The sequence below is a fragment of the Amblyomma mixtum genome, chromosome 1, assembly GCF_055824585.1.
Source record: "Amblyomma mixtum isolate Tamu chromosome 1, ASM5582458v1, whole genome shotgun sequence".
In the NCBI taxonomy this organism is placed as follows: domain Eukaryota; kingdom Metazoa; phylum Arthropoda; class Arachnida; order Ixodida; family Ixodidae; genus Amblyomma; species Amblyomma mixtum.
This window is the reverse complement of record NC_143012.1, coordinates 156,956,763-157,028,851: the sequence shown is the minus strand read 5'-3', so window position 1 is coordinate 157,028,851 and position 72,089 is coordinate 156,956,763. Positions and strand designations below refer to the sequence as shown.

Here is a 72,089-nt window from a genome sequence, read left to right as displayed (position 1 = left end):
ACATCCATAGGTGCCTGTAAAAAAATATTCTTGAGAAATATGCTTCTACCAAAGCATAAGATGTATTCAGTTCTAAGCAACTACTGAAAAATTTAAAAGCATCACCCTACTAGTCTGTGTTTTCAGTTCTGTCAAAAGGATTATAAAAAATGACTAATGCGCTGAGGCGATTCAGACAAAACTTCCTCTGAGCCGGTGTCAGGATGCATTCTGTTACTGAAATCTGTTTTTGGTCGCTCGTGCTGCGACATAAACGCAGACACTGTTGTTCTTCAATTGATGCAGTCACAAAATGGCATATTGTAAAATACCTGTTGTGATGGGCCTGCCAAAGTCTCCTGGCTTTCAGCGACATCCATAGGTGCCTGTAAAAAAAAATTTATTCTGGAGGAATGTCATCATCGTCATCATCAGCCTGACTACGCCCACTGAACGGTGAAGGCCTCTCCCATGTCTCCAATTAACCCTGTCCTTTGCCAGCTGGGGCAACTGCGTTCCCGCAAACTCCTTAATCTCACCCGCCCACCTATCTTCCTGCCGCCCCTGCTACGCTTGCCTTCTCTTGGAATCCACTCCGTTACCCTTAAGGACCAGCGGTTATCTTGCCTTAGCATTACGTGCCCTGCCCAAGCCCACTTCTTCTTCTTGATTTCAACTAGGATGTCATTAACCCACGTTTGTTCCCTCATCCACTCTGCCTACTTCCGGTTTCTTAACGTTACACCTGTCATTTTCCTATCCATAGCTCACTGTGTTGTCCTTAACTTAAGCTGAACCCTCTTTATTAGCCTCCACATTTCTGCCCCATAGATGAGTACCGGTAAGATACAGCTGTCGTAGACTTCTCTCTTGAGGGATATTGGTAAACTGCCATTCATGATCTGGGAGAACCTGCCATATGCGCTCCACCCATTCTTATTCTTCTAGTTATTTCCCTTTCATGATCTGTATTAGCGGTCACTACCTGCCCTAAGTAGGCATATTCTCTTACTACTTCCAGCACCTCGCTACCAATTGCGAACTGCTGTTTCTACTTTGGTTTTCTGCATATCTTTTAGACCTACCATTCTGCTCTGCCTGTCTAACTCATTGATCATGCTTTGCAGTTCTTGTCCTGAGTGGCTTAGCAAGGCAATGTCATCAGCGAATCGCAAATTACGCAGGTAGTATTCTCCATTAACTCTTATCCCAAAATGTTCCCATTTCAGGCCGCGGAATACCTCCTGTAAACAGGCAGTGAATAGCATTGGCGAGATCATGTCTCCCTGTCTGACACCCTTCCTTATTGGAATTTTATTGCTGACTATATGGAGGACTATGGTAGGCGCGCAATCGTTATAAATATCTTCCAATATTTTCACATAACACTCTTCCACACCCTGATTCTGCAGTGCCTGCATGACAGTTGAGGTTTCCACTGAGTTAAATGCTTTCTCGTAATCAATGAAGGCCATATATAGGGGTCGGTTATAATCTGTGCATTCCTCTATCACTCACTGATAGCGTGAACATGATCTATTGTTGAGTATCTTTTACGAAAGCCTGCCTAATTATATGGTTGATTAAAGCCTAAGGTTGTCCTGACTATTAGCGATTACCTTACCAAATACTTAGTAGGCAATGGACAGTAAGCTGATCAGTCTGTAATTCTTCCAAGTCCTTGACGTCTCCTTTCTTATGAATAAAGATAACATTAGCGTTCTTCCAAGCTCCTGGTACTCTCGAGGTCACAAGGCATTGCATATATAGGATGGCTAGTTCTACTAGCACAATCTCCCCTCCCTCCTTCAACAAATCTGCTGTTATCTGATCCTCACCCCGCTGCTTTCCCGCTTTTCATTCCTACTAAGGCTTCCGTTACTTCCTCTTCTCTTACTGCTACGGGATGTACCATTGCTGTGCACTGCGGCTTCTCTCATTAACATTCTGATTGCATTGGCTACTGCATAGATTTGTGTCTATTTGGCTATTTGATATCTTATCCATATTGCTAATGATATTGCCCTCTTTGTCTGTTAACGCATACATCATGTACCAAGCATACAAGGTGTTCAGCTTTAAGCAGCTAGTGAAAGATGGAGGTGGAGCATCACACTTTAAGACTGTTTTGAGTGCTGTCTGAAGGGTTAAGAAATATGATGACTAGTGTGTCATGGGATTCGGATAAATCTTCTGGTGAGCCCGTGCCAGGAAGCAGTGTTTGTAGCTCCTACTCCAACATATACACAGCCACTGTGATGCTTCGAATAGCTGTAGTAATCACAAAACAGCGCTGTTTGAAAATACCTGTTGCAGTGGAGACGCTGGAGATGTGTGACTTTGTGTTAGTGCTTGCTGGGCGCCATGCTGAGCAGTGGCAGCAACAGCTGTGCCATCGCCTGGCTGCTGTGAAAGGGGTTCCTGCTGTAAATGAATAATGAGGTGCATCACATGCTCGCAGTGGAACGCCAGCCTTAGCTAAAAAGATGCATGTAATTCAACAGACAGATGTACCAATCTGAGACTGTCAATATGGAACACAGCCAGTGGGCGAGAGTGCACCCATTTCTTAAGAAAGCAACAGCAGAGAAATGCATTGTTAGTACAGCAGGTCTAGCATATTTTTGAGAAGGGAGAATGGGGCGTCTCTCCTCAGGCTCACCCAGCTATACCCCATGAAGTGTGTATGGTATGTGTATGATGAATTATACATGCAGAACTGCCGTATCTGTATAATAAAGGAGCTAATTATACTCATTGGCATCCACCCCCAAGCGCAGCTATGCGGCTAAAGGAAAGCTATAAATTGTTTCCACAGAAACTTAGCAAAAGAAAACGGGATTCCCCTAAACATTTGACCAAGCTTTCTGCCTGTGTTTTGTCTTTTTTTCTTTGCCTCATGCTTCCCTTTTTCCTTATGGGTATGACATTTACCGTATTTACTCGCGTAATTTGCGCCCGCACATAGATTGTGCACCCCAAAAAGTTTCAAACTTTTAACCCGATAAAAAAACAAATAAACTCCTCGCACATTTTGAGCACTATGCTGAGCCAGACTACCAGCATGTACGCGGGTGCGAACTGTGCCGTTTACCCGGCTTGCTCGCGCTGGCGGTCGCTATCCCGAACGAACAGTTGCGCGCGCGCCCGAACCCAAAACTCTACCGTACCGTTTGCTATACGGTTTGCCGCTAGTCAGCCGGGCCACACGCAAGGGCCCCGTTTTATTGCCCGTTATCTCCTCCCACGGCTGACTTCGCGATTGAATCTTTGCGCGTTTATTGCTTTGAGCTAAGCACGTGCCGTCATGTCATGCCATCCCGCGGGGAGCTATAGCGTGGGGAAAGGGGGGGGGGGGGGGGACGAGTCAACCTTGTTGCCATGGGGCAAGGGGTGCCAACCTTTTTTTTAGGACGTGTTCGGATAACTCACTTGCGCGTAAATTGCGCACCCTCTTTTTGGAGCCGTAATTAAAGAAAAAAACGTAAACGAACTATAGTTTTAAGGAATCACATGCAGTGCTCTCTAGTTATAAAACAGTGAGGTGCTATGGCCCAGATGACAACAAAAAAATTCACCGCCTACTGCTAGGCGCAAACATTTGCACACTACAAGTAATAATTAATGATGCCCCAAGGAAACTGTGGTGAGCTCGATGCTCTCTTTTTTTTATTTTCTTCTAATGAGGGAGTGCGTAAGCTAATAAATAAATAAATTATCATGTACAGTAAGCAGAATTTCACCAGAGCCATATATAAACCAGTTTAGGAGTATAATGACACAATTACTTTTTATCAGTGCGGGAATACTGTAGCCGCGCTACTCGATCATAACGTCTAGCTAAAGCCATTTATTCGCAAATCGTTCTATTTCTTGCACGAACACCTAAAACATCATATTGAACACATGCTTATGCAGTCAAGCAAGCACCTTCTCAATAAGAGCATTTCTTTCCAATCTCTTGAGAATGTATCGAAGGTGGTTCCTCACCTGAAGGGGGACGGCATCCGCACGTATGCGAACTACGAGCGGCGACATCCGATCGAAGTGCGCAGGCAGGAAATGCTTTGAACATACGCAGGACCATTTTGCTGGCTCCCATTCGCTTTGGCCTGGTCTAACGGCCTCAGTCCACTGCCTCCTTCGCTCCGGATCTTTCGGAAACCTGTTTGAAAACAATACTATTCACTGCACTCGGACAAAGAGCCACGAATAAGGCCGGGGCGGTACGAATACCACGTTCGCGCCGTGTCGTGCGTTATGTTCTGCGAGCATGCATTTTACTCATTACGCAGTCAATTAAATACGAAAACAAAATGCAGTATACTTACGTGTGGAAAGTGACGCCCAGTTCTTGTCCTGGCGTGCGCGACCGACACCCAGGAACGCAGCAGCTGGGCATCGCAGCGTCTTTGTTGTCAATACTTTCCGCCGTGTCTGACAGCTGCCGACAGCCTGGCGCGACGCGAAATCGTCTGCTCGCGCCGCTCGCGTTGATCTTCGCGGCGCTCGCATGCCATTGGCTGAGACAGTGGCCAAGTGTCATGGCGGAGCCCTCGCTTCCGGCTTCAAAAAATGTGACGTAGCAGCCTCTCCTCTTTTCCTTCTTTCCTCCATGGTTGCACCCTTCCCAGATATAGCCATCGATTAAAGGTGGACCTTCTAGATCCCTCAGATGTGTCTCGCATAGAGCGTACACACCTACTGCTTCGTCCTTTAACTGCTGTTCTATTTCTAGCCATTTCGCTCTCTTTCTGCCCCCTTGCATATTTATGTAACTGATCCTGGCGTTAAATTTCTTTTTCGTAGTTTTCTTTCTGGGCCTCCTAGTGGCCATTTTGTTGGGCTCAGCCGCCATTGTTACATTTCCTACATCGCTTCTACCGACCCCTACGCCCTGAGCCATCGTGGACCCCCTAGAAAAGCTACCGCTCGGCCTCCCAGGCGCCTGCCTATCTCTTCTCCTACCCTTCCACTGAAATGGATGCCATCTCGTCCAAAGTCTCTGCCCGAACCTGCTCTGTGCACTTTTTTGTTTATGTCTACCACCTCAAAGCCTTTCTCGAGGCCTAACTGCCTTATCTCTCGATTAAGATTCACAACGTCTTTAGCAACCTCTACATTCCTTCCTTCTACCTCCGGCACTGTACACACCACGATCTGCGCTTGCTGTGCTATTGCCCTTATACTGTCAACTCCCTCAGCTAATCGTTTCCCTACTTGTGCGGCGTTACCATTCAGGACATCATTTAGCCCCGCCGCTACCACTACGAAGTTACGCCTTGCAGCCTTCTCGGAAAGTTCACTTTTAGTCGCTGTCAGAACATCGTCCATTGTCTTTCCTGGAAACAGCCCGACTGCTACCCGCCTATCACCCTTCACCCGGTCCAGAATAGCTCTTTTGCAGCGCCCCATGTTTGAGTCACCAGCGATAAGCACTAGGGTACTCTGCCCCTCCCTCCTAACTTCCGGATCTTGCTGCCTCTTATCAGCGACTGTGACCTCATTTCCTGGAATTAGCTCGGGCCCCTTCTCAGCATCGCCTCTCGACTTCCCAGCTGCCACCTGTGCGTAGCTGTTCCTGCCTGAACATGTCTGGCCTACTGGCTTCTCGCTGTCGATGCCAGTGCAAGCCCCATCCACGTGGCTGGCGCTGGAATGCCCGCCATTGTGGCTTCCAATGGCGGTGTCAGCCGTTTTTGACTCCAACTGACAATGCTGTTCTTGCAGCTTGCGCTTCTCTGCCCTCTCTATCTGTAACTGTTTCTAGAGCATCCATCCTTAGCACTAGTTCGCTGTTTGCCTGTTCAGCCCTGTCCAGGCGTGCACCTAATACGCAGAATTTGCACATAAAATCTGCGCCTTCGGCCTCCTCCACCGAATCGAACCGCGTTTCTTTCAAATTCACCGACGCCTCACACTCCGTACAACTAACCTTCAGTAGCTTAACCATCTTAGCAACATTCGATTATTGCTTCCACCAAATGCTAAGATAACTACAGGCTCAAGACAAACACACTTGAAAACACGTGCACAAATAAAATAAAATTCGGACTACCGCAAATGCCGATCGATCACTTAGAAAAAATAGGTATCTCTCTAAAGGATAACGCACAAAAAAACACTGAAAAAAACCTGCCGGCCGAATAGTCCCGGCCGAATATAGGTCACTCACCTAAATTCTATTCCTTAACCTGCACTTCCCCTAATAGCCTAAAAAAACTAAACACACTTTTAAAACTATTAAAGGAAAGTACTCATCTATTTTACGCAGTCGCTCTCGCAGTCGGTCCGGTCCCGGTCTCCACGCGTGATCCGAAGAGCACCTAAACCTACGCCTGCACAGCACGACTGTCAATACAACTGTCAATACGTCACATACAGCGAGCGCCCCTCGCGGCAGCGGCGCACAGCTGCGGCATGGAGGATTCGCTGGAACGATCGCGACGAGCTGAGTTCGGGCCCCACTTTTCCACAGCTGGTATGACGTCACACATAGGTCACGGTCAATGGTGGATTCTCCGGGACGACGGCAAAGAGCGGAAACCTCGAGCAGTATTGCTTTCGCAATAAAGAACTAAGCAGAAACATACAAACAATGCAACATATGAACCCACAGTCCAGATCACCAAGTCGTCGTCGGACTTCCATCAAGTCTAAGGCAGTGAAGGACACGAGTCTACCAAAAGATGTAGCTGGGGCGCAGCGACTGTTAGGCACAGTTAATCACCTAGGCCGCATTTTCCCATACGCATCAGAAGCCCCACCAACAATCAGGGCTCTTCTAGGCAAGAACACAGCTTGGATATGGTCTCATCAGCAAGAATCTGTACTTGCTAACTAAAAGACATGCCCAACTCTGAGTGTTGCATGGTGAAATACAATTTTGCAGAAGCACCGATTGACTCTGCTGACACGGGCTCCTGTGGCTTGGAAACAGTCATCCAAATGCAAACTACGGAGACAGCCACCTTGTTTCAATTGTTTCCCTGTCCATCACAGCAAAAGAGCAAAGATACAGGCAGACTAAAAAGGAAGCCTTAGCCACTGTGTGAGTCGTTCATAGATATGACGAGTTTCTCCGAGGCCTACCTTTCGAGGTTCAGGCATCATCAACCACTAGTTTGGCAAGCTAGACTTGGAAACGTTGCACCTCGCATTCAGCACTTCAGACTCGAAGTGTTGGCACACTAGTTCAACATGCTGTAAATCCCAGGAAAGCAGCTTGTCATTGCTGGAACATTGTCTCGCCTCCCTATGGAGCCAGCAGATGCATCTCATCTTGTGGCCACAACATAAATATTTGCTGCAGAGTTTTTGCAATTTAGGCAGCAGTAGCAACACCTGAGCCTTCTTGACTGCTTGTCGCTACAAACATCAAAAAGGTTCAAGCACAAGGTGCAAGTGCAGGGCACCGACTTCTCTCTGCCAGAGTGGTTTCCCAAGAAAATACAAGCTTCCATTGCATATTGTGAGGTATACCGCCATCCTTGACGAGCTCTCTGTCTGCAATAGCTTTCTGCTGAAATGTGCTCGCATGGACATCCCAGCCGCCTTATGGCCAAGTGTGTTGGCATTGGTCCATGAAGGTCTATAGCCATTGTGGGGGCCTGGCATCAGTAAAGACATCAAGGCTCTTGTCTCAAGTTGCGAATAGTGTGGTTCAGATCTGGTGAATCCGGCAGAGACCCCCTGAAGCACAGTGCTTCCTGATCATCCGTGGCAAGTGTTTGGAAGACTTATTTTTTCACAATGGGCAGACCTAATTTCTTCTTGTAGTTGACTATTACTCTCGGTACCCCAAGCCAAACACCCCTAAGACAAAAACAGCCAGCTGCTTCACCGAAATTATGAAAGCGATCTCCTCAAAACTGGGCAAATAATTTTAAATACTTCAAACAAAGCCGAAACTATTCTCAGTACAAAAGGGAAGCTAAGTGTATGGTGCGCACGGTGAAGATCATGTTGTACAAGGCAGCAGCTCGCCTTTCTTGAACTGCAGGGACACAGTCGGGGTCGCACAGTTTAGGCGTGTGCAACTTCTGACGGGCAGAAGACTCTGAACAAGGCCATGTAAGGAGGGGCAACAAATGCTGCCATCAAGAATAGCACATCAAGATCTAAATATCAAAGATGCATAATACAAGATAAAAGAGCCATGTGGCTTCAATCGTCTACATCGCACTAAAGACCTCCCACCACTTCAAGAAGGCACCCACGTTTTCGATACAGCCAGATATGGTCCTCAGCCATTCACAGCATCCAAGGGGTTTCACAGTCGAAACAGAAGATGGAGCAATCCTGCAGACAAAGAAGTCAGGGAGCTGTCAGGCTGTGCCCACTTGTCTCTGCCAACTTTTGTGGAAGATTTTTCATCGCTGCTGAACATTTGTGTTCAGATAACCTGCGCTGCAACATCCAGGCATGATTCCGGCTGTGGGTGCGGCTTTGCCGGTGCCGCACCCGGGCTCAACATTTGAATGTTCTCCTGGCATTCCGTCAGACCTAACTCAGCTGCCTGCTGTGCAGGCCTTACCTACTACCTCAAACCTGGTGCCTTGCAACTCCAGCCCCTTCTCTTCTGCTCCAGCTGCATCAAGACCAGCATATCCAGACCCTCATGGACATTGCACACCTGAATCTTCCAACTTAAGCCGTGATCTTCCACCACCTTCAGGTCAGGACGATTTTTCTAATTCGTCAGATTCTTCTACTATCATTTACATGGACACTACTGCGAAGCCCGGACAAGAATCTGAGAGATTTATTCATGTGCGTTCAAAGTGTCATCGCAGCTCAAAGTGGTCACTTTTGACTGTGGACACTCCGAACTAGATTCAAACACCTAGTCACAACCTTAACAGTTGTCATCAAGCCAGTGGATTCTGGTCCCCGCATTACCAGCTTCAATCCACTGACATTGAGGCAAATATCGAATCAGTGGCTCCAGATGATGTTCTTCAAGTTCGTCCCAACGAGCGCCTAAACCTTCTGGCAGTTGACACCCATACAGCACACGCTACTGAACGTCTGTAGCAAATAACAAGCATAGCTGGAGTAGCAGTTCAAGTTTATGAGCCCCGTCCCAGCAACTGCGGTGTGGGTGTCATTTAGGGTGTCCCCCTGGATCTTCCTCAATCAGAAATCTACTCAACACTGCTACAGAGAGCTCCGATCAAATCTGTCCGCTGCTTTGGAAATTCAGAAAACATCCGCATTGTATTTGCGACAGAATCTGCGCCGCAATATGTTATTCTCGGCTATACAAGGTACCGTGTGTACGAATATATTCAAAAACCCCCCCAATGCACCAAATGTCAGCACTTCGGCCATGTTGCTAGCGCTTGCCGACATGCCTTGCGCTGCTCCCTTTGTGGTGGCAGCCATGACTGAAATGAATGTGCAAGTGATAACCCCCTTTGCCCAAACTGCGGTAAGCAGCATGAGGCGACGCTTACCCGCTGCACTGTCTACGAAAAGGTGAAGATCATCTATAAGTACAACTCCAATAATACAGATTACAGGCCAGCAAAAACTCCTTTAATTGAGCAAAATCAGATCCGGGGAAGTCGCCACAGAAAAAATTCATCACGGGGGTAGAAAGCTCAATCACCGGACAAAAATAAAGCAAGTCACCTGCGCATTGAGGACGAGGTTGAGTTACCTCCTCTTCCACCGCGCCAAAACGTTCAGCCCCCTCCAGTAGTGAGTACACATGTGAACACTCCACGGCAACCGCAGTATGTAACCTGGAACCACTCGCGCGAAGGATCTGTTCGTCAAACCTCCAACAGCACCAGCTCCCTACTGCACTCGCTTGTTGAGGCTCTTCGTTCTTTTCTTACACCACATCTCCTCGCCGGTGGCGCATGCCATCCTTACAACCCTTGACTTTATTTCACCTTTACTTGCACAATGGCAATAGCAGTCAATAGACCAGCTACTCTCCCTAGCGTGCAAAGCATCCGAAACAAGGCCACCATCCTCCAATGGAATGCCTGCAGCCTTCGTTCACGACTGTCTGATTTCCGGCAATTTGTCTCAAAACACCCCATTGGACCACGAAAAGCCATCGAACATCCAACGGATGCCATGGCAACAGATGTTTGAACGTTCGATGGACATCTGTAGAGGTCCGCAAATGTCCGACGGATGTACATCGGTTGTCCGATAGACGTCTGGAGCAAGGAAAATGGCAATCCATTGAGAGTCCCATGGACGCCAAAATCAGATATTCGGATGTCCGTCAAACGTCCGGAAACTGAAGCGCCTTTTTTAAACGGCTACAGGAAGTCCGGTGGAAAACTGCCGCTTGTGCAAGGGACGTTCAGGGGATGTCAGAACACGGCCGTCGCACGCGGGACGTCCAAACACTACCCCACGGACCAAACTTTCCAACTGGCCGACGTCCACAGGACATTTCTTTTTTGACAAAAGAGGCGTATTGATGCAGTCTGTATTGTTTCAGCAATAATACTTACTATTGGCTCCTTGATCAAGAGAGCTAATTACTGAGTGTGTAAACTTAATCACTCGCATCCCACCGGCTGTCAGTTAGTGCATTGTTGAATGCCACTGGCTCTTTCCAGCAGACAGCAGATCCGGAAACATGCCTTGCACACATAGCATGTTTCTCCATCTGCTGTCTGATGGAAGAGTGCCAGTGGCATTCAACAATGCACTAACTGACAGCCGGTGGGGTGCGAGTCATTAAGTTTACACACTCAGGAATAGAGCTTTCTTGACCAAGGGGCCAATAGTAAGTATTGCTGAAACACTACAGACTGCATCAATACACCTCTTTTGATCAAAAAGAAATGTCCTGTAGTTATTACTGACACACAACGAACCACAGCACTCTGGAAAATTGTCTCGATCTGAACATAAAAAACTGGCTTCCATGTACAGCAGGAGTTAAACATCTGCTGCTTGAGTGCACCTATCGGATGTGGCTTGGCAGTAAGCTCACGGGACGGCATCAGGATAGCAAAGCTGCTCTCACAAGATAAAGGATGACTCAAAAGGCTTTGAGCCAAAGGCCTGGTTTCTACAGCAGATGTTTCAAAGCCGATACGCTTTAAGTACTTAGCTACTAGTAGCTTTGTTTCTAAGAACGACCTGTTCTAGCGTGCATATTTCATGGTTCATTTTTTACAGCCACATCATGTATCTAAGAAAGTACATCATTTTTTTACTGTTCCGTTTGTTGGGAGCCGTACTGCTTTTGAAAAACGTTATGTGGTGCACTGTTCCAAGCACTGCTTTATGCTGGATTCGTGCCCAGTGTTTCAATCAGTTACTATTCGCCTTCTCCATATTTCTTCAGTACATGTATGGAAAGGCACTCATTTCTTATTTTGGAAATTGTGCATATAAGAGCCATGTGCTATACCTATCCTATTGCTTTTGTTACCCTGTCACAGTTCACTATAATGCAAAATTTCATTTCAGGAGTTAAATAAATAAAACACCCTAATGGCAGTGTCGCTAATTATGGGCCAAGCAGCACAACTGCCAGAGATACACAGCCCTGAAGGACTACCATTCTCTGCATAACAAAGCAACAAAGTGCTCTGTAAGCACAAGCACCAGCAGCATTTATTTCACAGGACATAATTTTGCTGCTAGCACTGGCCAACATGGTTCAAGCTATGCTCACGAAGGCAGAACAAAACAAAGAGGACACCACCGTGCAGACTTTTGGCTTGTCCTTTGTCCCCGAGTGAAGTTTACACCTGAGCAAAGTACCACCTTGCCCAACAATACTCCCCGATCAGTTTCTCAAACTAGTGAACAATGACTAAACATGAGCACCTCCAATGTGACTCACAGTCAACAATGAAAGTTTCTGATATGCAGGCTTTTGCGACGCTGTAGTCTGTGACGATAACAAAGCGAATGCACTGCAGTTGGTTGCTTCATGCTGCAGTTGGTTGCTTCATCTAAATCTAGCATAAATTAGAAAAAAGGCGCACACATCTATTTCTTCTCCTTGATATACTTGAAGTACCTATGTCTGTCAAAGTTGTATTCCAGCTCTTCCTGGGTGACAACCACCTCTGGAGGCTTCCTCTTGACTAGAACAACCTGCTGCTGCTCTGGTGTCAGCTCCTCAAACTTCAGCGGCATCTAATAGGAAGAAAAGCAGACTAGATAGCAAATTCTATGAAGATCATGCATCTTTAGATTACGTGAAGTTGTCGTGTCCTTTGTGCCCGAATGCGCATAAGCAACATGCTTCAAAATAATAATGTGCTTCAAAATAATAATATTCTCTCTACAGTTGGATACAACTTTGAGTTCACAATGCAGCTCTGCCCACATTGGCGACTACCAGACGCTATTCCTATGAGAAAAAGAATTAATCCATTATCCAATATATTTTGTTACCTAAGCAAAAAAAATAACCATCATAAATTATAAGTGCATTAATTCTGACGCCTCTGACTTTCATTAAAATTTCAATAAGTGAGACAAGATGAGCCCGCAGCCTATAGGCACTTCAAACGGGCTTAAACCTCCACGGCATTACTGTAAAGCCCTAGTGATTACAATAATAAGCTTCCAAGATTCTCCGATTTCCACTTCACAGCCCGCCACTATGCACAGAAGCAGACCGTAACCACAGTGTTTTTCTTCACAATTCATTGTGATGAATGAGTCACTTCACACACTTTTTTGCCAGGAACCGAAGTGTCCATATAACCATTAACAAGGCACAACTGTACATACGAGCTAGTAAGGATGTTGCGAGACTATGCAGGGGAGGGGGATTATAATTTTTGAAGACTAACAAAACTTTTTCCTGGAAGTGAATAAAAAGAACTAAGTATAAAGAATTTGCCAAAGCACCAATCATGCACATGCGTGCTCACAGAGCCAGGTATTCTTGAAGAATGCTCAAGCTATATATATACACACACTTTGACTGACGTGAACTTTAAACACACTTTTTTTAACAGCTTCATAAGGTTCAAAGCTTTTAACAGAAACTGCCACTGTAGAACTGTAGTGGAGCAATGCACAAGGATAGCTTCCTTCTTTTTTGATCACAAAAGTAGAGGTTGACATCTGAAAAGTATAAGCAGGCTACAATAGCAAGTGGGGCTGGGTTTGATCAGTCAAACAAATTATGGCTGCTAGTAATTATGGTTTGCACACAACACACCTTCAGATGGGTCGGCAGAAGATGCTGATTTCTTCTGTCTTTGACTTCCGGAAGGCCTTTCAGGCGCGTCTCAGCCATGATTTTATTGACTCCTCGACGCTGGCCATACCTCCTTGTGGCAACTCCCCTGCAGGAGCTAAAAATAAAAACCACAAGTTGTTAAAATTTTGTCTTTATACTGTGTCATAGTATTTCGCCACACACTAAAGCACTGCTAGTGACAAATTATAATATTAGCAAAAAACATTTTTTAAGAAAGAATACAATAACTATAATAAAGTTTAGAATATACAATTGGCGGCTCTTAAAACAGTAATGCTATAAGAATTTGTTATCAAAGTAACTCAAACCACTAAACCCACTTAAACAGCACAAGATAGCTCCAATAGAAGTACACTTACTTATAACAAAAGGATACTTATTTCCTTCCCCTAGACACTCACAAACCTTACAAAGAGATGAAAACTCTATCCAGGGCAAAGTATCAATGAGAACTCAAATGAATCACATGACTACATATGAAATGTTTTTCCGAGAGCCTCCATGGTCCTTATCACTCAGGTCTACCTGCATAACTTTATATTTGACCAGAACTTGACCAGAGGTTAACGCAACAGTTATTCTATAGCAAGTTCCTCATATAGCTATCACTGCAAGAGGCAAGCACTGAGCTGGTTTGCAAAAATCCATTTCATGCTCATGTGTTCACCATAAAAAGATTGTAAATAAAAGGGGAGAAATGTCTTTTTCTCTAAGTTTAATTCTTACAATGAGCAGAGAGGTACAACATTTGCTGCTGCTACAGGCCACCAAAATTCAGTTTTCTGCAACTGGCTATCCAACCCCGCTGAAATTTTTAAGCAAGCAGTAGTCTTTGGCTTACCTATAATTGCATTGGACATCTTCAAGGCTGAAAAGTTCAGCTTGTTTTTCCTCCCAACCTAAGAGAACTTTGCTGCCAGCTGATCGCTTACTACATATGCCAGCATGCGCTTAGCAGCGATATTTGAATTTTTTCCCCCAAGCTGCACAAGTTCTCGGACCTGCAAAGAAAGCATGCGCGGTTTTTATGGAATGCATCTCCAGTACATGAAGAGGAACAGATCATTTCGCAGAATGTTTCACTTTTCGAGAAGTGTATGTGCAAAAAAGGAAACAAAGCTGCTGAAAAAGGTGTACCACATATAAAAGCAAAACCAATGGTCAAAACAGATTTAACAGGCTAAAGGAAAGAAAAAACGAAACCTTTTCCCACCGGCTCCTATCTAGTTTAACTGCAGCTACGCATCCAAAATCTGCACAGCAAAGGAAGGCTCAAAATTACACGAGAAGACTGTGCTAAAGAATTAACTAATCGGACTTACCGCTTCCACTCCGCACTCCTCCCGCCGCGCACTTCCCGCCGCGCGAAAGAGCGCTGCCAGCGACGCGCGCTGCCACTGGACTGGCTTTGGCAGTGGCTGTTGCTGGGCGCAAAAGTAATGCGCGTGCTGCGAACAGATAACTGCTTCGTCAGTGCCACGTGTGCCCTCTTCCGCCCTGTTCATCTTATTACACAGTGTCACGGCCAAGCACAGCTTTCCTTTCCTTCTCGTTTTATTTGACTGGCTATGAAAACCACAGCCATGAAATAAACCTCGTTCTTTTTGCTCCAGCCACCCGTCTCGTTTCGTTCTAGCGGGCTCCACCGCCGACCCGTTGGCAGGCGTCCGCCAGCTGCCGGCCCGTTGTAACAGCGCGTTTTGAATTATTTGAATGTGTAGAAACTGTATGGTTGTAGAGCTAGGTTTATATCTGACGCATGTAACTGTTCGTTTCGCAATGAAAACTCGTACATATGCACTTGAAAAATGTCAAAGGTACATATATGTACAGCGGATGACCAGAGGATCATACCGCGCCGGACCGACTCATACGTCCAAAAGAGTGAATCCACAGGACTTTCGCCGGTTCGCAAGTGATGGACGTCCAAAAGCGAAAATCCGCAGGACCTCCGATGGTTTACTACCAGTGGACTTTGCTAATTTCCAATTATGGATGTTCGGTGTACGACCGATGGACATTCAAATTGGGTCGCGGACAGTAGCGGACGTTTGGTTCTGAAACGAATGTCCGACGGACTTCTGTGGTCCAATGGGACCGTTTCCCGATCATTGTCATTTCAGAATCCCGTCTGCGTACTACTATTCGTCTGTAGTGCAGAACTCCATGACCAGCACTGACATCAGCAGAGTTCTTTTAGCTGTCCGGAAAGGCGTCACCTCCATGACACCGATAACTGCCGACTTATGGAATGAACATATTGCAGCTACCGTCAAGATCATGAACCTGCGCTTCATAGTGATCGTCGGGTACGTACCCTCGCGTGTCATCTTTGACGCTGACCACCTTCAACATATTGTAAGCAGTACTCCTGCACCGCATATCATAACGGGAGACTTCAGTGCACATCATCCTGCACGGGGAGGCACCAAATCAACAGCCAGAGGACAACAGCTATTTGATTTTGCACAGCGTAACAATTTAACTTTCCTCAACAACGGCCAGGCAATTTTTTATCAAGTTGCAAGATCCAGTGCCCTTGACACTTCTATGATCTCTGCGCACCTGTCGTCTTCAACAACTTGAAATGTCGACATAGATTCTCATGGCAGCGGTCATCTGCCTACGTACATTAAGGTTGGTGATGTTTTTTAAGCTTCTAGCGGCGTGAGGTACGCTACACAAATTGGGAAGTTTTCACAGACACAACTGAAAAAATGGAGCTCTTATACCTTCATTATGAAAACTTCATTGATGCTGTAGCACGTGCTAAAAGGTCAAGCACTAAACTATAACTCAGCCAAAAGCGTACTCAACTGCAGATGCTGAATATGAGCGACTTCCAGCAATTCGTCGCAGAGCAGAGAGAGAGCACGCAGGACGAATAATAGAGAAGACATCAGCTTTGCTAGGCGCGCACAAAAACATGTTCAGCGCCACTTGGACAAGCTGGCAAGACGGGAATGGCGATCCTTTCGCGCCAAGCTTGATCCCAGAGAGCCTCTTCCTAAGGTATGGAGCATTGTACGCAGCCTTAGTAGCCAGCCCGTGCCATCCCAATCAACCAGTGTACATTCATCGAACGTCCGAAGTATGTCCTTTACTGGATGTACGGATATCCGTGGGAGATCCGCCGACGTCCAACGGCTCTCGCACCGACCTCCGACGGAGGTACAAATATAATTATTTAGACTGCTGACAGATATCCATCTCGGATATACGACGGCGGATCTTTTGAGGATATTTGCAGGTAATGCATTCTTCACCATTATGAGGCAAGCCAGAACTACAACCACCAATCAGTGCACCTCGCAGGACCACTGGGCTTATTAAAAGCCCGCAGAGTGTCTGAAATCGGACACACACCTTGCTGTATGTAATATGCATGAATCTGTAAAGCAATCGACCAAAATGACAAAGCATATCAAAGTCTGGATGATTTTATTATGACATAAATGCCGTCTTCACGAGGAATTCATCAAGCTGACCATACATATAGTTAACGCAGCAGGAAGGAGACTGTACAGACCATGATGAATTTGTAGCCAAGCCGGGGAGTCTTCTGCAGAAAACAGTAAACACTAAGTTCAGAATACGTCATTAAAGCAAGCGAATTTGACAGACACCATTCAGTTCTATGCCGTAACTCCACCGTGCCAAGTAAATTAGTCATCTGTAGCTCTGAAAGCATGTTTACATCTTGAACAACTAGTAAGTTGTAAGCAACAGAGATGAGAATATTTCTTGCAATACAAAATATTTTGCTTTTCCAAAAAAACTGCAAAAACAAATGCCCCGCTGCAGAGCTGTGTACCAGTTCATGATAAAATGCGTTTACATTGCAAGACACCACAGCTACTCCCATAGGCAGTCACTTCCATACTGATGGTCAGAAAAATTCAAGTGTAAGAGTAGGGATCCTTACCACACCGTTGCAAGTTAGCTAATGACTTAGGCTGGGCACAAGGTACACTCATAGAGAAAAGTTTGCATTCCGAAAATATTTATGTTTGCATTGCCTCGCCAGGCAGTCAGCTGAAATTTGTTCAGTAAGATCGTGTATCCGTGTCCCCTCATGATTCTAGGCTTTTGATTAAATTGCTCTGGCTAACAGCAGAGAAAATATCTTACAAAGAACTCTCATCCCACAAATTTTTATCCATTACTGTACAAGAACACTGCAGTATAGCTAGATACCCTCCGCTGCACAGAGCAAACAGAAGGAAAGTATTCATTATGTGAGAGGGTCAAACTTGCACTGTAGTTCAAACTTACCAGTGCACGTTAAAGAACCACAGGTGGTCGAAATTTCCGGAGCCCTTCACTACGGCGTCTCTCATAGCCTTAGTCGCTTTGGGACGTTAAACCCCATAAACCAAACCAAACCAAACTTACCTGAAGGTTGCTGCTGTACGCTGCAGGTACTATATAGCTGCTAGCTTAGGTCAGTCGCATCCACACTGTATAGACAAGAAAATAAAGTATGAGAGAGCAACTTATACAGCACATTGTCAACGATGCAGCAAAACACAATCTCTGTCGAAACTACAATGCCCACAGGGTTCACTGATGAATCACGCATCAGGGCACTGGAAGCATATTTGATGATCCACAGCTGCACAGGAGTAAGGAAGAGAGGTCTGGTCACAATCTAGGAACATGTGGCTCTAGGAGTGCCATATATGGTCCTGCTATCTGGCTCAGCATTGAGCCCTGTGGGCATAACATGTTTGGCAAAGTTATACCAAAGCACTGCAAGAGCTCATTGCACTCAGTGATTGGGAAGTGAAAAATGTGACTGAAGCTCGCAAACTTAGCACAACAGTTAAGCTGTCCTAAACAATGCTACTGCACAGTGCAAAGTACTGTGTAGTGGATGGTTGGAGACTTCCATTTGGCAAGCCTAATGAACAAATTGATAAGCTGTGGAAGTATGAACAACTTTCATATGACATTTTCAACCTACCTGTGCTTTCCATGGCTTGGCATAATTAATGTAGGCACCAATACACTCGGTAGCCGGGCCTCATCCACACTGCAAAGGCAACAGAAAAGTAAGAAAAACTCAGTCGCGAAGCACTGAAAAACTAACACCATCCTGGCACTATGCTTTTCCAGCGTTCTGTTTTATCGCAATTATGAACATACGCGCAATTGCCTTAAGATTCACACCATGCAACTGCACACCGTCTCAACTTTTTTTTTTACGAACACGAGAAACGTTTGCGGCAGCTAATGCATAGTGCTTGTAACTTCCACTCCGTGGCAAACAAGTTGCACAACAGAGTCCAACTGCGTTAATGCACTTTACTCATCCCACAGCAACATCCTGAAAGTAATTTTCAAGCACAGTTACTTACCTCGCAAGTGGTAACACCATGGCCGCTTCTTTCATCCAAAGCAACAAAGCATGTCTCGGCAAGGGGTCAGGTGCAATACGACGCCGGAGCTTTTTCACAAGACCTTCAGAAGCAAACGAAGGTCTTTTCGAGCGCGTAGGTGACACATTACATTTGTAGCACAGCCAAGCAACCACAGAGCGAACAAACCGCACATTGCAGCAAAAGTAAAGGTCGAAAGGAGCACCACGCGACGAAAACCAACGAGACCATCGCGCCGCAAATATTGGCTGATAGATTGGATTAGATTGAATTTTAGGCTTACCGCTCTGCCACGGGCCCTGGTAGGAGTTTATGCGGGTTTGTTTTCATGGAAGGCAGCATGCATCATAGCATGCATGGCTACATGCACCTCGAAGGAGTGCTGAAGGATAAAAGGGCGTTAATTATGAGCACTGGCGCCAGAAACCCAAGCAATTAGTTTAATTCTCGATCTTTTACATCAACACCATAGATGAGTGATCTTAATCAATCTGAATATTAAACCAGTTGGTGGTAGAAATGTGATTGTGTGAATTTTGTCCTTTGCAAAATAGAATTTATTTTAAAATGTTTGTCTGAGGGAAAACAAAATATATATGCCATGCGAGCTCACATCCCAAGAGGGATGTTTACGGATACTCCTCTGACATCCGCCGGCGGGTGTCTGCCAGCCATTCGATAACGAACGTCCCTCGGACATACACAGAATCTCCGATGCGTATATCCGAATATGGACATACGTAGGCATGCCCTACGGACATCCCAGCCTGGCACTGGAGATTCGGACCTTACTCGGACATACCACGGATATCCGTGGTTGACTGGGATTAAATCCTTCCGAGTGCGTAGCTGTGAAAGCGAATATCTCTCGTCTCGACGCAGCGGAGGCTTTCTGTTCTAAGATCACTGCTCAATTAACAGCCATATCTGTGCCATTACCTCCCCGAAGCTTTATCCCTTCACCTAACACTGCCCTCTTTGACGAATCGTTCACTATGGATGGTTTATTTCGATGGTTTTGCCGCGGTCTGAAAGTCCGCCGCGAAATAAACCGAATTTTGTTCCTCCGTACGATTCTTTCACGCGAGGTAAACATTCCAATACCTAACTATGTTCACCCTTCTACCACCAGACGTACACGACACACTAAGGAACACTGCAGCCTACCTTTGCACGAACAAATTCATTTAAGTATAGCTCCTTCCCCCGAACCATCTCCGATTGGAACATGCTCCCAGAATTCCTTTTTCTAAATAGCAATTTTAGCAACGCATTGGAAGAACATTTCCTTGGTTAAGTTGTCTCATTTTGTATTTTTTTAATGCTGTTGTTTTTATCTTCCCTTTGTTATCGCCGAATGATGCTGTGCATTGTTTTTTCGTCTCTTTTGTGTGTTGTTAGGTTGTTTGCCCCTCCTGCTTGGGCCACATAGGCCTGCAGTATTTTGAAATAAATAAATAAATAAACTTCAAGCGGCTCTGGCAGCTACCAATAAAAGATTCTGCCCAGGACCAGATGGTGTAAGCTACACTACCCTTTCTCACTGACAACTAGGACCAAGGTTCAGCTGTTCGCAGTTTGTAATACCTCCTGGGAGTCCAGCTGCCTTGAAACGTGCTAGAAGCGTGCGCGTGTCATACCTATTCTCAAGCCTGGAAAACCATCAACTGACTTAAATGCCAACCGTCATATTGCACTTCTCAGTTACATCAGAAAACTGATGGAGAAAATGGTTCACTCCCGCCTAACCTGGGACCTGACTAATAGGGGAATTTATACCTTCCGACCATGTCTGGTTTCCGAAAGGTATGCAGCAGCATTGACATCCACCCGAGCGCAGCCATACGGCTACAAAGGAAAGCTATACAGCTTTCCCCTAAACTTTTCACCGACCGACCACAAGCATTGACGACGTTATTGCCCTTGCTAATTTTGTCAAACGCAGCAAAGCAGAGCAGTCTGTGACCATAGCTCTGCTTCTTGACGTGAAGGGAGCTTTCGATAATGTCACGCATGAGGTAATTTATTCAGCCTTACAATCAGCTGGCATTGGTGGACAAATGTATGACTGACTGTGTGACTATCTTCACGGAAGATCGATTTTTATGTCAACAAGTGAAGATGACACTGCTCTGCACCAAATATGGCGTGGAGGACCTCAGGGGGATATTAATTCCTACTCTTTTCAATATCTCACTTGTTGGCCTGGAAAAATGCTTGCCACCAACAGTTTAAATCTCCCTATATGCAGATGACATCTATGTATGGTGTTCCAGACTCAACAGACGTATTGTGCATGTCCGACTACAGAGGGCAATAAGCTGCATTGAATCATTCTTAAGTAAGCGTGGTCTCGCCATGTTGCCAGATAAAAGCTTGGCAATTGTATTCTCGAGGCGCGATCTCTCGCGCTACATGCTGAAAGTAGCTGGCACCCCAATACCGTATGTCATAAGCCATAAATTTTTGGGCGTGACATTTGACAGGTCACTCTCATGGTCCTCTCTTGTGCAACAGCTGAAAATCAAGCTCTGCTCTTACGCATCTTTTGTATGCTCTCCACCATCAGAAAAGGTTATTCTGCAACTTCATTACTATGGGTGTATGGCGCACTCCGTGAAGGTCTTTTGCGCTACAGCCTCCCAGCTCTTCAGGGTATTTCGCAAACCAATATTAAAATCCTTGAAGCCATGCAAGCTAAAGCCTTGCGAATCAGCCTCGGCCTTCCTAAAAACACCTCCACAGTGATTACTGTAGCAGAGAGCAGACGTCCATCTGCTCTCTGTTAACACAGGAGCGCCTTCATGCCCAAGCGCGGTTTGTGGCTCGTGTACCTAACCATCCCTTCGCAGAGTGCTGTATAGAGAAAGTTTCTGACATTCTTTCATCACATTACCAGCCCCTTGTCATGACCTCCTCTGCACCTTGGAGGAACGCAGGATGGCAACTCAAGACCACAGTCCCTGGCATTAAACGAAAAACGAATACCTCCGGTCCTGCACTTAAATACTTTGCTCTTGCGCACATGTATGGTTGATACAGTGCATACCGCCACATCTGCACTGGTGGCTCTGTCACATCCATCTCATTGATTGGCGTCTGGATTCTGTCAACGCGCACCACAATTTCTGCGACACTCAGTCACCACACCCCGACTACCGCTACCGAGCTGGCTGCTTTGCGAGCAGCATTTAATTACATTCTACAACAACCGCCAACTGCGTGGGTTATTTTCAGTGACTCTCGCGCTGCACTACAATCGACAAAGTCATCAGGAAGCCTTCAGGAGCAGACCTTTGATGATTTGAACAGACTACACACGGAGGCCTGTGAGCTACGTCACCGTGTTGTGCTTCAGTGGTTACCTGCTCACTGCGGCCTCGCAGGCAACGGTCGTGCTGACGGTGCAGCGAGGTCGACGCATGGTGACACCTCCTTGCTCCTACCCATACATTGAAGAAGGATGGAGGACCCCCCCACGATGTCCTGCCGATACCCTTTTCTCGTAGTGATGGCGCGAGACTTCTGACTGTTAATGGCAGATGCAACGCTCTTTGTGGTGTGATCCGCAGCGTCAATACAGACCCCTTCTTCGCACCGACCCAACTTGTGAATTTCATTCAGATGCCATGCAATTTAGACAGACTTGATCGTAATTGCCTGCACCGAATTCGTCTGGTCGTTGCCTTCACTAAATTCTATATTTATAAAATTGGTGTATCAAGTAGCCCTCTGTGCTCGACATGTGGTGTGCGCGAGGACCTTTAAGTGCTTTAGGACTCCGTCAGGACGGCCCCGTGCACCTGGAGCATGTCCTTGGACCCTGGAGTGATGCGACTTCGGCTGCGCAAGGGACAAAACTATTCTTAGTTTTTCTCAGGGACACGGGTTTAGTGGGCACCCTTTGATAATCGTGTGTTTGTGAGTGTTGAGTACGCTTGATGTCACCTTTCTTTTTTCTCTTTCTCTCTCTCTTTCACCCTCTTCTTCCACCCTCATCTGGAGTAGCATGCCAGGCTCATAAACAGGCAGACCTCTCCTTTATTCATTAAAGTCTCTCTCTCTCTCTTTCCTGCAGTGCAGCAGGGGCAACCTGGTCATGTTCCAAACAGAATACAGGGTTGCCATCACGGAGATACATCGTGAACTGGAGACACGAAGCCTCCAAGCACCAGCTCATGGGGAAGGTACCAATGCAACACCTCATCAGCAGCAGCCACTGGCATGCCTGCAGTGAAAGTGTATCACTACAACCAGAAAAGGGACGCACCCCAAGTAGCGCATCAGACCACTCTAGAGGCCCATTACAAGTGACGAGGTACTGCCGAGAAGCCATACCCCATGGAAGGCTAGACTTGTAAGAGACACTGGGAATTATATCTGCTCTCACAGTGAGAGGTGTACATGGCACTGGCCTAGGCCACAACAGGAGTCTTATTTAAAAAGCCTGTGCTGAAAGCTGGATTTATATGTGTTTTCTCACTTGAATAAAGCAGACAGTTTGGTTCCTTGCTTGGCTCAATCTACGCTGCTGTGGGTCGTGCCTGCAGCCCACAGTACGTAGAAAAGAGCTCACTTTCAACAAGTGCATAACAAGTGCATAACATATAACACGGCTTATTATCTGCACACATACCTGTCGTACTCATCCATACATAGCACTATCTGGACCCGAAATACACAACTCAAGCGCTAAAGGCACCATGGCCACCAAGGTTACGAAAAAATGACAGCAAGTTGAGCTGCTTAGCGAAAGGAAACTTCGTTTAATAAATGGTAAAAATGTTTCCATAAATCATTACATAACTGCACAAGGCACCCTTTGGAGAAACACATTTGATGTACAGTGAGGGCAAAAGTGTATAAGCACGATGGAAATGAGCGTAACACAGTATAATGACAACAATGCCCATTGTCCAAGGCCATGAGGTTCCTGGCTCAGATGCTGAATGGGTACGTACAGGACTCACCAAATGGTCACACAGTGCGAGTCTTATTTTTGCACACTGCTTGGCAAATTAATGACAGCGAACGAAACAGAGCAAAGGCAAGTGAGCCCAATCTATGCTCACAACAGTAGCACTTTCCCACACCAGTGGCAAAGCTGCAAGGCACACTGTGGCTGCGTCATATATATGCATCACTTAATACCTCCTCTCTATGTAAACGTGATAGACCCATTGATATGTACTGTTACGCTGCAGATGCTTCGTCCGATAAACACAAATAGCTTTTCACCTAACTTGGTTTGGCATTCCTTTACAGCAATCCGCACACCATGCAGGTCATTGGACATCATGCATTTCTTTCTCGTTCTATCCTTCTTTGCTTCCCTCAGGCCAAAGTTTCAGCAACATACTGGTATTGTAGCCAATGCTCCTCCAAGCCATTCAGTATAAAAACTAAGAAAAACATTTCGAACGCTTTCTCTTTGGAGCGAAAAACTGGTATTGGAGCAAGCATAGCATTAAGGTCATGTACTTTCTGCTCCAAACAGCAGTAGCTAAATTCCTCTCAAGCAGAATCTGGCTTCTGAGTTTTCTTGCATGTAAAACTAATTAGCATTTCTAATTACTGCGTCCATTGCTGCCATGAGAATACAAGCACATAAAAAGGCAACATTGTAAAATACATTCAAACTCTTCACTGTTAAGGTCAACCAAAGCTTCCAAAGCACCATGATGCAACTGCGAAAGCCAAACTACCGACACTGCACAGTTTATAGGCTTGTGAATGTTCCTTTTCGACATTCTTTGCTGTAACGTGAAACTTAAACTGTAAAGCAGCCAAGGAAACACAGCTGCATTTTGTCCAATCCCCCTTAAATATTCCTGCAGCTAAGAGACATTCTTTGCTAGTGCATATCTCTTAGAACAGAGGGGAAAACTTTACTTGGTCTGCACCTTTTCGGACAACTGCAAGAGAATACAAACATGGCATAATGCTGTAAGATGTTCTAAGGCTAGGGAAGCACACATTTTTTACACTTTAGTGAAAGGGCAGTGTTTGGAATTATTTTTAAGCTGTGGAGGTGATTAACAAGAATACAAATAAATTAACAGCAGTGATTTTGCCTACGGTTAAACAACACAGGCCAGAACAGATGGGTTATGAACCATGACTAGGTGTATGAATAAAAAAATAGTGAGGAGAGCATCAATGTTTTTTGCAGAAACTCTACAAATGAGCTCTCTAGCAAAACAACTCCACATTGGACAAAATTTATTGCACAGAACGGGGCTTCGTGAACAGCCAATAAGATATGAAAGCAGCATGAGACATTGCACTGGGCATACAGCTGCAGCTTCCTGATAACAGGCACAAAAGTGAAAAAGAAACTGCAACGTGCAGCGCATCCAGTAGTAAGGCCCTGCCAGAGAGTGCAGAAGTTTAAAACCATAGCTATTCTGTTGAGAAGTTGCAAACTTCCAGTTCCATACTGAGCCCCAGTGATGCATTTGTGGAGTTCAGAAAAAAAAAATGAGAGGAAAGACCACATATTGCACAAAGGGAATACGGCAGCCATGCTTGTCATCGGCAGCCAATCTTCATGGTCGTTTCCTCTTGCGTGACTTCACCCCCGCTGTCTCATCCAGCACGTCACTGATGCGCAAGAAGGCCCGCACATGCAGCCAGGCATCCACATCAAGCTCATCGATTTGCTTTCGCCCATCGAGTCTCTCATAGCAGACGAGTTCACTGCGCACAACGCCGGTAATTTGCCAGAAATCCATCTGCACGCGTCGCCTGCACTCTTCAAGCATTGTGTTCACTTCCGCGGGGCTGTCCTGGAGTTTAAGCAGAACATTGGACATCACCTGTGGATGCCATGACACTTGCTCGAAGGCGGCTGCTGCCCGCTTAACGAACGAACCTAGCACAAATGCCACAGCGCACTCAACAAGTGACAGGTTGCGCAGACTCAGTTGTTCGACACTCTCCCATGTGCGGAAGTTGAAGTACGAATTGATGCATATATGGGTAAGCGTGTAGCTATCAGAAAGCAGCTGAGCCAGGTTCTCAAGCAGTGCCCTGAACTCAAGGTAGCCAGCATTCAAGTAGACAAGGTGGTACAACTTCCTGCTGGCCGCCACCCACCTGCAAAGCTTGGTGACATCGCTGGACTCCATGGAACAGTTTTCGATGGAGAGTTTCTCTAGCGTTGTGTTCTTGCAAAGGCCCTCGACAACAATGTGACTGCACTCCTGAGAAATATAAAACACAAAGGAGACTTCTTTCAAGGCTCGTGTCGAAGATAAGTAGTTGGCAAGGAGGGACATGTGCTCAGTGCCAATTCTGCAATGCCTAGCTTCGAGCTCTAACCTGGTGATGTGGTCATGCAGAGTGACGGCCGTGACAATGCTGCAAAACCTCAATGGATCCAGTCCCGACAACCGGTGGTGCCCCTTGCCCAGAATCTTGCCACATGACTGCAGGGCCGATATGAATGCCTCTGGCTGCGAATCACAAGAGTCCAACCTGACCTTTTCAGCAATGTGCATGTCTCGCAATTCGCAGTAAAACGTCTCGGACGAGGACTGCAACAAGACGTCACCAAAGGTGATCTCCTCCAGAGAATGACAGGCAGTGGCTGCTTCCAAGAGCAGGCGGACCCACTTTTCGGGGAAAGAGGCTCCAGTAAAAGTGAGCCTTCGCAGCGAAGATGTCCCCCGCAAGGCCGTCATGACAGCTGAGACCATATCCTCTTCTACAAATGCAGCACTTTCACTTCCGTAAGAGAAACGAGACATCCGAACGCACTGCAGAAACTTGACCTCACGTAGGGTTGTGTTTTGAGTAGCGAGACTAGCAAAGCCCTGCAGGATGGAAGGCTGTAGGTAAAATTTTTTGATGGCCAGCGAGTGGAGAGTTGAGTTCTTCCGGAGGGCCTTAAAGACGTTCTCCAACTCGGATATATATAACCTGAAATTGCAGCAAATTACAAGGTTCTTCAGTGTTGCATTGTGAGCGAGATAATGACAAAAGGTATCTCCGCATTCACCAAGTAGCATTGAAGAGGAGATCAGGAGGCTCTCGATGCTCACATTTTTTTCCAACGACTTGACAAGCGTCACCGACTCGCAGAAAAGCCGAAAATTTGTCACATCAAGGATGCGAAGAGACTTGGAGTTGGTGACAAAGGCAGCGAAGGCATCCTCAGCAGCCTGCAAGTTGCCTGAGGTGACTACACAATCATTCCAAGACAGCTCCACAATGTGCTCAGAGTCACGTATGGCGGTGATGATGCTCTCCACTGCTGTGGTTCTCGGCGAACGCGCGCCCAGTCGAAGTCTTCTCAGCGCGTCCATTCGAAGTCTTCTCAGCACGCTCTTCCTCAATGCGTCACAGAACAGGTCAAGGTGGCCCGGCAGCATGAAATGCACCTTTTCAATTGCCTGCACGTCAAATGAAAGGCAACACAGGGAAACATTTCAGCAGAGTAGCAGAGTATGCTCATTTTGTTGTTTTAGAAGACATAACTAGCACACCTTTTTTCTTAACTTTTACACAGTTAAAAAAAACATAATTTAATGGCCACAGGCATGATTTTCCTAGACACGAAGGCCTGATGGTAAGTAGAGGGCACTAATACGCAGTGGCATGGAAGCCTCAAGACAGCATAAACCTGGCAACTGGCGTCGTCACACTGGCAAGCAGTGACATCACCAGAGCGGAGAAATCCCACTGGAAGAAGGGACGTGGCATCACCAGTCTGGTGGATGCCCGTTGCCTGGGGGAAAGTGTCATCACCAGGCCCGATTCGTCTGTGTGAAGCCTGCACCTGCCATCTGTGGCAGGCATGTATGGGAACAAGACACTGAATAAATGATTACGCACATTAGAAGAAAAACAAGAATCACAAGAACAATCAGTAACTGCGCAAAAAGGTCGGGGCAAGATAGAAGAAGCACACGGGACGAGTGTAGACTAACAGGTTTATTGCACCAACGCCTCCTTCCTTCAAGAACAAAGCGCATGCACACTGACCACACAGAGACAAAAAAAAACGTAATCATCTCGTCAACCTAAGAAATTCCAACTCCTTGCAGTGTAACTGGATGTACGGCTCACTAACACATTTGTCAGGCCCTGATCTCACGATTTCCAAGGCTTCAAGAATTTCGCGTTCTTTCTTTTCTCTCACGCATCCTGTAACCTTAGTCCTGCCAAAAAGTGGAGAGAATTCTTAGTCATCATGCTTACAGGTCTTAGAGTGCTTAGGCAGATGCTGATCAATGAATCAGCTAAGGAATTCGCATGCTCTAATAATCTTATGCTGATGCAGTGGACGGTTTGCCCGACATACACCTTGCCACAGCTGAGCGGAATCGCATATATTACTTTCATAGATTACTTTCAATCTACAATGCGCAAACCTGTTCCTGTGGTTAGTGCCACACTCAACCTTCTTTTGTTTATCTTTCCTCGCTGAACTTCACAAACGCGACAGTTTGCAAGGCGCAGAAAAAAAAGACCTCTGCCCCGAATTTGACATGTCCGTGACATGTCCGAACGTGACATGTCCGACCACAACCGCGACGCTTGCGCGCGCCGAGAACATAGGAGCATAACAGAGGTTAGTGTGCATGCGCTCTGTTGCTGAAGGAATGAGGCGTTCGTGCAATAAACCAGTTGTTAATCTGTGCACGTTCCGTGTGCGTCTTCCCTCTTGTCCCATCCTTTTTGTTCAGTTATTTATTGTTCTTATACTGTCACACCAACTATCCCCTTACCACACTCTTCTCAAAACGAGAACATTGCTGTGTGTAATTTGTAGTAACAAGGGCCACACAATGAGGCTCTACGCTCTCGCATCACCACGAATAACCGGACAAGTGTCCCAAAAGTTCTTCTGTTCAGAAACAGCCCACAGCACACATGACGAACGGGCACATTTCAAATGCAAAGAGCACTGTGCGCGACTGTCTCTTTAATTGCAGGCCTTATTACAGAATGCATGTATGATGACATAGTCCTTTGTTATCCGCAAAGAGGTGGAGCAAGTGGTATACAGTCGATCCCGGATGTATCAAACTCGAAGAGGATAACGAAAACTTCCGATATATCGATAATTCGAAATATAAATTACACCTGAGATGCTTATTACAAAATTGCGCACATCTCGGACAAATTCCCCGGGATCGTAACATGTGGAAACTCACCGATTTGCTCCTCCAAACTCTACAAAAAACGGAAGCACAGCGGCACGACCACCGCACTTTATTTTGCGAGAAAAAGTCTGTGAGCTTAGCTTGCCTCTTCTTCTGCACAATAAAGTTCATTAAGCTGTCCTCAAGCTTGTTGATAGTATCCAAATGTGAAAGTACAGTGCCTTCCATTGCGGCAAAGCAGCGATGAATGACTCTGAATGCGGATGCAAGTTTAGCCACAGTGCATGGCGGCTGGGTCTCTTCGCCAGAATCTTCACCACTGCTCGGGTCCGCTTCCTCGGTATCAATGATGTCAGCCGCAATCTCAGCATCAGCATGATTCGCAACGGCTTGCACGTCATCGTCAGCACTGTAAAAATCTTGTGCTATTTCGCCGTCTCGGACGGTGCCTACAAACGCTGAAAGCTCACGAAACTCGCTGTCCAGGCATCCAGCGTCGTCGTCTTCTGCGTCTAGACATCTGTCGTCTGAAGCCACCACAAACCCTGCTTTGTGAAAGCAGTTCACAATTGTGCTTTTCTTCACGTCATTCTGAGCAGCAGACAACATATGTATGGCTCCGAGAAGGTTCACCTTGAGTTTGACTCTCATCCGAAGGTTGATTAGGAGCCTTGGCACCAGCCACCATATGTAACCAACCTTAGATGCCTTCGCTATGCTGTGATCGAGAGGTTGAAGCTTCGCCACTGTATTTGGCGGCAGAAATTTGATCTGCTTCAACTGGTAGACGATATGATAGGCAGAACAGTTGTTGAGAAGAAGAGAAAACCTGGCGGCCTGATTTCTCCACTTGGGCATCCCATGCTCAAAGCCACACGGTGAAAAGATCGCGTGTCATCCAAACCTTTTTATTAAATGTGTACCGAACCCGGAAGCATTTCATGTTTTTGAAACAGCGTGGTGGCCTGCTTTTGCTGATAACCAGTGGCCGCAGTTTGCATGACCCATTCACATTTGCAGCGAGCAAAATCGAGACACGCACTTTGCTGTTTTTTCCACCATGGTATGCACTGCCCTTCAGGTGCAGAGGCTTATTTGGCAGCATTTGCCAAAACAATGCCGTCTCATCTGCGTTTAATATTTGCAACGGTGAAAACCTATTGCAAATCTCTGCCCACTCTTCGGACAGCTACTTCTTCGCATCAGTGCTGCTGGTCACCTCGCTTTCACCTGAGAGGGTCTTTCCGACGATGCTGTAGCGATTCTTAAAACGCTGCTGCCAACCAGTGCCACCAGTGAATCTCTCTTCTCCAAAGGCGACAGACAGCAAACCATTTCGCTCTTTCCACGAGCATCAGGCCCTTGACATCGATGTTTCTGGCACGTGTCTCTAGGAACCAGCCGTACAAAGCTTTCTTGACCTTGCTGTAGGTCGGAGCACGCTTACAACACGCTCCGGGGTGACTGGATTACACTGCCTTCAACTTCTCGTTGGTTTTGTTCTTCAGGATTGTACTCTCCGCGTTGCAAGGAATTCCGAATGCATCGGTGACCAACGACTTTTTTCTCGTCAGCCTCCACCCATCGAATGATGTCCGCATTTGTTGCCAAGTCTATATTTTTATGTTTTTCCACGTTCATGGCTCCCAAACATGAGACCAAAGCGAAAAGAAAACACGGCACCACACAAGTCACAAGCGAACTCACAGAGGCCTCACGAACAAAGCGAAAAGAACAGCCACCGCACCACAATCAGTACCACACCAGTCACATTTGCAAGCAGCACTGACAGCAGGAACAGCAAAAATGGCCAAAATATTGGCGATGGCTAGCTAATGTCACATGTTTTGGCTACAGCGGAGTCAGCCAACCAGCATGTAGAAACTGGGCGCCTGCAGGCCTGCAGCCAGCACGATTTCTGTCTTCCCAGCTCCTTACATGCCCCTATTACTGTACCCCTATGGCCATTCCTATTTCCTTTCATACCACAAAAAAGTTGAAAAAAGTTTGTTCCCTCTCATATTAAAGCCTCTCTCTTTCCCCTGTTATGAACGGGATGCACACCAGCCGAAGAGGATTAAGGCGCAGATTCCATCGACCGGGATGACCACGGTGGCGGCAACAGCAGCGGCAATTTCGACAGGTCGTTTGATGCCACGATGACCCCACCAAAAAAAGGAATACTGGCTGGGAACCAGCTTGTGGAGTTCTTCCCACGCTCGACTCGGTGGTGAACGACCTTCCCTTTGGTCCCCCGCAAGAAGCGACCGACAATGGACAGATGACGGGGGAAGAAGGGAACGGTGTCTTCCAGTAATTGACCGTGTCTGACAAGAGCCCTCCCGAGCGGAGAGAGCCCGCCAAGGTTGTGACCACAGTGCTGCACCTGTGTTTGGATGGGCACGTACAGCTTGGAGCGAAGTAGCAGCGGACCTCCAAATCCTCCTCACCAATTTCCTCGGTGCCTCCGCGTGCTATGTGCTGTGCAACTCTTCCGATCTGTGCCTCGTGTTGAATTGGCCACCGCCTTGAGAAGGGGCGGAGCCTTAGGGTATTTAACAAGCACCCTAAGTGAGAACAAAAGCTATGGGCCCTGCCCAAAAGGCTCATCCAGTCACTCGACGCTATGAACTCTGAAATGTTGACTCTCTTTCTTCAGAATGTAAATACGTTTCTACAAAGTGTGAGTAAACCTGTTTGCGTTTTCATTCCCAAATGTCAACTTCCATCTATCCTTGTCCCTTCTCTGGCCCAACTACACTACCCTACATCCCAATAACTGGTCGTGCTACCTGAGTCGTAACAACTGGTGGTAGCGGTGGGATGCTGCTACCCAGCCCGTAACACCCGCGCAAAGTTCCCATTACGTGACTTTTACTTTTGCAGCTCCGCGCTGTCCAAGGATTATGCCGCGCGCGACATATTTCGGATCATGAACCCCATTAGGAGAAGCCAGTTTGCAGGAGCACTCACTAATGGAGTAAGCCCACATCCAGGGTGGGGTGTACTGGGAGAAGCGCACTTGCAGGGGCGTGGCACCGCACGGAGTTCGATATATCAAATATGGGGTGCAGATGTTCGATAAACGCAAACAAATTTGCAATACTTTTGCATGAGATCCCCAAAGGGATTTTACAACTGTTCGATACAGGCAATAAAGAGATATGTCTGGGATCGACTTAGAGCACTGCACGGGCCTCAATCTGAGGCCCAAGCCCGGCCCGGGCCCGAGACCTGAAGCCCGAGCCCGGCCCAGGCCCGCGGCTTCAAGCCGGGCCCGGCCCAGGCCCGCTAACTTATCACTCTAGCGGCCCGGCCCGTGAATCCCGGAGTGAAGCCCAGCCCGGGCCCGGCCCGGGCCCGGCCCGGGCCCGGCCCGTTTTACAGTAACGCTTGAGATATACTGCTCACTCTGAGCAAATAGACTGCTACTAGACCGATAAGAAACTGGTCGACAAAGGTTCTGAAACCACAGTTTGGCTTGCAGAAAGTTGGTTTTTTAACCCAGAAGGAAGTGATTAAGAGTAGTGCTCGCCAGGACCGTCTTCTGGACAGTGATCTCGTGTAGGTGCGTAAAGAGAAAGTCAGAAGTTCTGAGAGCCAAATAAAAAGGGCTGCATACATGCGTAATAGACTACTCTGCATTCCCTCATGATTTTAATCAGTTACATTCTGCCGCCCGGAAGTATAAACATTAAAGCTGCCTAGCAAGCAGTGGGATGACTTTTTTTAGTGAACGCGATCTCACAGGTTGCACTCATAGCCGAACTGGTCGCCTTTCAGCAGAAACGAAAAGCTAAAAAGGCTTGAGTATTTCATGGTGTGTGTTTTGAAGACTATAAGCGTCCTAAACTAATATGTTCTTCCCGAATGCATTTCTAATATTGTATAGGTATGTTTTGGGATGACGAACGATCATTGGTCAATTAAGACAGGCTGAATTTAACTCTTACTGGAGGAGCAGAACATAACGCGCGAACCATGTGATAACTTACAGGGCAAAAAACTTGTCCTGACAACCAGGCTGAAGAAGCTAGGAGGGATAGATGTGGTTATGAGATGAGATTTACAAACTCTCGCGAGCTTTTGTGGCTATTTTGTTTACGAGACGTTCCGGTCAGCTGATGAAAAAGAAAACCGAACACGCTTAAGTTCGTGAGTTTTCTCACATGAGAAAAAATTTGCTGTGGCTTAGCTTGGTTAAGCCCGGTTATTGTGAAAGCAATATTCGTACCTACGCCATGGTACAGCTGGTATTGTAGCTGGTGGTGGTGCTTGTGGTTAGACTTGTGGTGGTGCATTGGTTATACAATCCAATCAAATCCAAACCAATCCAATCCAATGCAATCCACTCCAATACAATCCCCTACAATCCAATCCAGTCCAATGCAATCCAATCCAATCAAATCCAATTCAATCTAATATAACCCAAATCAATCCAATGCAATCCACTCCGATCCAAACCACTGCAATGCAATCCAATCCATTCAACTCCAATCCAATGTAATGTAATTCAAACCAATCCAATGCAATCCAATCCACTCCAATACATTCCAATCCAATGTAATGTAATCTAATGTAATCTAATCCAATCCAATACAATCCAATGCAATCCAGTCCAATCCACTCCAATACAATGCAATCCAATGTAATGTAATGTAATCTGATTTAATGTAATGTAATCTAATCTAATCCAGTCAAATCCAGTCCAATCCAGTCTAATCTAATCCAATCTAATGAAATCTAATTCAATCTAATACGATCAAGGTCAAATGTATGTCAATGGTGGTCACCGCCGCGGCACGATGGTGGTCACCGGCCACGGCACGGCAAGGGCGTGAAAGTGCAAGTAGTATTGCTTTCACAATAAAATATAGCTATAAAATCAAAGCTATTTTTTGGGCTTAAGGGCCCAAAGGGAGTCAGGCTGTGAGAGACACCGAAGCAGAGGGCTCCGGGTCATTCCGACCACCTGTGTTTCTTCAACGAGCAATGATACTGGAAAGTACATGGCTGTCATGCTTGCCTCCTAAATAGAAATCTGGCCGCCGAGGCTAGGAGCAAACCCTGGTTCCCCGGCTCAGTAATCAAGTGCCTTGACCACTAAGCCAGCGCGGCGTGGAAGTAAGGAAATAAATAAGTCAATCAATAAAGCTTAGTTTCTTTTCTCAGGCGTACTATAATCATTAGCTCTTCCGTGTAGGTGCTCCAATGCCGCAGTTGTGTAATTCACTCAGCAATAGTGAATGAATAGTCGGACACCGGCCGTTTCTGTACTGACCCAAGCCCGAGTCGCATCCGCCGCTTTAAGCCCGAGCCCGGCTCGGGCCCACAACTTCAGACCCGGACCCGGCCCAGGCCCAGCAAAACAGATCATGTCCCGGCCCGGGCCCGGGCTTTCGGGCTGGCCCGAGCCAGTGCAGTGCACTAGATAGACTGCACTAGGTGGTGTTAGCCTACAAGGACTGACGCAACTGCGATATTGGGAGGCAATGCACAGCGGCAGCAGAAGAAGCCCATTCTTTTGGTTCCTCTTCCCTGAAAGCTACATCAACTTTCCAGAGGTGAATTAGTGTGACGTTTTGTAGCGTAGAACTGAGTATGTATACCATTTCTGACGTTGACTTGATGAAGAACGCTGAGTGTCCTTAGAGATAACCCTGTATTGCATGGTGCTTTAGATGGTTTCCAATTCCAGCACAGACAATTCTCCCACATGAAGTTGCTCAGAAAATCCACTTAGTACATGTGCAATTGCTGAGCTACACCTCATGAAGTAGATATCTACTTTTAAAATGGCGTGCTGCACGGTCACTGATGTAAGTCAGCTGTGCATATAAAAGTGCCTGCTTCCCGAGCCACTTGTAGACCTTGACGACCGTAAAGCATGCATGAGCTTAATTTTAGAGTGTGTCGTCCATTATGATAGCAAAGCTAAAGGCTCAATTTCCTTGTCATGACGATGCAGATGAACAGGAAAGCTTGGCACTTTTTTTAATAGTAGTACGACTGTGTTTCTTTGAGCAAGACAGCTGTCCAGTTTTCCACAAATTCAATGTGTGAGACAATGGTAAATTTCAGAAAAACTCCATTTGCTAGCTTAGGGGTCGCCTGGAGACACTTAACAAAACCATGACTTGTCCATTTTCTCACAAAGTCTCGAAGGTGCGCTATGCCCAGGTTTGCTTTTCCTTTCTTATTTCAATGCCTTTTCCACACAATGCATGGGATGCTTCTTCCTTGCCTGGAATTGCAAGTCTAGACACCACAAGCGATCGAGCAAGAGGATACTCTTAAAACTTGCAAGGGACTCTGTGATCAGTGTCTTGACATGAAAACTGGTGTAACTAAGCCTCAGAGATCCAGGTACAAACAAAAAAAACTCCTGAAACCACTGGAGCTTCCTTGTGAAAATAGCCACAGATGGCCATATCTGTATTTCACTTCCTGATCTTTCCTAGCTTAAAAAAGCTCCATTTCCCGTGGAAGTGGCTCCTTTGTCATTAGAGCCCTGTAGTTTTACCGTCACAGGCACACATAAATTTGTCCTTGGTATCACTTTACCCTTTTATATAGCACAAGCCGTGTTGTGTGCATGTCTGACATGTTTAGAAATGGTAAAATTTCTCCCAAAATGACTATAGGAGCTGAATGCCATCACATCTACTGCTACTACTGTTTCTAGTATATTGGTTTTGCAGAAAGAAACGGGTATACAACTGTACCAATGACTTTGTAAAAAGAACTAAAATAAGGTTCATATTCTTAACTCAGTGTGCCAAACTGTGAACCTTCACTTGTACAAACACATCATCATTATAATCATCATCCACCTGACTATGCCCACCGCAGGGCAAAGGCCTCTCCCATGTGTCTCCAATTAACCCTGTCCTTTGCCAGTTGTGGCCACCGTATCCCCGCAAACTTCTTAATCTCATCCGTCCACCTAACTTTCCGCCGACCCCTGCTACGTTTGCCTTCTCTTGGAATCCACTCCATTACTCTTAAGGACACTGAACACCAAGGAGGCCCACTGGTGAAAGATAAAACACACTGAATCGCTTCTATGACAGTTCTGAAGAATTCAGCATGCAAGAATATGGCACGCAGGGGCACCGTTTCCGTTCTCCTGGCATTTGAAGGAAGTGGGACATGTGTCTGCACAAAGGGTTAACACGCTGGAGGTCTTAAGAGCCGTGCCACTCACATGCAGCAGAATGAAACAGTGCAGTGTTCACACCACCTGAGGCACAAAAATTTGTTACGATGGACGCCGCTTGAATCAGACGGCAAAGACTAGCTTGAAGCCACGCACCTCAACACAGCAGTGCCTGGTCAGCAGGCAGTGCAGCAGTATGGCTTGGGTGTCCTGATCGGGTGTCCTGATTGGGGTCCAGCCGGACATGAAGTGAGGAGTGAGGGCGAGCCTACCCGGTGCAACCTCGAAAGCCTTAATGCCCACGCGGAAGAAATACTCGTTCAGCACCGGCAACAGATGCAGCACCACGGGACAGGTGGCAGTCGGATTGGACCAGCACTGCAATCAGAGATGGTGAACCAGCAAGCAGCTGTGAACGGGGCTGACATGTCCCCAGCAGAGTTGCTGCAATGCTGTTCCACAAGGCAGCCAGCACAAAGCATGACAAAGGAGTGCCAGTCAAAGGGAAATGAAAATTGGTTACGAGGAAAGGCACAGTAACAGTCTCTCTTCTACGCTGTATTACAATAAGCATGCATGTGAACGCCCAGATTGGATACATAGCAGACAACGCTGCCAAAGCTAGCACGCCTTTTCGCGCAGGCTAAGTCCGCACGCAAAAAGTAGTTCGCCTTACAGCCAAGACGAACACAAACATATTTCGTAGCAACAAATCTTAGGTGCCGCGACTGGCTGGACTCCGGCCACGACTGGCCGGACTGGCCTCCCGGACTTCATTTTACCTCTCGCCACACTTTCGTCCTGCGGCTCGTCGAGATTTCGAGAAGCAAAAAGTACACGTGGCAGTGTGATACGCGGTTGGCAAATGGCTTCTACTAAATCCGCGCCCAAAAAGTAGTTCACGCTCCGTGAAAATTATAGCCAGAGAGCCCGAACACTGAGCGCCTCACAGCTTCGACCGCGATTTTCAATGCTACTACATCGTTTTATGCCGCTCTTTGTATTCGTCCAAACAATGACCGGAGTTTCGAGAACGAATGATACGTTGCGGAGTAAAATAGCTTCACAGACGCACTACTTCAGCAACCTCTGCAGCGTTGACTGCTATGTATGAAACGGAGTATAGAGCAGCAGCAATGCGCACTTTGAACGACCTTCACACGGGGGGGGGGTTTCCTGTCTCCTCGCACTGCACGATCATGGTGCAGTTACCATGCCCTACCTCTCCACGTGCAGACCGGCCACCTGTGTAAGAAGTGCCTTGGTGCTTTTGTTGTGTGATTGCATTTTCGGTGCATTGCAGATTAGCTCGACAACAAGAACGCTGGTATGCCTGAGGACGTAGGCCTGTACATGTTTTATGCCTTAACTAAGTTGCGAGTTTTTAACCATTTACAAGCAGGAATATGACGACAATTAGGTTTATACTCTCCAGTGAGATGTATCAAACTTGAGAAGTGCATGGAGCACCCCATGATCACATCTGCTGCTACTGGTATATTAGGGGCCCAAATGTAATATAATCTTCCCAAAAAGCAGCGTCAGCCTTTGTTGTTCCTCACTGAACATGCAAAAAACTTTGGCACAAAGTGACATTAAATTCCTCCAGAGGAACACAGTGCATGAAAGGCTTGAAGAATTGAATGTTCGGTGCTAGCAAGTGAACTCGAAATCTAAATCTTTTAGGCACGCCAACAAATAAGCAGACCATACTTCATGCTGTCAAGGAAAATAAACCTGCAGAGCTTAACTGTAGGAAAAATTTATTTGCAGTATGCGCACTATTTAAGGCAGTAACATGAGCACCTTACTGCACTGGTCCCCACTTAATACTTCATGATCACTTGAATACATAGCATGTCCCCTTGTTCTTTGGCCCAGCCGTTTGAAACCTGAACCACTGTATTCTAGAAAGCGAAAACTGCTTGCGAGTTATACTGTTCTGTTCCTTTCTGCAGCCTCGTCATTACCATTTTTGGTGAGCCTCGCTGAATAAATGCATTCGCAAACGTTATGTGGAAAAAAACCTGGCCGCACAATAAAAGAAATGCCAATTTCCTGCAGCATACAGCTCCACTCAAACTTAAGAGATTCACTTTTGCCTTGTTATGCTTACGATGCATGTGCACAAAATGGGAATGAGGCAGAGCAATAATTATATCATAACACAAGCCACACAGCTTACCAAATGATGAAAACATAGAAGATAACTCAACTGTTGCTTGGCAATAGTCCGAATCTCTTTTATTAAACATATAAAAGAAATACTTGCCTCATTCGATGGGGAATTATGCATATGCTACCAGTAAATACCTATGGAGCACAAAACAAAAAAAAGGCTTTTAAAATTTCTTAAAAGTATCCTCGGCACACCTCTCCAGACACGTACTGCAGCTCCTGATATTCAGAATGATCTCTCCGGCTATCTGTGCCATCACACCTAACCTCAACTTATGTGTTAAGAAATGAATCGTTAATATTATTCTGTGCTATCAATATGCCATACCACATCAGAAAATTCGGACATCTATGATAGAGGACGTGAAAAGCCAGCACAAAGCTTTCGAATGCTGAATCTGTATTCTTTGCCGCTCGGCTTCAGCGTCTGCCATTCCGGCCTGTATGATCGCTGGCGAATGGCCTACAATCCGTCCATGCTATGAAAGATCAGCAGTGTAAATAAGTTAATAGAAGTCCGTCCCTACTATTGAAAGGCCGCCGCGGTGGCTCAGTGGTTATGGTGCTCGGCTGCTGACCCGAAAGACGCGGGTTCGATCCCGGCCGTGGCGGTTGCATTTCTTTGGAGGAGAAATCCTAGAGGCTCGTGTACTGTGCGATGTCAGTGCACATTAAAGAGCCCCAGGTGGTCGAAATTTCCGGAGCCCTCCACTACGGCGTCTCTCATAGCCTAAGTCGCTTTGGGATGTTAAACCCCATAAGCCAACCAACTTACTATTCAAAGCCACAATACATGCCCTATGCTCTTCTTGGTGTCTGGAAATTGGAGGGCGATTTCTCTTTTGCATGTTTTTTTTAGCTCTCAATATATCAAAGAAAACACGTGTCTTGTCGGTCGTCATTTTTTTATTTATTTATTTATTTTATTTCATTTTTTTTATTATTTCAAAATACTGCAGGCCAGCGTTGGTCCAAGCAGCCAACAGCAAGCAGCGTTGGCCATGAAGTAGAGCAACCCTCCATGTTTTGTTTTTCCTCATTACGAGACAAGCGAATGCACGAATCCAGGCGTGCAGCCCTGTCACTACAAAAACAAGTGGGCGGGACGAGTTAACGTCTGGAAGGGTAGAGTCGTCACGACCCTAGCAGCGGCAGAGAGCACAATTCGCAGAGGAAAGCTCTGTTCACCACAAGTGCGCAGGCCATAAGAAGCCGTACGCCCCACCCACTCGGGTCCGGCCATGGCGTGTGTAAGTTTGATGTAGTTCATGAGAGAAAGAACTTTAAACCTAGATATCTGAGCCGTGCAGTGAGGGAAGGGATGAAGGGGGAGTTGAAAGAAAGAAGAGACATAGGCGCCATAGTGAAGGACTCTATGTTATTTACAACCACCTGGGGTTCTTTAACGTTTGCTCACATGCACAGGCGATCATAAGATGAGATGCAACACATTTGCTTTATCAGTACTGGTTGAACATTTCCCTTTTACAATGACCACCTTCCCCATTGCATCTTTGAGTTGAATTTCTATGGTGCGTTTTTTGTTGTGGTGCTGAGGGAGCTTCTGGTGGGAGGAGGCCTTTGGAAGGTGAAGGCTAGAAGTGACAAGCATTTTTACCCAAGGGATTAAAGATTATTGTGGGAAAAGAGACTATATGGCTGCCACAGTAAAACACACTGGTATCACCAGTGTACAAAATAACATCTGTGCTAAGTGGTATATGTCATCATCAGCCTGACTACGCCCACTGCAGGGCAAAGACCTCTCCCATGTCCCTCCAATTAACCCTGTCCTTTGTCAGCTACGGCCACCATATCCACACACACTTCAAAACCTCATCCACCCCCTGCTATGCTTGCGTTCTCTTGGAATCCACTCCGTTACCCTTAAGGACCAGCACTTATCTTGCTTTCGCATTACATGCCCTGCCCAAGCCCATTTCTTCCTCTTGATTTCAACTAGGATGTCATTAACCCGCGTTTGTTCTCTCACCCACTCTGCCCACTTCCATTCTCTTGACGTTACATCTATCATTTTTCTTTCCATAGATCGCTGCATTGTCCTTAACTTTAGCTGAACCCTCTTGGTTAGCCTGCATGTTTCTGCGCCATAGGTGAGTACCGGTAAGATACACCTGTTGTATACTTTTCACTTGAGGGATATTGGTAAACTGCCATTCATGATCTGAGAGAACCTGCCATATGCACTCCACCCATTTCTTATCCTTCTAGTTGTATCCCTCTTATGCTCAGGATCAGTGGTCACTAGCTGCCCTAGGTAGACATATTTCCTTACCACTTCCAGCACCTCGCTACCAGTTGCGAACTGCTGTTCCCTTGCGAGGCTGTTGAACACAACTTTGGTTTTCTGCTTGTTAATTTTTAAACCCAGTTATCTGCTGTGCCTGCCTAACTCATTCATCATGATTTGCAGTACATCTCAGTGAATTAGCAAAGCAATGTCATCAGCGAATCGCAGATTACCTAAGTATTCTGCATTAACTCTTATCCCCAACTGTTCCCATTTCAAGCCCCGCGAAATACCTCCTGTAAACAGGCGGTGAATAGCATTGGCAAGATCGTGTCTCCTTGCCTGTCTTTGCTTGTTTGAATTTTATTGCTGACTTTATGGAGGACTATGGTAGCTGTGCAATTGTTATAGGTATCTTCCACTATTTTCACATAACATTCTTCTACACTGTGATTCCACAATGCCTGCATGACAGCTGGGGTTTTCCCCCGAGTCAAATGCTTTCTCGTAATCAATGAAGGCTATATATGCAGCTGGTTATATTCTGCACATTTCTCTACCACTTGATTGATTGCGTGAATGTGGTCTATTGTCGAGTATCCTTTAAGAAAGCCTGCCTAATCACTTGGCTGATTGAGGTTTAAGGTTGTCCCAACTCTATTAGCGATTACCTTAGTAAATACCTTGTAGGCAACGGACAGTAAGCTCATCAGTCTGTAATTCTTCAAGTCCTTGACGTCTCCTTTCTTATGAATTAAGATAATGTTAGCGTTCTTCCAAACTTCTGGCATGCTCCACTTTTTGGAGTGATCCCTGTTCATTTGCTCGTGGTAGCCACCCGAGCTTTTCTTAGCTTGGAAGTCTTTTGCTGCGCCTTCGACGAAACCACTTTCACTGCCTCAATGAGTCACAATAAGTCTGCTGCCTTCGCCACTGGAGTTTTGAAGAGCAGTCAACAGTCCAGATCGACATGCTTCATGCGCAGACTGGATAGTCACACTATGTGTGATGACGGCATTTTGTCAGTGAAAAAAATTTGCATACCGTGGCGTCGCAGCTCCACTATGTGGCGCAGGCACTGGCGGCAACACTACACAATGTGCGTTGCTTCAACACCACTGCATTGACACAGTGTTTCCTGTAAACTTCTTCAGCATCCTTTGCATCGTCACAGTGAAAACGGTAGGTAGTGTGTCATTCTCTTTGAAACGCTGCACGCATCACCTTGGCAACCGCTGGTATTTCCCCTTTCTGGAACAAGCTGTGCACCACCGTTTGTAACATGCTGAGGTCAAAATTGTTCAGCTTCCTTGTCTACTCACAGGCTGTTCCACAAGAACGCTTATTCGGTGACAACACTCTGCCCGCCTTCTCTGTCGGCGTTGTCCACTGGTAGGGTGTTCGCTTGCTCACCTGGGTGAGTTTCAGAGTCCTCGTGATGATCGAGTTCAGTCTTGAACTGCCCCCACATTTGATCCGAAGCGCTTCAAGAGTGTTTAAAGCTTCGCCAGCCTGGGGAAGCTGTGCACAATCGATGGATGGCACCCAGGCGACACGGGCGACACAGTCAACTTGGGCGATGCCACGTTGCCTAAAAACGGTGCCTCACCACCTCGCAACAGGCCTCCGCAGAGCTGTGCCCATGCGGGTTTTGACTATTAATTTCACGTCTAATAGAAATGCTCTCTAAACTTTAAGAATTTCAGTCAAAAATAGCCCTAGACTGCTCAGATATTTTAGGGAGTATTTGCTGTGCCCCTGCAGCCCTGATTAGACAAGAAAGCTCTACTTTTGACGGTGCTGCAAACAGCTTGTGAGATTGAGTAAACACCATTTTACTGAAGGCAAGCCAGGGAGGAGGAAAATACTATCTAACCCCATGCATTGGGCGTCAACAGCCATTTCCATTTACGCCGATCCGTTGTTGCCAGTCTCGAGTGGGCTGTGCACTCACGCATTTTATGCATTGCAGAGCAGCCTTTTTCATCGGGCTTTTGTCGTTTTAAATTTTTGCACCCCTTAATCACTGCCGTTCACGGTTGCAGCATCATCGGAACAACACCACATGATCACAGGCTGCACAAGTAATCAAAGAAATCAGAAGCGGATCACCGACAGTGCATTTGGGAAGCATGCAAAGACAATCCCGATGTGGTTGTGATATTGTGACGTAGACGAAGCTGGCAGTGGCGCGGGACGGAGCGCCCATGCTAGGCCAGTGGCCATTAAATCATCTCATAGCCATGGTTCACCACGTCTCATTCTTCGGCTGGCCGCCGCGTAACATTTGGTGTGAGGTGCTGGGGTCCCTTCATCGCCATCCTGGTCACGGAGCTTCGGCGTCCTGGGCCTGCCGTGGACGTCGGCCGTGAGTACCTGGTCAGCGCCGCACGGCCGTGCCCCAGCCCGCCCGACCTGAACCGACCTCGACGCTCACCCCAGCCCCGTCCCCCGCCCGGACCACACTACACGACGACCCAAGACCCGACGGACCCAGGACCCCACTGACCCAAGACACCACTGACCCAAACGGGAAGACACCGTCCCCCTGCCTCTGCCGTTCGGTGCGTCCAGAGACCTCGGCCGACAGCTCCTGGCACCCTACGGCCCGGATGCTTCGTGGACCGGGACTCGTTCTCTCATCTTTCTCATCGTGGCGGCCAGCACTGCACCATCTTCTACATATTGTTCGATCCTTCACTCAAGACCATCACCATTTTGCCGTCTGTTCATCACCGATCGGGACGATCGCTCGGAGGCCCCGGGTAGTGTGACGAAGACGAAGCTGGCAGTGGCGCGGGACGGAGCGCCCGTGCTAGGCCAGTGGCCATTAAATCATCTCATAGCCATGGTTCACCACGTCTCATTCTTCGGCTGGCCGCCGCGTAACAATATGTTTCTGCTACGCCGCTTTCTCAGTGACCTGCAATTAAATTGCCAGTAGACTTCTTACGTATGGGAAAATCTTCATACCAATTATGAACTATCGGATATGTTCAACCCATGTCGTGGATGGTAGGCGTGCAGAGGGCAGTCCGGTGCAGATATTGAACGTGGGATAAAAGTGCAGGACAAGTGGTTGTTCTGCTTTCATCATGTTGTGCATTGTTTCACAAATTGTTTTCCTCACCATGAAATTACCGAGACCAAGTCGTAAAAGGGATTGTAAATTTACCTCCAGTATGTGTTAAATATGACCTGACTGTCAGTCGTATTATGGCGGTGCCGCATCAAGACTTTAACACATTGTGGGCAGGTCCTGAAGTGCATTTGTACTTTTCAATAGCAATGTGGGCACTGCAAACTTCTGGTCACTGCTTGATGTTGTCCATCAATTAGACGACTTTCAGCGGACGTGTGTATTATTATCCATCTGGAAAAAAGTAATTAAAGAAAGAGGTTCCTGCAGTGAATATAGCAACAAGTTCCTAGACAAGACAACATCCCGGCACAAGTGATCGTTCCCACAGTACACTCACGCGTTCGCAACCTGAGTCCAGTGGCCAATCCCAATGCTCATTTCTCACTAACGTCCGTTAAATGCGACGCTTTCTGCGGCTGCTGCTCAGAACGACCAGACTTCATCAGAATTAGATGCAAAATTGACCATCAGCACATATTCAATACCACGAGATGGATGAGACAAATCAGCAGCCCACGACATCACGACATCATCCAGGAGGTAAAAGGCACGACATATCACTTTACATCCACCAGGTCAAGGTGGCAAGCCCCAAAAACAACAGCAAACAATACGCATGCAACTTGACCTGCTTAACTTCAAATTTCTTCATGCGATATGATGGTAACTCACTGTTAAGTCGTGATGGGTGCCATCGGAAGATATATACATGAAACAGGCAGCACTGCACAATGCAGGTGTACTGCAGTGAGCCATAGCATGCCTGCATCTCGTGATCAGTAGCTGTGCATGCAATTACTCTGCTGTATGCTTGTGTGCACAGTTCCAGTTTATAACTCGAAATATGGGCTCCATTAAAAATAAAACATAATCACCTCATTAGTAAGCGGAGCGCGGCTCTTTGGCGCCACTCTGGGCCATTGCTGCTGCTTACATACGCTTCCACCGTGAAGCACTGACGATCTCTAACTTAATTTATGTAATTAAGCAAACAAGGGAAGGGGAATGAGGGGCTCGTTATAAGTATGAGAGAAGCCAACAGCCACAGAAACCAAGGGGCACTGGGGATTTTTTTTTTATTAATTTATTTTTTGTGGTGTTGATCAAGTAAGAATATTGCTGAATATGTTGTCCCTTAAAGCTAATTGATTAGAAAAGCAGAAGAAAAAACAACCACCCGCCGCCGGTGGGATCCGAACCCACGACCTCCGAATTACGCGTCCGGTGCTCTACCTCTCAGCTGCGGCGACGGCTGCCAAACCTTCTGCTTTCGGGGGTATTTATGTTTACAAATAACTTAACCTTGAGAGTGTTCATCAGCGCCACCTACGTTCGTAAGCAGCGGACGTGGAACGTCCTGCGTTACCGCTGGTGTGACGTAGAACGCCATCGAACGGCGAGGGTGGAAGCTATGTGAGAACACTCTTATGCTTCCTATGGCGTCAAGGCTGCCAGAACCGAGGCCCTCGCTAAGCAATTAAGCAAACAAGGGAAGGGGAATAAGGGGCTCGTTATAAGTATGAGAGAAGCCAACAATCACAGGAACCAAGGGGCACTGGGGATTTTTTTTTAATTAATTTATTTTTTGTGGTGTTGATCAAGTAAGAATATTACTGAATATGTTGTCCCTTAAAGCTAATTGCCTCACTTAAACAAAACCAGCTGTATTCTCAGTTACGGAACACTGCAAAACACTAGGCTGCCGAGCAGCGTTCCCAAGCATCGCACACTAGCCGCTGCATCGCCTCCGTATGCACAGACCAAGACATGGCTCATAGGGGGCGCCACCAGCAAAGTAAGATGGTGGCGGCCAGGCATCGTAACTAAAATCGTCATAGTCGCCAGTCATTTCAGATCAGATGTACAAAACTGTTCATTCCCTGGACACATGCAAACCCCTAGGCATGTCAATGGGGTCAAGTGCATGCATAGATCCTCAACATCCACCAAGCCAAAGATGCCAGTCCCAATGTAATAATACATCACGATAGTCTGAAATGCCTTACGACGGTGCAGTTCAGCGGCAGGCTGAAGTGGATGTCGGTGGATGGCGAACGGAGTGTGCGCAGTTGCCTGGCCAGCTGACCGGCTGCAGGCAGCCGTGGGTCAACACTGGCCAAGTCAGCTGCGTATGCTCTGACGGATTTCCATTTGGTGGTGGCCATTTTCCTGCGTCAAGAATCCATTCAATTAAATTGAACTCAGGATTGGTTTGGACACATTAAAAAGCAGAATCAATGAGCTTCAAAGCTTTGAACAGCAGAACTGCAGAACAATGTGCAACGCTTTCGAGAAACTGCAAACACTACACTGGTCAGGTTCAGATAGTAGGCTAAAAAATGCCATACATACAAGACAATGCAGAAGCTCTAAAAAACTGCAGTAATGTAGCTTGGAGAAATTCAATTCAAAAGCAAATTACCCCAGGTTGCCCAAGTGCTTCATAAAATTGTGATGAGCATGAGGGCGTATGATCGAATGCTAGCCACGGTGACTACATTTCACTGGAGGCAAATGAAAAAGAAGCCAGTGTACTGTATGATGTCCCACCATGTTCATTCTCACTCCCACCTTTAAACCCGTCCATCATCCCTTTACTCAGAGCACAATTCGAGTGCCTCCAAAAAAGTGAGATAGCTACCATACTTTTCCATTCCCATTCATCATCGCCATCATCAGCCTTACCACGTCCACTGTAGGAGAAAGGCATCTCACATATCAGCGTCTTTGTGATGTGCACACGTGACTGTCGAGGGATTTTTGGAACGCGGCGTGTCGGCAGTGGTGCGTCGGACAGCGGAGTGCTGTGCGTGCCAGCCCTGCGTTGCGATTGTGTGGATGTGAGTGGTGTGCGCGAGGCAGGCATGAGGAGCGTAGAGCTACGCGTCAGCCAAACCGAGGTGTAGAGGGAGGCACCGCATCACAAGTCTGGTCATTCAAGCGTGGAAGTGGCAGCTGTCGGACGCTGGGCCCGAGCTGCCAGTGACTTCCCTTGGATCATCGATGCAAGATCATTGAGCCTCTTTCAAGCGTGGAGGTGGCAGCCGTCAGACTTCGGGTCTGTGTTGCCGTGGACTCCCCTTGAATCAATGACGCAGGCCTACTGCGATCGCCACTTTGCTGCCACGGATTCCTTGGATGGGCTGCATAGACCTATGGTGTATCGGGACACCGTCGACGGGGCCTGGCTACAGTTTTCCTGCTGCAGCTTCCCAGTTCTTGGGGGCAGCTGACAGGAGTTCGTCAGTGTCTCCCGTGTCCATCTCCGTTCCTCACCTCCTGGTGCTCTACCACCGCTTCCCTAGACGCAACGCCAGTGACACATCGCAAGTCGACAACCCGCGTCTGTGCTACCTGCAAGTCATCCCGCTCCACCTGGGACGCTTTGTATCCGGTGAACTCTCTCCTTTTTATCCGTAGTGTTGTACGCTTTTCTAGTGTGTTTTCATTGGTGTTTTCGTTTCTTTTATTGGCTCCTTTCGTTTAAAGTATAAACACGGCTTCATTTTGTTTTGTTTGATTCGTTTGTTCTTTTCTTCGAACCTGGACGCGAAAGCGTTCCCCTTCAGCCGTCAGGGACGCGTCACCCTGATTCGCGACAGTCTTATCCCTGCAAACTTGAAATCTTATTTGGCCGCGTGATTTCCTGCCATCAACTGCTATGCTTGCCTTCCCCTGGAATCCAGTCTATTGCCTTTAACAACCATCCGTTACCTTCCCATCAAAGTACATGCCCTGTTCGTGCCCATTTCTTCCTCAATTTCAACTAGGTTGTCATTAACCCTCGTTTGTTCTCTGACCTACAATTTCCTCTTCGTGTCTTTTAACATTACACCTGTCATTTTTCTTTCCGTAGCTCAATGTGTTGTCCTTAATTTAGGTTAACCCTTTTCATTAGCCACCATCTTTATTCCCCATAGGTGAGTACAGGTAAGATACGCAAGACCTTTCCCCATTAACCGAATATAATTATTACTAGGATACTCACTGCGGCAACAATTTTCGATGCCCTAATCCCTGTACATAGTGGCCCACTTGTGGGCCACCCTTAAATTTTACTGCGTCTGGCGTGACATCGCAGTGAGAAACTGGCGAAGTCAACTTGTTTGAACTGCCAAGACATGGAAATAGCGACCTGTCATGCGTGCTTTTAACACGGTCTCCGAAAAATCTGACCTGTCAGACAGCCACATCGTGCGAATCAGTATTCGTGGCCGTACAGCATCGGTACACAACGTGACCCACCGCAGTCCAACAATGCAGCAAACGTCTTAAAATGGTAGAGACACCAAAATTTTCATAGTGTTCTACCTTCGCCTCAGAAAAATGTGCAAGGCACAAGTAAACATACATCACCGCAAGAAATTCACAGTATAGCAATGCGGAAAACGAGGGCAAACGGAAAACCAGACAACATTCTTTCCCCAACAACAGACTTCTTCCCACGTGCAGCATTAGATTGGAACGGCCTTTCCCACTGCATCGCCGCTATCACCTGCCCATCTAACTTTTCCAAAGCAGTAACAGATCATGTTATATGTTGAACCCACATGGCAACCATTGTACTTATTTTTCTGAATAATCCACCCCTTATGTAATACCCCGCGGGGGACTTTATGGTAATAAACTGAACTGAACTGAACTGAACACGAGCCCTAACTTTCAACCAAACTTTATTACACACTTGCACACATTTATACCTTTCCTGCAAAGACTAAGAGTAAAAAATCAAACTTATCTACACTGATCAACACCTACAACTCCACAAAGGCACCCTCAAAAATACCATTTCTTGGTTGTTCCAAGTAAAACTGCAAAATTTTTTAGAGAATGAGAGGATATTACCACCCCCCTGTCTAGCCGACAGCGTTACAACCACTACCTCCCCATTTCTGAAAATTCACATTGCCTGGCCTCTTTTGATGGCCTGTCGAATACCGACTCATTCCCATTAGTGCCCCCTTCCATGCGCACATGATCCAGGCATAAGTGGGTCACGTGCCCATTGGGCGCCATGGTAACGCGAGTTATTAACCTTAATTTGGAATCGTGTAAAGGAGACCACAGCCACAAGATGATCACTTTGTGATAATCAATATCACCTTGATAATCACATGATAACCACGGCCAGGAGATAACGAATGCATCCCTTCCGTTTTTCATCGCGCACTTTACAAAAGAAGTGAATCGATGTAGACGAGCCATTGTGAATGAGCTCAGAATAAAAAAAATGAAAACAACAAAGAAATTGCCCCGGTTTTCTGTGCTAGAATGCATTGCATGAATCTCCACGACTGCTCGAAAACTTCTCCAGTGCCAGGCAACTTCACCCTGACCACCGCCTTTACTTGCACAAAGTGCTGTACCGTGGTGGCCATAAGACAAGCACGCAGTAGGCAGAACAAACGCCGCTCCAGGTATTCACAGGCGCTGTTATCAAGGGACGCCCAAAAATTAAGGGCGCATTTCCCTCGCTCTCTTTCTCAGAGCGGTGGTGCACGCTGGCAGTGGTGCAGCCGCGATAGTGGAACGCAGCTTCACCTGACCCATTAACAGCGGCCTGAGACTGCACATTGCTGCATGGTTTTGTTTTCACACCCATTGCACCCCAAGTGGTCAGGTTTAGTTTGGCTCGCTGTCACCATGGACAGAAGAATTGCGTGGCATCGAGATTCAAACCCCAGACCTTTTGTACGCGAGGCAGATGCTTTACATCTACGCTGTAGCTGCCAAAAAAAACTCTGTGTGTTGGTGGAACTGCATGAGCAAGCGTGGTGTATGACCTGGTATCGGTGACCGGAACCAACAACACACTCCCTCACAGAGCAGGGTTCGGCCACCCTGGTGTATTACTTAGACACGACCTTCTACGAACAAACTGATTAAACCTCGGCCCTCAGTCCCCAGAGGCTGCCGATCTCTTGAAGGATGACCTCTTGAAGAATCACTTGAAGGATGGAGGAGAGATTGTGCTAAAAAAACTAGCCACCCTGTATATGAAATGCCTCATGACCTCGAGCATACCAGAAGCTTGGAAGAACAAAAACATAATCTCAATTCATAATAAAGGAGACGTGAAGGACTTGAAAAATTACAGACCAAACAACTAACTGTCCGTTGCCAACAAGATATTTACTAAGGTAATCACTAACAGAATCAGGACAACCTTACACTTCAATCAACCAAATGATGAGGCAGGCTTTCATAAAGGATACTTGACAACAGACGATATCAATCAGATGACAGAGAATTGTGCCAAATATGACCAACCCCTATATGTAGCCTTCACTGATTTCGAGAAAGGATTTGACTCGGGGGAAACCTCAGCAATCATCCAGGCACTAAGGAATCCGGTTGTATAATAGTCTGATGTGAAAATACTGGAAGAGATCCATAATGACTGCATGGCTACCGTAGTCCTCCTAAAAGTCAGCAATAAAATTCCAATAAGGTAGGCAGCCAGGTAAGGAGACACGACACGATCTCGTCAATGCTATTCATCGCCTGTTTACAGGAGGTGTTCAGAGGCCTGGATTGGGAACAGTAGGGGATAAGAGTTAATGGAGAAAACCTAAGCAATTTGCACTTCGCTGATGACATTGCCTTACTAATTCACTGAGATGTACTGCAAAACATGATCAATGAATCAGGCACAAGCATAAAACCAAAGTTTTGTTCAACATCCTTGCAAGGGAATAGCAGTTCACAATTGGCAGCGAGGCGCTGGAGTTAGTAAGGGAATATGTCTACTTAGGGCAGGTAGTGACTGCTGATCCGGATCATGAGAGGGATACAACTAGAAGAATAAGAAATGGGTGGAGCGCATATGGCAGGTTCTTTCAGATCATGAATGGCAATTTACCAATATCCCTCAAGAGAAAAGTATACAACAGGTGTATCTTACCGGTACTGACCTATGGGGCAGAAACGTGGAGGCTAACGGAAAGGGTTCAGCTAAAGTTAAGGACTACGCAGCGAGGTACGGAAAGAAAAATTATCGGTGTAACGTTAAGAGATTGGAAGTGCGCGGAGTGGGTGAGGGATCAAACGCGCGTTAATGACATCCTAGTCGAAATCAAGAAGAAATGGGCTTGGGCAAGGCATGTAGTGCGAAGGCAAGATAACCACTGGCCCTTAAGCGTAAAGGAGTGGATTCCAAGAAAAGGCAAGCGTAGCAGAAAGCGACAGAAAGTTAAGTGGGCGGATGAGATTTAAGAAGTTTGCGGGGATACGGTGGCCACAGCTGGAAAAGGGCAAGGTTAACTGGAGAGATATCGGAGAGGCCTTTGCCCTGCAGTGGGCATAATCAGGCTCGTGATGATCATACAGAAGTGGCAGCTACCGTTCTTTCTGTACATAACTCCGACAGCGCTAAACTTATATACTTTTTTCAGAATGACTAACATTCCACCCAGAAGGAACAAAATAACAGCTGTAGAGTTCTGTCCCTACTTACTAGTGCAAAGTATCACAAAATGCACCAATATCTGTTGCTGTGTAGTTCTTGCTTTGCCAGGTTTTTTGTTGTCATTAGGGGATTTAATTCAGTAACAGTCACCGTTCTGTGTGGCATGTAACTGAAAGTGGCTTATAGCATGCCTGGGAAAACTCACAGTCTGGCTGGAACTGTAGCCAGAGCAAAAAAATAAATAAAATAAAGCCACGAACAAATTAGAATTTTGAAGCATTCGAAATGCTCGAAGGTGAAAGCGCCAGTGCTAAGCTGCACTTGAACTGCCCGATCCACTTGTGCACAGCTTCGTGAACCTATTCCAGCGAAAGTGAACATACCTAAAGAAATAAACCTTTGGCTAGTGGCAGCGGCAGACATCGGCGAGATTTGAATGCCTTCAGAAATACACAATAATCTTTATGGTGCATCCCCACTGAACGAAAGTATTATTTGCGTTGATTGAAAGGCAAACTGAACATCTTTTTGGGAACAGCAGTCTTAAAAAGCAGGCGTCAAGAAACCCCCACCACTACAAAACAGCACTGCGTAAAAACCGTGAAGGTATAGCTCAGGTATTTCCACACAAATTTTAAAGATCACCATCCTCTGACCTGGAAGGAAACAAAACCTCAGACATAGCCTCCAAAGAGGGGGCTTTGCCTCAGTATGTCCGCCTAGGACACAGCCATCTTGGAACCCAACAGGATTGGGGCATGATTGGGCGACAAAAAAATGTGCCAAATTTAGCGGTTTTACACCTGCAGTTTCGAAAAAACTTCTTTTACCAAATTAAGCATAAAACATAACGCCCAATCTAGCAAATTTGAGGTAAAAAGTGGATCCAAAAAGGAGGCCGCTAGAGCTGAGCACGATCCATGAACGTCTCACCGGTGGCTGGTCAGGTTGAAAAATTTCTTGCTACCTTTGGCAGTGCTCGGTGATAGTGTACTCATAGAGTCCATATACAGTAAAATCTCAACGATGCACTTTAGAGTGTGTGCAAATGTATTATCCGGGAAAACACCAGATATAAACAGCCCTATTATGAAAATCCAACAGGTGATTTAGATACAAAGACATTTTTGACGTTTTTGCTTCATTAAAATGTCAACTAGTATTTTTTGGCACAAGATCTGGACACCTTCTATCGTAGTCCTCGCAGAAATCAGTCCACATGTGCGCTGTCTTAAAGGCCAACTCGAGCTTTTTTTTCGACCTCCTCAGTTTTAAACTTTCACGGTATGTTCTCTGCGGTGTTTGTTCCTTCATGCCAAATTTCAAAGCAGGGCAGTGTTTTGTAGCACTACAAACTAATTTTAAAACTGTCCGTTTAGTGGCCTGAATCGAGATTTCTATGGGCAGCCTTGCATGTACGACGTCACTGGACGCATGGCAGTTGGTGCTCATTTTGCACTTGCTGAAAGACAGAATCCAGAGCCGGCTTTTGGCAATTTCAGACAAAAAAAATTACCCATCCTCTCACTCACTGTCGCCAGTTTGGCTAACACGCATACCATGGGTTCTGTGACAGAACCCTTGACATCACCGTTTGGTCAAAACCCAGTTTCAGCTTTGATTTCCTGGTTTTTGCTCATTTTAAATAGTTCTACTTGGTATTTTGAAAAAGATTTTTAGCGAGGAGCCTCAATCAAATGTCATTATCAACTCAAAATGCTCAAAAGCCCCCAGAGTTGGCCTTTAAAAGGCAACTGCACAAGTTTTAAAATTCAGCAAGCTTAAAGGGGCCGAATGTGGGAACCTTGCACATAAAGTATGCGAAGGGCTGTAACATTTCAAATGGTGACGTAATCGCCAATTAAAATCGGGGAGGCTTTCAAGCTTCTTCGTAGCGCACAGCACCAAGTGGGGAGCACGTGATGATGTCATGTGTAGTACCAGTACATTTCCAACACACAAACGCTTGCTTTAGAGGCAAGACTCTACGAGTGTTGTTTGGCAGAACCCAATGATGCACAGACGGGTGTGGTTAATGGCAGTGGAAATTTGAAATGCATCGCCCCTGGTGTTGCACTGACCTTCTCCATTCTCCTTCGGTGTTGTGAGGAGAAGCCTGTAAATTAACTGCCGATTGCACCGCCATTTTAGATACTGGCGCAAAAAAGTTTGGCATGCTTTACCCTACAGCCTATAAAGATTTGAATCGTTCAATATCACGCAATTCCCAAAAAGTGATGCAGTTGCCCTTTAAGTGCAGAAGGGACTTTTCCAACACATACAGTCTGTCAGTGTCAGTAGCAGAAGCAATCGTAACCTCTTCTTGATAATCTTCAGATGCTTTGCCCCCTTGCACGCATGCACTGCGGGGAAGTGCTGCGCTGGCTGATCATCATAGTGTCCCTATTTTCATGCTGCTTTTCCCGAACATGGCCTGCTTGCATGTAAGTGCATCGCTGTGGTAATTTAATTGTGAAGTTTAACATCCTGAAGCAACGCATGGACAATGAGGGGTGCCATAGTGGAGGATTAATTTAGAAAGCACACAGGCATCTTTTCCCTTTAGGAGGAGGCATGATGTGGCTGGGATTGAACCCGGGTCCTCCAGTTAAAGAGGCTGCGAAACACTACTTGAAGGGATGGCAGCTATACTTCAGGTGGATTTTCTATGTCTCAGAGATGCTGACTGAGAAAGATTTACAGGAATCGATGCATAGGAACGGGAGTTATTCAGTGAAGAAATTTCAAAATACAAGCAAACAAAATGCTGCCCCCAACTCGATTTTGGTGGGGCTTCCCATTCCCATTTCGCTCTCCCAATGATGACACTGGGAAGGGACCAATCAAAACAACCTAGCTGAGCACGTCGCGGAAGTTTACACATCATGATTGCCTGTTCGATGTAACTCATTCTTGCCAAGGCTGGCAGCATCGTTTCCATGCTTACAACAACCATGTGAGTGCCCAGCTGGACCAGCGATGCTTCATCGTCACGTCGATCACGCAGCAGGGAACACTGATCAATGGCCTTCCCTGACGTACACAAACTCAACCCCCAAACTTACCCAAACTTCAAAGACTTGGTTTTGGTATATCAAATAAAGGAACACATGAACACATATTTTTGTTCTATTAATTATTCTCATAAATCCAAGTTTAGGTGTCCACAATAGGACATAGGAGACAGGAACATAATTCTGTTCCTAGAATTCAAGCACAACAAAGACAGCACACAGAACAGGAGAATGATGGAACAGCTCCAAGCACATGTCCCATCGTTCTCCTGTTCTGCGTGGTTTGCTACGCTTGAATTCCAGAAAAAATGCACCAACTTGCCCAGTTAAGTGTTTTAATAATTACGTTCTGTTAGTGGCGTCGTACCAACTTACAGTTCGACTCGGCTTTTCATTGATTTTGGCTGAGAAGTGTCTGGAGTGAAAGCACATGCTGAGAGAAAAAGTGCTAATGATACGAACACCGGTAATTCATGTAGAGCACAAAATAATGCAAGGCCAATGGGATCAAGTTTTCTGTTCTTGCCTGTTTACAACTGTGTGGGAACACCCCGAGAAAACAGAATCTTGCTCCACAGCCACTAGATCACTTCTACGCACTGTAGCCATCATAAACCTTTCAATAAACGGACCTAGTAAGTGCGAGTTGCAGGTGTGAATGCAGCACACATTCCCAGGTGTTTTCCCTGCAGTGGTACTGTTGTGCTCTCATTAATACTGACCAGCAGTCCCACAGTTATTCTTTGACCTGTATTTGACCTCCCTCTTCGGTGCAACACGCTGAAGAGAACCCTGCGATGTTGTCGCACTGAGCTAGTGGCTGCCTCATTTTGAAAGAAGCCACCTCTCAGTAATACCATAGGTCGTTCTAATGGCAACAAAAGAATCAAGTACGAGTGCAGCGCTGGTTACTTGTTACACAACCTTTATTCTAGTTAATCGAAAGAAAACAGAATGAGGAATGAAATCTGAAATTATGACTGAGTTATGCATAGCAGTTACCAAGAAAATAGATGGAATCTATTTATTCATGTACCCTAAGAGCCATGGCCATTAGAGAGGGGTTGTGGGTAGAGGCGTACAAGCAAAAGCAACAAGAACAAAATGGAATGGGGCTGGTGTTAACAGATGTTTATAGATGTGTCTATTCATACAATGCTAGCTATGGCGTTCATGAAAAGCTGGTAATCTTTGATTGTTGCTGTCGATGCTGGAAGGTGACTCCTCTCTTCTGCTGTGCGAGATAAAAAAGACTGCGGTAGTTCTGCAAAAGGGGGCACTGACTTTGTAGGAATGATCTAATCGCGATGATAGGTGATGCGGAGGAGATGTGAATTCACTGCGCAAGTGTGGGTGATGAAAAAGTTCTTGGAAAAGACAGATACGAAACATTTTCCAACATGAGGCTAAGGATGGAAGATTACAGCTTGATTTCATTGAAGATATGCTGGCGGTCCTGTCATAATTGGAAAGAATAAAGCAGGTGGAATGATTTCGAACCATTTCTAATGAATGAATTAGGTTTTCCTGATGAGGGTCCGAGATAGATACAGCGTATTCTAGTTTTTAGACATATTAACGTTTTGTACAACAGCAGTTATAGGGATGAAGGCACTTTAGAGAAATTACGACGAATGTAACCCAGCATGCGATTAACACTATTAATTATGTATGTAATATGCAGAGACAAAGTGAGAGTTGAAGAAGTGATGTGTACACCAAGGTACTTGCACGAAAGCACCATTTCTAAGGGGACATGATTCAAGGAGTAAGCAGGGCCATTGTTGCAAGTTCTAGACACGCGAAAGGACTTATATTTGCTGGTGTTTAGTTCCATTAGCCATGTTTTACACCAACGAAGAGATAGCGTTCAGGTCAGATAAAAGGATAGCCACGTCGTCGCTGCATGTAATTTCCCGGAACACAACACAATCATTGGCAAATAAATGGATTTGAAAGGAAACAGAAGAGGGCAAATCGTTAATATAAATTAGAAAAAGAAGAGGACCAAGGACTGAGCCTTGAGGAATGCCGGAATAAAGAGGGCTTGAATGAGAGTATAGATTATTAGTTGACACGTATTGTGGAACGGTTACTCAGAAAGCATTCAATCAAACTTACAAGTTTGGGGTTCATGTCCATGAGACGTAGTTTATAAATTAACAAATTATGACACACTTTACCGAAAGAAAATACAATCCACCGTTGAGCGGTTGCCAAGAATGATGTTTAGAACAAAGTAAGTTGAGTTGAGAATGCTTGTTGCCAGATTTAAAGAGTGGAATCACCTTTCTGACTTTCCAGTCAAGGGGCAGGTATCCCGTTTCAAGTGACTGCTGAAATATTTGTTAATAATAGATGAATACACAAGGATGCCTTGCAGAAATTTCATTGCAATCTGGTCACAACCAGGAGCAGACGACAGTTGGAGCGGTTTGATTGCACCTTCAAACCACAGGGCTAAATTCTAATTGGGAACATATTGTGGTAGTCGTAACAGGGTGCTGTGAGGAGCGAAACACTGGAGGCTGCAGTAAATTTTCCTGTTAATGCTTCGTTAAGCACAGACACGATCTGATCATCATACGGTATATGATTTCCTGAGTTGTCCTCAACGGCTATGGTAGCGTCATCTTTTTATTTAATTATGCGCCAGAATTTCTTTGTGTCTTTGTTAACATTGATGGGAGTGTTTGACGTAAAAGGTTCTCTCTCGCGTTCCTTAGCGTTAACACATATTAGTTACACGCTGATTTGTAAGCATCCCTACGTACCTCACTTGAAGACACCTTGGCTGTCCTGTACAAACGCTTCTTTCTGTTTGATAGCGTCTACTTTGTTTGTTACAGTGCGAATAGGAATATACTTGTTAATTAGGCAAGAAATCTTTTCTACAAACACTTCCCAATTCGTTTCAACTGCACGGGTGTCAAAGTCCTGAAGAAAAATGCCGAGGAAGGAACATAATTCGTTGTTAACTGCGTCAAAGTGTACAAGGTCTGTTCTGAAAGTAGTAGGACTGGTTTTTTTCCTGCGCGAACGGGAGGAAGGAAGGCGGTCTGCGCACGCAGGATAAGTGAAGGGGGATATTGGGAACGCTGGGAAAAATCGGCAGTCGGCACTCGGCCGTTGAAGAGAGCAGGTCGCTTGTACTGTGAACCACTGTCGAAACGCCTCGTCACGCAGAATCATAGAGCGTTTACTCGATCAGCGATATGCGATCAAATTTTGTGTAAAGCTTAGTAAAACGGGCAAAGAGACTCACGACATGATTAAGGAGGCCTACATTGAAGCTGCCACGGGTAGATCAGGCGTTTTGGAGAGGCACAAGCTGTTCTAAGAAGGTAGGGAAAGAGTGGAAGACGACGACCACTCCGGACGCTCTTCACCCAGGAAAACCAACAAAAACGTGTCGCAAGTGAAAAATTTACTGAACAGTGACCGTAGGATGAATATCAGAATGATTGCTAATGACTTGAGCATTCCTCAAACTCTAGTTTTTGAGATCGTGATAGAAATGTTAGCCATGAGGGAACTGTGCGTGAAGTTGGTGCCGTGAGCGTTATCAAAGGAGCAAAAGGCCAGCCGGAAAGTGATCTCCCAGGATCTTCCTCATCATATGAATGAGGACCCCGATTTTCTGGACAACGTAGTGACCTGTGAGGAGACATGGCTGTTTGCATATGACACGGAGAGCAAGCGGCAGAGCTCAGAATGGCACACCCCTTCTTCAACATGCCCCAAGAAAGTGCAAATGAGCAAATCCACGAAAGAGTCCATGCTCATTTGCTTTTTCGATCGACATGGAGTCATCCACAAAGAGTTGATACCACCCGGACAAATAGTTAATGCAGTTTTTTACGTGGAAGTCTTCAAAAGACTGTGAGAACGCATTTTTCGTGCCCGCCCAGCCATTGCCAACAATTGGCGGCTGCACCATGACAACGCGCAGAGTCACACAGCGTTCCGCGTAGTGGAGTATCTTGCCCAGCACAATGTGGCAACACTGCTCCAGCCCCCCTACAGCCCCGACTTGGACCCGCCGGACTTTTTTCTATTCCCGAGAATAAAATCAACACTCAAGGAGAAGTATAACGGATCGGTAGAGGTGGTTCAACAGGCCGTGACGAGGGAGCTAAACAGCATTCTAGTCCAGGTGTTCCTGGAGGCGTACGAAAGCTGGAAAACTCATTGGCAGCATTGTGCAGATGCGGAATTGTTCTACTTTGAAAAATTGCCATCGTTTGTACTATTCTCATGAATAAAATATAGAAAAAAATAAAGTCCCACTACTTTCAGAAATGACCCTATACGTTATCGTAATTATGGATAGTGACTGATCTTTTGGCATATTTAGGTTGAGCGAGTTTTCGCTGAAAGGAAAGTAATGCGTGGTCGCTCATTCCAGCAACGTGAGTTAAGTTGGAAACTAGGTTAGGCTGTGAAGTGCGGAGGAAGTCAAGAGTGTGAGCTGCAGACTGTGTTGTTCTCGTCGACTCTGTGATAAGCTGCTGGAGGGAAGAAAACCTAGTACTGTTCTAAAAATTCTTTGGCTGGTGCAGAACACGAGTGCATTGTAGGGATTGTGCTGGACCAGGATATGTTAAGTATGTTAAAATCTCCGATCGAAAGTAATGGGCAGTTTGGATTACGGAAAGAAACAATGTTAATTACATCATTCAATTCGTTAATGAAGTTCTCTACATAGGTAGGTGGCCGGCAATAGACGCAAACAATAACTTTCTTGTGGTTTGAAACGATGCATGCCCACACAGCCTTAATAAAGTGTCAACGTGGATGCATTGTTTCAAAATACATGACACTCATAGGGCCCATTTTGTACCCTACTATACATTTTTTTCTCTGCGCAGCACGCGTAGGCATGCTGCTCTTTTGCCTACACCTTGAGTTGCTGCCGACTGCAGCATCGCCATTGTTTACAAACACGACTCTTCTCTAAATTTTTTTCCCAAAAAATTTCCCAAATGAAATAGAAAAACTTCAACCGCGGCAGGTTTGCACAACTAGTCTGAATATCAAGGCCTAGGCATTGCTAAAGTTTACTGGGTATTTCAGTATGCTTGCAATAGTTTTTACAAAATACGCAGCTTTCCTTTGAACCATTTCGAGTGCGTAATGTTACTTTTTGTGTGCAGAAATAAAACTATACTTCTGTACTCCAAAATCTGTTATGAAGTGTGACTATGCTTTAGTAATAATTCATATATATTTAGTTGAATGCCTCAAGACTCTGGCAACAAAAAACAGCTTCTGCATTGCTTTGCTGGTTACCTGTCGCACAGGCTCTGTTTGGTTCAAGTAGAGAGAATTGACAGACCCAAATAACAATGATCAGCAACAATGGTGGCATGAAGGGAATAAGAATATTTGGAATTTTCATTTCTTTGTTGCCCACATTGAAACTTTTTTTAACTGCTATCTGCTAGTCATTACACCGCTGCCCAGCTGTTTTTAATACTTCGTTAACTTTACTTCCATAATCATTATTCTTACTCCTTGATAAAGCACATGGTCATTAGCAAATAATCATATTTTAATGTTAACTTCTTCCGCGATGTCATTTATGAAGAGCAAGAAAAGGAGTGGGGCTAAATCAGTGCCCCGAGGCATACTAGAAATAACTGCAACAGGATTGGAAAAATGTTCACCAAGCTGTACAACTTCTGCTGTTGAACAAGCAGTTACCTATCTGCCGAAAGTTATTGGCCCATTTCAGGTTATCTTGGCATGATTGAAAATTTGTTTAGCATGAAAGACTCACTGAAGCATTCGGATAAATCGAGAAAAAGCATTTCAATTTCAGACTGGTTACCAAGACCTTGTGTAAGGTCATGAATAATTAATATTAACAGTGGGTAATCTGCTGGGGAAGCGCTGGCAAAGGAAAAGTATATAATTAGTTTCTACAAATCTTGTAATGAATCTAAAGATAATATTCTCAACCATTTTGTAACAGTACAAGTTGAGGATATAGACCGGTAATTTGCTAGGGATGAAGCAGTACCCGATTTATGAACTGGGACAATTCCAGGAATTTCCACTTTACTGGGAAGCGGTTGTCTCGTACTAATTTTGAGTATATCACGAAAGGTACCTGTCAACTGGTTCTGTGTACCGCTATAAAAATCGGTGCAGGATTCTATCTGGGCTGTTGCATTTTTTGACGTCAATATTCAATAACCTAGTACACCTATTTCGGAGACAGTTCGAAAGACACTATATTTCCTTGGCGTTTTATTTAAGGTAAACGGTTGTTTGTAAAGTTTACATCGTACGTAAATACTGACTGAAAAAGTCGTTAAAAACATCTGGCTTGTCTTTATTTTCCATGTGGGATGTTGTGCAGTGCTGTGCTCAGAGTTTATCTATCGTCAAAACTGATGGGGAGAGCCTCTGGTCAAGTGATGTAATGTGGTGGTACTGGATTACTTCTCAGCGCTTAATATTCTGCCCTTTAATAGTTTTTTTTTCTAAAATATAGAAGGAAGTGATAACCAGAGCTTAAGGCTTAAGTGAATATTCCGCATATAATCCATGCACTGTGCTTTCTCGTCACTTTTGCTATTTTCGAAATGAAACTGTTCATGAGATGCATGCTCTATCCGTCATTTGTCCAAATGCGCTGTTGCACCCAATATACATGATATATGGCTCAAATTGCAGGCAGACATTGTCAATATTTAATTTTTCATAAGTCAAAAATTATAGAAGCCTTGGTATTCATAACGTACATCACAACAGCAGCATTATCTGCCATGTTAAACGCCGTCATTTAACAAAGCCCTTCTTCTGAGTAACACATGACAATGGCAAAGCACATAGGACTATTTTATATAATACTTCTGCAGTACTATCAGTTGTTAGTAAATCATTGTTGACAGAAAAGAAAAACCAAGCATAGAGCACTGCTTGAGACTCCCTGTATAATAATAGGCACAACGAGTTGTACGAACATGAAGATGGACATAAAATCTGAAATACGATTAGTTTCCTTTGTTCCGGTATTCAGAGCATTCGAGTTTACATCAGGATGATTGAAGTTACCAACCATGATCATTTTACTCCCACATACATGCCTCAGCATGTAATCATAGAGAACCCAGGTATATGTTCCTACAAAATTTGAAAGTGTGTTGACAGTACCGACATTTAAAAGACATTCTTGCAGATAAACCTAGCACCACACAGCATCGACACCATGGGCATCTGACATTACAGAGGAAGATACATCTTCTTGCAAAGCTGCCACACCCCGTTCTTTTGATCCTACTTCCCTGCGCACAATCACATACCCAAGGTCTTAATCAGACCACAATGTGGCCTGCAGTATGCCTGAATAAATAGACTCATATTCAGTAAAGGTCGGTCTGCTATTAAAGACGTCTTTGACAGACCAGAATATAGTCGGCAGCTCCAAACCTGGGCAACGGGAGTAATGTAAAAACAGAAAGAGTTAAAAAATAAAGGTGCCTTCAAGTTTTTACTCACACAATTTTAACCTTTGTGCACATATGTACAAATACCCTGAAGACTCGCATAAATAAAACTGCAGCCAGGGCATCCCATACTGTCAGCTATTTAAAATGTAATCTTAGAGATGCCCCATTAACCATCCGAAAACTTGCCTATCAGACTTTTGCTTGTCCCCAACATTATTCACTTTGCCTGTCTGGTTCCCATGCCAAGCTCATTTATTACAACCCCTTGGGCGAATTCAGAACTGCACAGCACATTTTATAACCATAAAAGATGACCACCTATCTAGTGTTACTAACATGAGGTTATCCCTATCACTCCCAACAATAGAGTTACGTACAAAAGTCACTCTGCTTTGTCTATTCCACAAAATAATCCACAGTCCGCACCCTACTACCCTTCCCCCGGCCCAACCACATCGTACATCCCTTTGTGTTTATAATCACCATAGCTTTAGGCGCTTACTCACAGTCAAAGAACAGCTTTTAATTCGTCAGCGATTCTGCTAGCTACAAGCTAATGGAATAATCTTCCTGATTGCATCACTGCCATTCTTAACCCTGCAGTTTTCAAAGACCAAGTACTACTCCGGTTTATTAGTTTGCTATGCACTGTTTCGTAGTTTCTTAGTCAGCTTTTAAAACGTTTAAAAATTTAAATATAATTAATTGTGTAAAATTCTGAACAGTCCTGCACTGTACTACATATGACTTTCTGCATCATGTGCAATTTGTTAAGTTTTTTTGTATTCACTTGCCTATTGTTTAACCTACATATGCTGAAACTTCAAAATTTGGAAAAAAAATTAATATTTTTATCTAAAATGTTTATTTCACTTCAAATTCAGTATCATCCACTTATTCACGGAAACATTTTTCTCAACACTGACTTCTGAGCAATCCTACAACGTAGGATATTTACCTGGCAAATCCACTACCTATTATGTGTAGTGAAGCTTCAAACATTCGACACAGACTTTAATATCGCATTTCTCATCAAAAACGGTGGTTTTCTTATTACAATGCCAAAAATTGTTTTTCCTGCAGAATCGCAATGTAGTTTAGAGCCTTGTGAACCTACACCAGTGGGTGCAAACTTTTATGCAATAGTCATTTAGAGTCACTTGGAAAAAAAAAAAAGCAGTGTCCTGCATGTGCGACGTTAGTAAATATGAGCAATGATTCGCGAGCGCCTTTTTTTCTGTCCTTCACTTCCTTTACATGCCCTCCTCACATAATACTCCTATTGGGAGTATGTGAGTGTTTTGAATAAATGACTATCCCGTTGGAAATCTGCCAGAGAAGGGCAACAATTGCTTTCAGCTAACTCCAGAGCAATTTATAGCACGGCTAGAGTGTATAAGCTGAACGCATGAGCGAATGATTGGTGAGGCAGCATAGATGGCAACAGCCCCGCTTGTATTGCAATCAGACCATTAAACAGTTAGAAATTACAGGTTGGAAGGCGGTGGAAACATCCATGGAAACAGTGGAAAACGGTGATGATGTAAAAAATAGCGCACAGGGAACACACGGGACGGAAAGTAAACGACGCAGACAAGCGCTAACGCAGGAAAACGGTGTCCATTTTTCAAAAGTACACGATCCCCAAGCATAGCAATTCATGAAACAATGAAAACAATGGTCGATATGAGAACAGAAGCTTTTTCACACATTTGCTAAATATTGACACCTGATAAAAAGTGGCACAAAACAGCCCATTAATGAGTCTTGGCAAATCCATGTTAACTAAGACTATGACGTCACAGCAATTTTTGAGATGTAAAGCTCAAAACGTGCAGAGAGATATCATGGGCACAAGGTAATATCTACCTACGTACTTGGGTACGTGGCGCTTTTCTCTTATTTTCTGCTTAGAATTACATGGCTGGTGGAGCTTTCTTACGCTCAGGCCACCTTCGTTTGGCTCGGTTGTTGAATACCAAGCTGTGTGCAAGATTCCAAGAAATACCTTCGTTTAAAAGAGAAAAGTAGCAGTTCAACCAATGCCCGAAACTCTCGGCGATATCCTGACGTGATCTTTCACCTTGCCTACTGGCTCACAAACCTAAGGGCGTAAGAGCCAAATGAAGGGCCACATTGCCAGTGAAATCTTTGGCTGCAGCTTTAATTACAATTTCTGCCCATCCTCGTCGCAACACTCATAGGCACAGCTTTTTCCGCAACTTTCCACATCGAAGCAATCAAAACGAACACGTTTGGACCAATTCATCAACCACAATGGTAATACAATTTTGCTGTGACATTGTTAAAACGTGAAGCTCAACTGAACGCCTGGCATTCACATACACAGAAGTTCCAGCGCAATGTCAGTGCACGTTAAAGAACCCCAGGTGGTCCAAATTTTCAGAGCCCTTCACTACGGTGTCCCTCATAGCCTGTGTCGCTTTGGGACGTTAAACCCCAATAAACCAAACCAAACAAAACCAAAGTAACAAGCAGGCGTGACAGGCAAGGCGAAAGGTTCAGTGCACAGTTGACTAGTGCACATACAGAAACTGAACATCCAATGCGTGACGTAACTTACTGATGTTTGAAATTCATAATCATCAGCGCTTTAAATCTACCGTAAAAGACTTGTATATCGTGTGCTGCTCAACTTCCAGCATTTCAAAAATATCCCTCCGCAAATGGAAGTTTCTCTGCTTTTACGCTCGTTGCTCACGCACTTGCATGCAGCTGCCTTACTGAGCCACGAAATCACGCAAACCCAGCTAAGCAACTTTCCGTGAACCTGTTTTCAACAGTAGCAGACACTGAATCAATTAAAAATACCTGAAATGCTCACTTAACTGTTGTAAGACTGGCACCTTGTGAACTATTCGCAACGTTTTGAAATGAAGCACAAGCAGTACACTATAACAAGCAGCATTAGTTATTTCCTTCCTCCATGACAAGCAGCATGGAGGTGGCCTTATTGTCGATAAAACCCCTAAAAAAACTAAAGTAGTGACAAGACGCCCTTCCTCTTCTCTCCTCCCCGGCGCGTCGGGCGAACGACTTATGTTTTCTTTGTGATTTCATGTGACTGCGGTGGCGACCTCTAGCCCGCTCCGAAGGAACTAGCCCCCTTTTTCAATTGGTTGCGCTGGATTCCCGTGCTTGCCGAGTTCTTCTCTATGTCTCCGCATTAACCATGCCTTCTGCTGCATAAATACGTCGGTGACTTAGGAGAAACATTTGCATGCTTCACTGAATCGTCTAAAGGCAAAATTGAGCACGCATAGATGGATTGTTTTGGTATAGCCGCACGCGCACCGTGTCCTGGTGCGCCGGGCTTTATGCGGCGTGCCAAGTTTGATATCGAGAGTGGGCCGTGCATTGAACGTGACCGTGAATCACGAGGCCGTAGAATGAATTTGCGGTGATCTGTTTTGGTGAAGAGGAGTATGCAAACAGAACGACCGTCCCCGCCGGAACGCTGGACGTGCTACAACGGATGCACAGGCTTGACATACGAAAAGACACCTGCAAGTGAAGGCATTCTAAATGCCCGTAGTTCATCCGCTCTGTAGAATGTAACGCGTGCGCTTCACCATGTCAGAGCGCAGTTTGACCTGCGCTTATAGTACGCATGTATGTCTAACTGCGGCATGCGCTCAAATTTAAGGAACGTCACTCTACAGTTAAACGTGTGCCTCGCGTCACTTACACGTTTGCGTGCGTGCAATCACGATGCGCTCAACGCAGGAGCCCTTATGTCGAGCTTACTGCGGCCACGTGCTCGATCGCGAACAAACCACTGCACAGCGTAGCTTGAAAAAAAAAACGAAAACTCAGCAGCTATTGAAAGCACGTCACTTACGTCGCAAAGTCTGGTCGATGGCGTTGCGCTAAAATTCGCCCGGCCAATTCTGTGTAAACAAACCTTCCTCCGGCCTGCGTCGGTTTTCGATGATGGGATCGCGAAGAACCGCTTTCCACCGTCGTGACGGTTCTTGCACCCGAAGGCGCAGAAGCCCGTCAATGCCACACAGACAGACGGCTTGAAGTTAGGTGACTGACACACGCATACGTTCCGAGCAAAACAAAAGCCGCTGTTCTTCACAGTAAGCAAAAGCGCAGTGTCCGCAACGACGCCTGCCGAACCTATGGTGCGCGGTTGGAGCGGACAATATGGCGTCTGCGGCCGCGAAAAGCGCGGATTTAAAGAACTTTTGCGCGCGAAACCATCGACCAATGGGAAGAGGCGACGGGGGCAGGAGAGGGGGAGGCGGCGCTCTGCAAAGTTTGTCGTTACTTTCAAAATTTCCAGGGGTTTTATTTGTCGATAAAGCGCCTAAATATTTTCAAGGGCCTTAATTGTCGCGAGCTTTTGGGGCCCCTAGTGGTCATTGCAAGCACGTTTTGAAAGAAAATAGAGATGTGTGCAATGCTCTAATCATCGTGGTTGAAATGTGTTTTGAAAACTTTTTGAGATAGATTTAAGGGAAGAAACATCGCGACGGAACACGGACACACGTAGAAATGACACACACACGAGCGCTTACTCACAACTGAAAGTTTATTCTTGTAGAAAGACCCTTAAAGGGGTCGTGAAATGTTTTCCGAAAATTTTGAACGACGTGTGTATTTGGAATTCTGACCCTTCATTCTATAGTATAACTTGGTTCGTTTCATCGTATGTGTTGATTGAATAGCGAAAAAAACTAAATTTCGGTTTCCCAGCGCGGGTCCCCCTCAACTCACAGCAAACGTCATTTTAAGAAGCCAATCAGAGGCTTCTGTCGTCAACACAACATGGCGGCTTAGCGAGGCCTGTTTAGCCATAGTTGACCGAGGTTACAGCACGCATATTGACTCGAATGTGGCACCGTCGTCTGCTCAGAATGGTGTCTGCTAGCTGTCAATCCTTGGAGGAAGGAAAAATTTTTTCCTTCCTCCATGTGTCAAGCTGAGACATAAGAACCCTGAACATAAGAACCCTGTGCCGCAGGCGGGGGAGGACACTGCATGCAGATCATGAAGCCGTAGCTTTTTTTGTTTGTACGCGCGTTGGTCAGCACGGCTAGAATGGCGATTTCTCGCTGGCAGAGAAAGCAAGTGTGAAGTTTACGTTTCTTGTTTGTCTCGCGCCATGTATTTAGGGGAAATTGTTCGCCACGCGGGAGGGATACGACAGACTATAGCTGCGGCAATAGCAGGAACGCTGAAGCTGCAACCGGGTTGCAGGACTCTGGCATTGTAGTTAAGCTATATAGTGCCTAGAATATACTATAGTTAAGCCACTAGCCCTTTTTTGTGTGTTTATTCATCTAAACGTGCTGCAACCTTTAGATGAATTTTGAAGGGGTCATGTAGAGGGCTAGCTTGCACTATGCGTAATAACCCCCCCCCCCCCCCCCCCCCCCGTCCTTTCCTTGCGGCTGAGGGAAGTTGGCTTCACAGTCAAGCGGGCCACTTAGAGATATGTGGATACGCGCAGGATCATTACGAGCGCCCGTCCTTCTTTCGCCGGAGGCCCCCCGGCACGGGAGGCGGCAAGTAGCGCTCAAAGCTGGCAGTAGCCAAGGGAGTGGCAGGCTCGCCAAAGATTCCCATTGTCCCCTTTCGTGGAAAGACGCGAGCGGCGGGGTCGCGGGGTTTGTTTCTCGTCAGGGCCGCTTCGCTCCAGATGTACAAGGAGCGCCGAGTGTTGAAGCACCAACAGCGTGTCGCAAGCCGACGGCTCACCGCGTCTTGACAGATACCAGATGCGGCTCAATCTAGCTGTGAACGCTTCGCTCGGAGGTTCGACAGCTTTTTTGAAAAGGGCACACTTCCAGACGAAGCGGGGTCAGGCGCTCACTTTAGACGGGGACAGATCAATGGGAGTTGTCGGCGACGGTGCGGCTAGCTGATGTTCGGTTATAACGCCAAGGCTCAAAAGTCGTAACATTAACGGTTCTCGAGAAATGGGCGTACGCAGGAAACGCCATCGGACAGAGCGAAGGCCGCCACTTGCTTAAAGACAGTGACGGCCAGTTGCGTTATGCGACCGGCCCGACTCCGGGGTCAGCAGCCCGCGGTAATCCGACTTGCATGGGAACGCTGTTCGGCGCTCTCGGTTGTCGTTCCCGACGGGCGTGGCTCTCGTTAGGGACCGACAACTTCCCTAGTTCTGAGAGCTGTCAGAGTCCTGGGCAGTCCTGGGTCCTGGTGACCACCCGGTCGTCAGGGTCCTGGGGAGCCGTGACGAGCGCGGCTCTCGTTTGGGACCGATAAATTCCCTAATTCCCAGAACCGTCAGGCTCCTCGGGAGACCGGTGCACCAGTGGAAGTGTTTTGCTATGTGTTTTTATGTGTTTGCTTGTTCTTGCATAGGGGAGGGAGTTTGTCTAATACAGTGGAAGTGTGGGTAGTGGCACGTAACCGAGGGAGCCAATCGGTTTGTGTGTCCGTTCTCGTAATGTACGATGTTTTAAGTCCTTTTTACGCTATGTATATTTCAGAGAGGGTTATGTGCCTTACGGAAATTGGAGGGCGGACCACACGGCTGATAACCGATCGCATTAAGAGTTTGGCATGATTGGATGCTGAAGAATGAGGGTCGGGCCCATAGGTCTTTAAAACTGCGTCCCGGCGCCCGGGGAAAGGATTCTGGGCTAGCGAGATGTAATATGTCCTCGGCTATGCCGAGTAGGGGCCTCCCCTAATGTTAGCTAGTTCCATGTTGTTGTACTCATTGCTCAACTTGTAAACATGTAAATTCATGTACAAGACGGATCAGTTTACATCCCCTGCAAGTCCTCAGTTGTTGCCTGACATTGTACACTAGACCGTCTATGACGGGGCACCTCCGGTGCAAAGAACGCCTTCCCAAGCAACCACAGATATCCGTCGGACGTACGAGCTAGACCCGAACGTCCTTTGCCGAGATCGGACGTCCGTCGGACGTACGAACACAATCCGATTTCGGATATCCGTATTCGTACATCCGCCGGACGTACGGACAGTGTCCACTTTCGTATATCCGCATTACAGACGAGGTGTACGTCCGAAGGATGTAAGGCCGAGTATTTTCCCAGGCCATGAGTATGGACGTTTTTTATTTCACAGAGAATTCGCGTCTTTCGTGTATGTATACTGTTTTATTTGCATCAGTTGGAGGGTTTGACGCGAAGATGTTTGTAAATTGGTGCGATTCCACTCCTACCTGCAGTGCAAGAGCCGCCAACGAGCTAAATTTATCTAAGAGGAGAAGCAGCTAGGTGCTGCAGAATTTTGCAAGAACTCGATGACTAGTTTATATTTATAAAACTTCTCCAAATTAGGGGAGTTGTGCGACATGTCCACCGTTTTGCTAGCTATAGTAGGATACAACTTTAAAAAACAGCAGTTGCTAACACTGGGCAGCGGCCCACGGCGTTCTGTATTACTCCGCTGGCCAATCGCAACAGTGAACGAAATCAGCTTTTTAATGTTTGACTATATCGAACAATCCAGGTATCAAAGTTTTATAACTCGTAATTTTGTTTCTTGTGATAAGCTTTTTGTTTAGGCAACAAGAAACGTTTAAGCCGCGGACTACTTTTTTGTCGTGGAGGAATTCAGTGCGCGGAGGCTGAATGTGAGCGGAGCTTCACTGCAGACTTAAGTTGTATCCGACTATGCCATTGAAAACATTCCTAAGAATCAAAACTCCCGTGCATTCTGCTATCACCATCATCATAGATGCCACTTCGTGGTCAGTCCAATCCAATCCATCAGTACGGCTCCGTAGCGCTGTTGTTGATTTGTCGCGTAATGTTGTCGCGCAGAGCTTTATAGCTCTGTTATTATAATGTGTGGCTTTGTTCGGTCTGTGGACGAAAGTAGTATGTAACTTAAGCAATTCGGAAGATGCGGGAAACGCCTGAAGCTCTTCTGGAACACCGGAATCCCGTACTGCGTCGACCTTGGTTTAAAGAAGGCTTAGTGCACATGTGATTGCCTACGAAGGTATGTCTCCAGTACACTTCTTGGAACTTGCTTCTAGGACAATGCAACGTGCTCATATAGCATTCGTTCACAGGAAAGTGGGAGCAGTAAGCGCTAGGAGATGGCTTCCACAAGTGTGTGCTGTTCTCAAACTTACGGGAGCCTACATCACACAGCTGCGGGAGCCCTCAACTCGCGCGGCTAATTCCCACTCCTCTTCAAAGTTGCGGGACGGAGTATTTTCGCATCTTGTTAATTTTTAAGGCATCGCTAGTTTCACTGTGCCTATACAAAGTGTGACAACGCGCGAAAGGCAGACCATAGGAAGCATGTGTAGTTCGCAGTGGTTCGCAACGGAAGCTTTGCAGCTTTCTGTGCACAGTCTCGTACAGTGCTGCGCAGGTTAGTGCCCTAAGGCCCATGAGAATAAATCAAGAACACATACATTGTCAAATATGGTGTGGAATAGTGAGAGCTGTTATTGCCTTATACTTATTGAGGTGTTTGTTAAAGTGCATTGTCTGTTATACTTGCAGCATTAAACACTTCTATTAATTGGTTCCAATGTTTTTACTTGGGTTGCTGCATTGCGCCGTTTGTTTCACATGACTGATGTTTGCCGCGTTCTTTTTATTTCAGAAATCGTGTGGATGGGATGATTACGGATGTGTATCCCAAGCTTGCAACATTTGAAGAGTCACATTTAAAAAATTTTCCGCATATAACCCACTGCTCTGCTGATGTATCATCAACCACAATAAAATATGCGTGCTATGCATCAAATTGTTTTTGGTTTTATTGCATCGCGCGGAGTGAAAAAAGTACGCATGCACCATATATGCGAATATTCGAGAAAGATCCACCAATGGACGTACTCAACTGGACGTCCGTCGGCGGGCGAACCGTTAACTTTGGCCACCTTTCGGACGGCCGACGGACGTCTATCGGCTGTTTGCGGATGTTCAGCGGACGTACAGAACATCCGAAACAGACCTCTGTCGGCCGTCCGAAGGATGTCGGTGGTTGCTTGGGTTCAGCCTTCGAGTCAACAAGCAGTCTCCGACAGGGCACCCCTAGTGCAAGGAAGCTAAAGAACATGAAATTTTTCTGTTTTCATCGAAAATTTTCTTCAAGTGCCTTTATTTTATTGCCTTATTTCGTTTGCGCGGTTCTCTGCCACTCTTCCTCATTTTCTTGAATAGTGTAAAAGAACACAAAAACATTAGCATTCCTTTCTTCCCTCTTGTTCAGCAGTTGTGCTTGTCGCATGCCCATTTCCACTTGGTGCTATTTGTAGAATTGTATATTTAGTTGCATTATTTTTTGTGATATAATATCCACTAACACTTTTGCAAAAGCTGACTAGCAAGATCAGCAGCTGAGTCCTGATGGCGACACAGATGCGGCACAGAATGAGCCATGCCTGGACCCTGCAGCGGCTGACGAAACTTCAGGCTTGCCTGAAACCCCTACAGCAAGGTTGCCGGCAAGAGGTGCTGCTGCACAACCCCCAGATGTGGTCCCTCGGGCCCGCAAGCGCGACAGTACTACCTTAAGAGAGGCGAAGTTGCAGGCTCGCTTAGTGAGACTTAATGAAGAAAAGAAATGAAAAAAAAATGAGCGCATAATATTCTATGAAAGAAGCTTTTGAGGGCAAAGCTGGACCAGCACAACGAGCAGAAGCGTCTGTTCAAAGTCAATATGTAGCTAAACAAACCAAACCTCGACCTGCAGCATGCGAAAACTGCCCTGTTTAAGGGAAAGAAAATAGAATAAACAATTCATGCTTTCTTATCCCAGAACATTGTTTTGGTAGCTCTCGTCTGATGAGAAATGCTGCTGGCTGTTGTGCCATTTCAGTTACTGTCGCCAGCTTTAGCATCCATATGGGCTCACTGATGAATGTCTGCGCAGCTACACGTCTAGAAATGCACACACGATGCGGTGTCACTGCATTGTGTAGTTTGAAAGCTCCTTTACTGCAATAGTTAGAAAGTTCATAATTTATTTCTACTGATGAAGTGAAGCAATTTGGGCTAGTTGGTTAATTAGGAACAGGCAAACCACTACAATGAGTCTAGATGACTGTAAAAATTGCAACCCATGCGCTGAAGTCATCACACGTTGTGTTATTCTTTTCTGTCGTCCTTCTTCATTGCAGTGATTTGCCTATTAGTTAATTTATGCACGCAGATAAATTATAATGCGCAGATTCTTGAGTTTCGAGCACCTTTGCTCGAAATTATTTTATGTGAAGTGCTTTCGCGAAAACAACTCACTCCGACGCCGCACTACATGCTCCAGCAATCAAGCTACGCGGGCAGAAAGGTGCAGCGTTGCGCAACGCTGTGTTCATTCGTGTGGCAGCTTTCATGCCGCTTATACTTGGCCTCCAAGCTAGGTGTAGGGAGCTTTAGCGTGATGCCTGATCTATGTAGCCATGACTCACAGCTCGCGCACCTCTCGTCTACTGAGATGTCGTACTATTCATTCAATTTTGTCAGTTGTAACAGATGTCAATTTTCTTATTCACTTCACAGGGTGGTATTAAAGTTAAGGATACACTGAAGATAAACTACGCTGGCTATTACCGATAAACTAAAGCGTCCTAAGACAAAAGAGCCTACATTCTAAAATTAAGGTGATTTAAAAATTAAAACGTGAATAATAAATATCACCGCTAGAAGCCATTTTCCCAACAAACCTGCAATAGCGTGAATGCTGTTCTTTTCGTCAATTCCCGAAGAGTTTTAAACAGATCATTTCAGACCACTGCGGCGGCGGCGTGTACTGGAGATTGCAGGCAATTAATGAAGATGGTAATGTGCCCTACCCTTTT

General features: G+C 45.9%; 1 protein-coding gene, 1 long non-coding RNA gene and 1 pseudogene across 4 annotated transcripts in view; all 3 read right to left on the bottom strand.

Moving 5' to 3' along the window:
* Positions 1-4,567, bottom strand: part of LOC149369479 (uncharacterized) — an 11,026-nt pseudogene extending 6,459 nt beyond the window's left edge. Inside the window, exons 1-5 of the transcript XR_016285395.1 lie at positions 4,311-4,567; positions 3,970-4,144; positions 2,287-2,403; positions 312-365; positions 1-14 (exon numbers count right to left, since the gene is read on the bottom strand). The exon at positions 1-14 is cut by the window's left edge and continues 40 nt beyond it. The product of XR_016285395.1 is annotated as an uncharacterized LOC149369479 (transcript). The remainder of the gene's footprint in view (positions 15-311; positions 366-2,286; positions 2,404-3,969; positions 4,145-4,310) is intronic.
* Positions 4,568-11,933: 7,366 nt separating this feature from the next.
* On the bottom strand, positions 11,934-13,368 carry LOC149369478 (uncharacterized). The gene is made up of 2 exons (XR_016285380.1): positions 13,148-13,368; positions 11,934-12,108 (listed from the first exon to the last, which is right to left on the bottom strand). It is a non-coding gene; the product is annotated as an uncharacterized LOC149369478 (long non-coding RNA).
* A 9,957-nt stretch (positions 13,369-23,325) lies between these two features.
* Positions 23,326-65,488, bottom strand: LOC149369477 (uncharacterized). Of its 2 annotated transcripts, none has more exons than XM_089558849.1 (4): positions 65,157-65,488; positions 45,419-45,581; positions 35,998-36,219; positions 23,326-26,966 (listed from the first exon to the last, which is right to left on the bottom strand). In XM_089558849.1, the coding sequence occupies exons 2-4, from the start codon at positions 45,575-45,577 to the stop codon at positions 25,119-25,121; spliced, it is 2,229 nt and encodes a 742-aa protein (XP_089414975.1). In that variant the 5' UTR covers positions 45,578-45,581; positions 65,157-65,488; the 3' UTR covers positions 23,326-25,118. The 2 variants fall into 2 exon arrangements, with proteins under 2 accessions (XP_089414975.1, XP_089414976.1); XM_089558850.1 differs by having other exon boundaries at positions 65,220-65,488.
* Positions 65,489-72,089: the final 6,601 nt, after the last annotated feature.

What these genes read in the sequence shown, in the direction of transcription:
- LOC149369477 (XM_089558849.1), bottom strand. Translation starts at nt 45,577, where the DNA reads ATGGCCACCACCAAATGGAAATCCGTCAGAGCATACGCAGCTGACTTG. An exon ending in TGCCGCTGAACTGCACCGTC is followed by an intron (nt 36,220 to 45,418) that starts GTAAGGCATTTC and finishes CTCTGATTGCAG; the next exon opens with TGCTGGTCCAATCCGACTGC. An exon ending in CCAGGCACTGCTGTGTTGAG is followed by an intron (nt 26,967 to 35,997) that starts GTGCGTGGCTTC and finishes TTTGACGTGCAG; the next exon opens with GCAATTGAAAAGGTGCATTT.